General features: G+C 40.4%; 1 protein-coding gene across 1 annotated transcript; it reads right to left on the bottom strand.

Annotated features, from left to right (window-relative positions):
• Nucleotides 1-16,900: 16,900 nt before the first annotated feature.
• LOC136873879 (leucine-rich repeat-containing protein 38) lies at nt 16,901-69,390 on the bottom strand. The gene is made up of 3 exons (XM_067147180.2): nt 69,341-69,390; nt 63,856-63,935; nt 16,901-19,179 (listed from the first exon to the last, which is right to left on the bottom strand). The coding sequence occupies exon 3, from the start codon at nt 18,950-18,952 to the stop codon at nt 17,789-17,791; it is 1,164 nt and encodes a 387-aa protein (XP_067003281.2). The 5' UTR covers nt 18,953-19,179; nt 63,856-63,935; nt 69,341-69,390; the 3' UTR covers nt 16,901-17,788.
• Between the last annotated feature and the right edge of the window lie 2,699 nt (nt 69,391-72,089).

The raw sequence follows: 72,089 nt of genomic DNA, 5'->3' as shown, positions 1-72,089 counted from the left end.
TTTACAAATAAGTAGCAGAATACGGCTGAGACAGTGCCGGCTTTAATGAGTCAGTGAAATTCATAATTTGGTATCACCCAAAGTGTTACTTTGAATCAGGGGCTCGAGTCTCGTGAGCCACCCGATTCTTGCTGTGAACGCGCCCGCCGTGATTTGAATGACCGTCTTATTCGTGGTGTAAACTCTGGAAATAGAGGCCGTGTGACGAGTGTAAAGTGTCACCCATTTTGGATTACTGTAAGATTTCAGCTGTGAACGAGTCCCCCAGGATGTCGGACTTGTATGGACCAGGGATGAAGGACTGCACGCCCGCCACCTACCGAGTGGTCATGGAGTACTAAGAACTTCACCATGGGTCTCCCGTGGAAGGAGAAACAACGGCCACCAAACAGATGAGTGATGTCCAAATCTAATTTCTAAGCATGACAATGTAACCGGGGGATAGGATTAGCTTTCTTTTGTAAATATCAAAATGTTGTAAGATAATGCATGTCCTATATGGAAATTTTATTGATCTCTAGATAGTTGAAGTAAATTCAAGGGAGCTAAATTCCCGGACGACTCATTTTTTTCTTAATGATTAGCTTATCGTGAGGGTTATATTTCTAGTAATATGTAGAATGTCCTAGCAAATATGGGAACAAGGTTAGGAGAAGATTTGAGTTTCCCTTTAGGGGTGGTTGGAACAATAGTGCTGGCGAGCAGGGAAAACCATGTCAAAATATTGGTAGTTACTGTCCCACGTGGCTGTCGTATATGCCGGGGAAACTCATGGGTCAGTCAGACAATGCATGCCTAGCTTACACATATAATTAGTGCATGTACAGCAAGAAAGAAGAAATCCCGACCGGGAGAGGTATATGTGTGTGATTTAGGTAGGAGTGAGGAACCTTGTGCAAGTCTCCCGTGATTTTTGATTAATTGGCCAGAATAGTTGGGAGTGGTTTCTTTTAATCTATAGCCGGGGTGAGGCCCAGAGGCAGGAGTCTCTAATCTTTGGTCAGAAGATTTAAATATAAGTATATTTCCTGTGGCAGGAACGATATAGTCATGAGAGCCCATGCCCGAGGGAAGAAGATACGCGATATGAGACGTAGTGAGAGGGCCGAATGCCCCAGTAATTTACGATGAGATGAGTTAGGAGTGATCGTGCCCACAGTCGGCGCTCAGCGATAATAATGAGAGAGAATAAAAGAGTATTTCATGGGGAATTCCACGATAATATGAATAAACAAATGAAGTGGGCCATGGATATGTGCCCCCGAGACGAGAGGGTGGACGTGTGAGGGAGAGAAGAATCTGGCGTGGTCGATGAATGAGAATGGCCGCGCGAAGTGAATGACCGCACTTCCTTGTTTTTTTTTTTTGTGAATGTTTGGCTCTCGCCCTCGTGACAGAAGGATCCCGTTTGCACCATTGTATTAAGACTTGGAGCCCTGGCTCTCCACGCGCCCCCTCTGTTTGGTTTAAATGGCTTAGCTAAGAATACTTGTATAATGATAATATCACGGTGATTTTTAAAGGTATTTAATAAATGAGTAGGGATCTCCCCCGGATATCCGGTGATATGAGACTATAGCTATTCTAGGGATCTACAGAAACCCACAGTACCTCTCGGTCGGGAGTCGGCCAGTTCGACTCCGGATTATGATGGCGCCCTTGAGCGAGCTGCTCCAGGCGTGCGCCTTGGGCCGGAGACATTGATAACCATGCTGTTTCTTTCTAGGCATGGCTCTCCTTTGTGCATGAAGTGTATATATCCATATATCAGTGTATGTTTCGTAATTATGTGCATATATTTTTGAGTTCAAACAGAACCTATGTGCACGTTGTGTGGTCTTGGTGATAGATGAGGAGTCCGGGGTTTAGCTAAATGGTATGTGTGTTTGTTTGTGTATCATGTAAATGTTTCTTTTAATATGATAATGATGTAGCGTAGGCCCCGGTTATGTTCGTGCTAAGAACAACAAGGAATTTGTGAATAGGGACATCAGATCATCTCACGGTGTGATCGGCAGAATAATATAAAAATTTCATGAACGGTCTGAACTAATGAGGAAAGATGAACGATAGCAAATCGCAAAACCTCAATCATACCGTTATGCAGACGACACCCATGGGCGATTCATATTTTAAAGAGATCATTATTTTCTTTTCCTCCCATACGTGGAGAGTCATTGTATAGAGCTGTGTCAATTTCTAATATGTCATATTTGAATAAATTCGTATTCGTAACCCCTATTTTATGATTCTTGTCATTTGTAGCAGTGCTAAGCAGTATCCACTAGGCATTTGAACCCAGAGATCCTACTTTCATATTATAGACATAAGGCTCCATCTTAAGTATTTGTTTTCTTTCTTTCGAACGTACCACTCCCCCAAGTGCTCAGGCTGCCGGGCCGGCACAGAAAGTAGGAAGGGGAGCGGTTCGAAGCTCGTTAAGCAATTCGACCCGCTCTCCAATCCAATCTCATCCGTGGGTGTTTACCCCGTTACGTGGAGGCATTCTTAAGCGTGGGTCATCCATTCGAAGCCCGGGAGGGTGTAATACATACATACATACATACATACATACATACATACATACATACATACATACATACATACATACATACACACTTCTTCATTTCTATGTGCAAATTTCCCATGCTAAAATCATTATCTTAAAATGGCAATACATCCCTATGCTCAGCACGGGGAAGCTTGATACATGCCCAGCCCATGGCATAATGGTCTGCATTTTACTGTGTTGCATGATAGACACCTGATCAGATAGATTTCGTTTCTCTGTCTACTTCGTCTGGTTGGTCGGAGTGCGTTTTAAATCTTACTGTGGGGTCATATACTGTTTGTACTCTTTCTTCCCTTAGTGCAATAAATTTGTGCGTGTTAAGTATGTTTGTCCGAATTTACTTGTAGCTGTTTTTTCACCTTGCCGAATTGTTTTCCCTTTCTATTCGAATATTTATATTCTCCAAATGATAGCCCACAATCTAAATTAAAAAGAGCTGAGCACACCTGAGTTCTGAGTCTAATCCGGAGCATTAATAAACATTTGAGTTATACGGCACAGCATGCCAAGAAGAATCACAAAAATTGCTAATATTGTGCAAAATGGAATTTAAAAATTAACATTAAGAAAAATAAATTTATCATATGTAAAATGGGGATAAAATCAACAACAAATATGAGAGGTGATGGTTAGAAGTTGTAGAATTACAGGTAGTCACTATAACATAATATTTAGGAATTATATTAGCATTTAAGTAAAGAACAAATTGTATGGGGCAACGGTACGGAAGAAGGCAGTAAAGAACTAGATTTCATAGATAACAAGTGCTGAAAAATAACAATGCGGCTACTAGAATGCACAGCTAATAGTCCGTATACAAGCAGTTATAGCTAATACGGTGACAAAATACTGGTTAAGATTAAAGAGGGGGAAACGGGAGGAAATGTTAAATAGCAACATCTACACGATGATTGCTGGGTAACCAAGGTGAAAAGATGCTAGATACAACAGGAATTGGAGACTACTGGGATAAAGAGATTCAGAACGAAGGAAAGAAACCGAGTATGAAACTAAATATTCGGATGAAAGATTTGAGAAGCAGATGATCATGTCAGAGCCTCAGTGGCTCAGGCGGCAGCGCGTCGGCCTCTCACCGCTGGGTTCCGTGGTTCAAATCCCGGTCACTCCATGTGAGATTTGTGCTGGACAAAGCGGAGACGGGACAGGTTTTTCTCCGGGTACTCCGGTTTTCCCTGTCATATTTCATTCCAGCAACACTCCCCATTATCATTTCATTTCATCTTAATCATTGCTTCAGAGGAGTGCGACAGGCCTCGACAGCCGGCACAATTCCTATCCTCGCTGCAAGATGGGGGCTTCATTCATTCCATCCCTGACACGGTCAATGACTGGAAAACAGGTTGTAGCTTTTCATTCATGATCCTTTCAGAACGTAGGAATTACTGGAATTGTGTGATTTCAGCAAAACGTCGTCAACAAGAGATATACCGTGTTGGTTAACGTGCGTCTATACGAATAAAGTTCATAGAGAGAAATTAATATTAAAAGAATAGGTATTTGTTGTGGGGAGAAATGATGGAAGAGGCACATTTGTCGAAAGTGTGCAGGGGGACAGGCTCACTTAGGGTAAAATACCTGGATAGTGTAACCAAAGAAAAAAAAAGGAACAGAGGAAGAATTTCCACATGTGTAAAATGATTAAACAAAGAGTGGGTCGCATCGGCTAGGACAACAAATTAAGCACTAATTCAGTTATTATTTGTTGAAGATGTTGTTCTAGATTATATAGCAGTGCTTAATATCTACAACAAAAAGGTATATTTAGGAAAATGGGTGTAGACATTTATTATTTTTAATGTAGTATTAGACAAACTATTTTGTAGTAAGGGAAATCAAATGCCTGTAGTATTATTTGGATTGCAATATACTCTCTCCTCAGTTTCAGGTGATGCCGAGCTAGGTAAGGGGAGTATGTTGTAAAACATTCTTCCTCGTTGTAATATGTGGCATGCCTCGGTGATCAGTTGCCAAGGGAGACCATGATTTTCAGGCTCCTGTGCATACACTACCTCACAGACTGGTGATTTTGCTGCTCCTCCTCTTCATATCCATGTATTAGAAAATGAAGAATGAAGGTGGTTCCGGATAGGAGTACTGATCCGTGAGGTGGGGCCCCGTCCTGTTAAAAACACATTCGGAATCGGCAGAGCAGAGGCATGTTCTCAGACAACTGCGGGATTTCATTTTGAAGGTGGCCGTCATATATATATATATATGGTCAGTTTACGTAGTCGCCCTAGATCCCACACCAGAAATTAATACCTCAGTGCTCTTGAAATGTGACCTGTCTGACTCGATGGGGATTCTTCGCGCTCCAGTGCTGCAAACTGTGCCGATTCATAGCGTCTTTAATGCGAAATCGTGATTCTTCTGAAAACGGGACTTTTGAAGAGAGAAACTGCATCATTGGTTACAGTACGTAATGCCCATCGGCAAAAAGTCACTCTAGCCTTGAAATCACGTCCATGGAGCTGCTGGTGTAACAGTGAAATATGCCCATAACAGACGATCGGCTGATGTTGGTCTGTCGTGGAAGTGACCGTGTGATAATTTCAGGTAACGTCTAAAAATGCTTGTTCATTCGGACCAGACGTTATAGGAGCATCTTTGACACGAGTGTTCCACTTGACCGCAGTCGTCGTTCAAGGTTCGGAATGTATTGGTGGTCACCGCCTCGTGATGCGAGCGTTGCGACTCGAAAGCGTTCTGCCTTATTTCTCTGAAATACACCGTGAATGAATAAATAAGTACTGCGATGTGACTTGGTAGGTCCGGATAAACATTCTGTTCCCTTTAAATTGGGACAAGATCTGTCGTTCAAAAAATGCTCAAGATTTGGTTCGAACCAGTACACTACTGCGACTGACCGGTGCATAACTGACTCAGTCACAAAGATATTACACGTAGTACTTAACTACGGACCTTCAACTCCTTGCCAGACGCTTCATTGAGAGTTTACGACGTTTATTTTACGGAACCTATTAATTCGATCGTATTACGTGTGCTTGTTTTATTTCAGGAAACGCTATATCGCGTGTTTGCGTATCGGTCCATAGAATTGGGCGGGGAAATTCTGCCAGTTCCATGGCTCATTTACAATGCTGACACAGAGGTAGGATGCAGAGCAACATCAATCTTAGGAGAAATTTGATGTTGGTAGGTTTTCATGAAACTAAATAGTGAGGTGCGGTTGGTCCACCCGGTATAACACTGATTGGTGGTTGTAATCTACTTAATTTATTTCTCACAATTCCATATTAAGTGAATTTACAAGGACTTATCACTTACTGTTATTAAATGCTGTGGATTACAGCAAAACGTTCCTTCATCACATATAGAGTATGATTATTTGTAACATTTAGCATTTCTATTATTTCATGTATTTGACAAAAGAATTACATCTTATTCAGGAAAAATAACGTAATATAAATCAACCGTTGTCTGAATGTGTAATTCAACTCTTAGATATGAAGAACCTTATCTTATCTTCTATTTATTATTAACATTAGATACAAGAGTTTCTTACAAATAACATCTTAACATTAATGTGTCACTATCGCTTATCATAACAATCTGACTTACGAGATCTCTACACTTTTCCTGTAACACATCGCTGAAACACAAAATTAGTAATGGTCATAACATAAACAAGACGATAATAACAGTCTGGGAGTTTGTAATAAAATGTTGTATACAATAACGTTTCATTTCAATACATTCAAGTAGTTCAGTTATTATCTCAAATTACATTCTAAATACAACACAACTCGTCCAAATTGAGGAAGACTGACCTCAAACTGGACGTCTCCGAATTACATATTTATGGGTATATTAATAAAAGTTCCTTGAATTAAACTGATTACATTGTGTCATAAAATGTCAAGGTTTATACAAGTCACACTTGACAGCACAGAAACTAAAACGTGTAATAAATAACCATATCTTAATTTACGCAACAAGCAGAGGATTTCATGTAAATAAATGTAATTTGACATTAATGTACATAAATATGCTGACTGCTGAGGGATATTTGAGTATATCACACCTCCGCAAGAATAGTGACACAACTAAAAAATAAACGTTTCCGAGAAAACAAAGTTTAAATGCTTAAGATGCGACATCAAATAAGACTAATTCTACATGATAAAATTTAGCATTTACACTACATATTTTCAGGGAGTTTGGATGAAATAAGTCACAAATAAGAAGTGTCAATGACAATATTCTGTACCCTAAAGTGTCATAACGGCATTTGGGATTTTTTGCAAGAACAAAAGGAGTTGCACTCATGACAGTTTTCTAGATCGAAACGGTGATTATTTTTTCATATGGCGCACGACATTACTAAGAAATGACTTTACGAATTGTGTCCCTATTCTGGTGGGGGAGGGAGTGTGCAATATATACACGATGTACGAAAAATGCCATCTAATAATTAAAGGCCGAGTTAAAGAGGGATCAGGGATATGAAAGTCAGGATATAAACCAGTCACCTAATAATTAAAGGCCGAGTTAAAGAGGGATCAGGGATATGTAAGTCAGGATATAAACCAGTCACCTAATAAATAAAGGCCGAGTTAAAGAGGGATCAGGGATATGAAAGTCAGGATATAAACCAATCACCTAAAAATTAAAGGCCGGGTTAAAGAGGGATCAGGGATATGGAAGTCAGGATATAAACCAATCACCTAATAATTAAAGGTCGAGTTAAAGAGGGATCGGGGATACGAAAGTTAGGATATAAACCAATCACCTAATAATTAAAGGCCGAGTTAAAGAGGGATCAGGGATATGAAAGTCAGGATATAACCCAATCACCTAATAATTAAAGGCCGAGTTAAAGTGGGTTCAGGGATATGAGAGTCAGGATATAAACCAATCACCTAATAATTAAAGGTCGAGTTAGGGGCCTATACACTGCTCAGAGCCATCTCTGCATTGTTGCGATTCAAAACTCTCTATGTAGGTTGTTTTTCGATGTAACTGCACGGAAACTTGCAGACCAACAAAGGAGACCTTCTAATTGTGTTTATTGCCCATAAAATAATTTTTTGGTAGTATAATGAAAATATTTACGAAGAAAAAATTATCCAATTTCTTATGATAACATCTCACAAAAAACATTATTTCAGCAAAACTACTCATGATATTAGTTTTAATTTAGTTTTATGAGTAGTAAACGATATGTAGCCGGGGATAAACTAGTAGGAATGGTATGGGACTATTAATAAAATTTCTACATAGTTTAAAGTTTCAGTTAGGTAAAAATTCTGATTTTTCCTTCATACATCTATCAATATTTCATTGAATTTCGGATTGTTTGTAATTATCTTAGTACATCCTCTAGATCCTGTATAAGGTAATGTACTTGCAAAATTTCATTGAATTTGAGCAGTAAATGTGAGAGTTATCATGTTTTTTGTAATTAAATTAGCAACTTTCGGGGAATCAGCTTTAAAAGTAAAGCAAGAAATAACTGCTTTCATACTCCATTAAAATGCTCTATCAGAGTATGTTGGGCCCTACTTCTCGATGTTTTTGTTGTGCTGTTCGAGTCTCAGCCTTCTCCTTGTCCTGCTTGCCTCCTTAGTGGACTCCTAAAGACGCTTTTCAGCTGACCTCACCCTTTCACACTCAAGTTGACCCTGTGCACTCCTAGCACGTTTCCCAACACCAACATCCAAATGTTTCAGTATTTATAATTTTTTGCTATTCCCATCATTGAAAGAAGCTACTGCATCAGCAGCAGCAATTCTGACTATTTTCTGACCACTATTACTGGTTTCGGGGCACACTGACCAAACCGTGTTGTTAAAAGATTTATTTGCATTTTGTGTGCAACTTTTCAGGCACCTCCGTAGAAATTCTGAAAATCAGCCTTACCTCCATCATAATGTTCTTTTGGGACTGAGTGAGGATGCCTGTAATGCACTTCAGCTCTATCTGCCTCAAATCGACGATAACCACACCATGAATCAAGGCCTGATGGGCACATCCAGTGTTGTGGTTCAGTATCAGTTGAAGATTCATGATACCACATGGCTCAGATAGATTTCCTCATTTTCGTAACATCATCTTTGTTTTCTCTGATGGCATTCCCATCGTTTATCAATAATAGCATCTGTTAATCTATCAGTATCACCAATACCTTTGCCAACACTAAGTTTCTTGCCTGAACACTTTTTCTTCAAGTACTTGCTAAACCATGCGACACATTTTACAATTTACAACTGGGAAGATGGATAATTCTTTACCCTGTCGTCAGGAAGTAATGATGGACACGGGCTAACCTCTAAACCTAACTTCATAGCAGATGCACTTTTAGGTGTTTCATAACTGTGGGGAGAATTTTCATCACCCTGACGTTTTGAATACCAATTACCGTGAAAAGTTCTTCTTTTACAACGAGCTACGCCCCTTTCGTATTCATAATTCACCAATATCGCACAGACAGCAAAAATCAAATCATCTTACAGTAGCACTATGTGATGGTAAATCACCGAACACCAGTGGTAAATCAAAACAAACAATACCCAGTCGCCAAGGAGTAATTAACAAAGCCACCTTCTATTCCATGGTTAAAAGAACATCTCCGTGGTAACCAGAACATACAGCAGCCATTGTTAGTCAAACAAGATTCAAATGATGCACTGAAAAAATTACTGAAAAATATATCTGCTTGTCATGCCACGCCCACTACGCTGACAGAACAGCACACAGTATTATTAAAACTGCGATAACTCAGCGAAATATGAATATTTTAAAATAAAACTTCATATATATGTCAGAAAGAAAATGTCTTTCAGATGAGAGCATGAACAAAAAAACGAAAAATTTCTAATTAAGCGGTGTATGAGCCCCCTGAAGAGGGATCAGGGATCTGAAAATCAGGATATAAACCAATCACCTAATAATTAAAGGTCGAGTTAAAGTGGGATCAGGGATATGAAAGTCGGGATATAATCCCATCACCTAATAATTAAAGTTCGAGTTAAAGAGGGATCAGGGGTATGAAAGTAACGATATAACCCAATCACCTAATAATTAAAGGTCGAGTTAAAGTGGGATCAGGGATATGAAAGTCAGGGTATAAACCAATCACCTAATAATTAAAGGTCGAGTTAAAGTGGGATCAGGGATATGAAAGTCAGGGTATAAACCAATCACCTAATAATTAAAGGTCGAGTTAAAGTGGGATCAGGGATATGAAAGTCAGGGTATAAACCAATCACCTAATAATTAAAGGTCGAGTTAAAGTGGGATCAGGGATATGAAAGTCAGGGTATAAACCAATCACCTAATAATTTAAGGTCGAGTTAAAGTGGGATCAGGGATATGAAAGTCAGGGTATAAACCAATCACCTAATAATTAAAGGTCGAGTTAAAGTGGGATCAGGGATATGAAAGTCAGGGTATAAACCAATCACCTAATAATTAAAGGTCAAGTTAAAGTGGGATCAGGGGTATGAAAGTCAGGTTATAAACCAATCACCTAATAATTAAAGGTCGAGTTAAAGTGGGATCAGGGATATGAAAGTCAGGGTATAAACCAATCACCTAATAATTAAAGGTCGAGTTAAAGTGGCATCACGGATATGAAAGTCAGGGTATAAACCAATCACCTAATTAAAGGTCGAGTTAAAGTGGGATCAGGGATATGAAAGTCAGGGTATAAACCAATCACCTAATAATTAAAGGTCGAGTTAAAGTGGGAGCAGGGATATGAAAGTCAGGGTATAAACCAATCACCTAATAATTAAAGGTCGAGTTAAAGTGGGATCAGGGATATGAGAGTAAGTTTTAAACCGATCACCTAACAGGAATATTCATCCAGATATAACGTACTGCAGTTTTTGAACCACAGGTTGTTAGGTGGTAGTTTCTAAGGTCGTTCCAATGCATGACTTTCCTGTAACGATAGAAATGATATATGCTCTGTATTCGTGCAAAAACGAACCTCAAGTTTTTATTTCGTGTACATTTTTATGACCTCTTGACACTGAAAGTGTGAGTTTCGCAATATAACTGTCCTTTCAGACATAATATTGGATCCTTAGGGTCATATCGAGGGATATTTAGGCCGCAAACCTAATACAAAACCGCATTTAGTTAGTTGCCCCAGTTAAATCTGGATGGATATTGCGAGTTAGACCTTTACCATGATTTGTGATTATCGGACGGCATTTTTCGCTCACACTGTATACACTCACACACACACTGACGTAACAAAAGTCATGGATTTAGTGGCATCATCCCTAGACCGAAAGCCTGTCTTAATTATGAAATGCGTAATTTTAGTTGAACATAGGCCAGCTACCGACGATAAAGCTTGTGTGTTCTTCGAATTCGAATGCAGTATGATATTGAATGCTAAATGAATGGAACTTTCAATTTTCTCAAATGATGGTAAAACCAAAGTCACCTCCGCGGAGGCCATGAAGGCCTTTGGAAGAGTGGAAAATAAAGGATTCCACTCTCCGTAAACTGGGCACCAAGTGGTCAGCACCTTGTCCGACCACCTCTGCTCCCAGGAATTAACCAGGTACTAAAAGGACGAGAGTTGCCCAAGGAATGTCGGATAAGTGACGACATTGGTACAAGTAAGTGGAAGCAATGCCAAAATCAGCTAGGGGTCCTGTGATCACCAACATACTTTTGGGCCCCCCTTCTTATACACAGGAAACACCGAAGCACGATACGGGCCTGTGACAGGAAGCGGGTTTTGCGCAGCCGGAAGAGACTGCTGATTGCTCTTGTCAGTAAGTTCCGTGTTTTCGTACTACTGTGCTGTGTGTCCGTCCACCATTACCGCTGTCAATGGGCAACAATGGCATATTCCAAACAGATACCGCACCATGTTATTGGACTTAGGTTGCCCAGAACTTTTTCGAGAAGCGTTCTGGATAGTTCCAACAAATGGTGTAGACACCATGTTCATCCGATATTAAGCATGTATGTCACGTGATGAAGAGATCCATTCATATTCAATACCCTGCACACGCAAATACCGAAGAACTGTGAAAAGTAACCCAGAAAACATGATCGAGAGGTTTTCAGTTCAATGTGGATTCCTTGAGGTGGCCATGCGTGTTATTAGACGGTTATACCATGACTTTTGCCATGCCCATGCTTATATGTTAAGGAGTCTTACTGAGTTGCAGTAAATTACAAACATAACCTATCATAACAGTGAATATACAGACTAATATAAAGATAACACAAAATTTACATTCCAAAAATATGAGGGAATGCCTTTGAAAATAACAATATATCACATGAACTAACAAAAATTAGCATATTTCTTCACATTAAATGCCAACCAAATACCTAATTACATCAATTGCATCTAAGTATAACATTTCGGTAACAGAAATCGTAAACAAATAGTTGTTCTTGTAAAAGAACTCATCGGTGTCTGCAAGGACAATCCTCAGTGTTAATTAAGGGGAGAGGTACACACAGAAAGTGAAAGGGGAAGTGATGGGTGTTTATGAATTGGCGCAGCTATCAACGCCAGTTATTGTCCAAAAGGACAAAAGTCAATGTTTCCCGGTTTACTTTATGTGTCACGCGTGGTGACTGTTTTTAAACACATACCGTCATACAAATAATCTTGGCACATGTCTATGACACACAGCGAGTGTTTGTAAACAGTTCGTGTTCTTCTCGACCAAGTGTTTCGCTTGCCACTGCGAACTCGCAGCTTATAGAGGCAAGCCACTGCTTGTGCTTTACAATGTAACATCAGAGTACACGATTTCCTTTCACCCTGCACAGGTCAGGAATTTGCATTTTTCACTTTTTTGTTAGAGTATGCTTTCCTCTTTAATCTGATGAAGAAACTAATTGTCTCCGTTACTTCAAAAGGTGTGATGTAAATGCTACTCTCACTTCCTAGCTCCCTCTGTTACAGTGGGTCACTTTAATATTCGGACAACACAGATAATGGAATGTTTCCTGACATAATTCGTTCGTAAACAAATGTGTATACAACAAACATACGTCCAACAATTCGTGAGTATTTAGCGCACGTATCACAACAAGATTAAATGTCAGGCGAATTGGTGAAGTGTTCTGATAGTGATAGAAAAGGAAATAATGAGATACTACACATCATTTTAATATTCGGACACGTCATCGTTACTCCATTTGCACGTGACTACCTGACCCAATTGCGGCAAGGGAGAAAAGTAAGGAGTAGGATACGTATCCCTGAACTTCACTGCAGTGAGCAGCGCTGTACAGAATGACTGGGATTAGTCTGTGCGTACAATGGGGCGCAAAGGAAGAAACACAACGTTTAAACAGCGCCAACTGTTTATTTTCCACAATGCAAAGGGGCGCAGTTGCAGAGATATTGCGCGAATGTTGTGTTAGAGTACTGTCAATGCCATTGTACGGCGATTTAAAGAAGAGGACAGGATTGCATCTATACCGCAAACGGGTCAACCGAAAACGCTAACTGATCGTGAAGAAAGACTTCTCTTAAGAAAAATAATAAACTGAGTGCGCCACAACTTGCAAGGGAGTTAGACGAGGAAGCTGGTAAATTAGTGCACCTTGAAACTGAGCGCAGGACTCTTCGAAAGGCCGGATTTAAGGGGAGGGTGTCGAGAAAAAAGCCATTCATCAGTGCAGTGAACCGAAGGAAAAGACTGAAGTTTGCCTTGCAATATGTACACAAGGACACAGAGTGGTGGAAACATGTGTTATTTTGTGATGAGAGCAAATTTAATATTTATGGATCGAGTGGGAGGAGAATGATTTGGCGCAAACCAAATGGCCAATTAAAACCGACACATTTGCAACCAACTGTCAAACAAGGAGGCGGGAATGCAATGGTATGGGCGTGCTTTTCGTCTGCTGGAGTGGGTGAAATGTCGTTTATTGAACATACAATGGACTATAAAGAGTATCTAGCCATCCCGAATCAGAATTTACACCAAAGTGCTACAAAGCTTGGGATCAGGGACACATTTCATTTCTATGAAGATAATGAACCTAAGCATAAAGCGTGGAATGTCCGAATGTGGCTATTGTTCAACTGCCCAAAGGTGCTTGAAACTCCACCCCAGAGCCCGGATCTTAATCCATTGAAAATGTATGGACTGAACTTGACAAGAGAGCGAGGAAGTCAAAAATAACATCTAAGAAGGAACTGCAACGAAGACTCATACGAAAATGGGCTAATATTAGCCCTAAGGAGGCGGAAAAGTTAGTTTGTTCTATGAAAGCCGTCATAAAACAACGTGGCAATGCCACCAAGTCCTAGATTGGTTTGAGTTCCATGTTACGCTACAATTTCGGTCATTATGATCCTTGTGTCCGAATATTAAAGTGGTTTTGTTATGTGATAAGGTGACGACTGATTTTTTATCTACAAGTCATTTTTGTTCTGATACACTTGTATTATTATGTAATCATACTGGAAACATTGGTGTTTTGTATTGTCAAACCTTCCTTTCTGTATGCTCAAGAAAATACAAATATAATGTTCAGATTGTCAGATGCCATCCGGTGTCCGAATATTAAGGTGATTCACTGTATATACTATATGAGGCGTCTAGTATCAAAACCGGCCAAGTCAAGGAACGAGCGACAATCTTTATGATGCAGCATTATTGTCTGGAACCTTGTGTTGTTACCTTAAGCAACAATGTGATAATATCAGTAGGCAAAATCGTTCCTTGTAATGTATATTCTTTGAAGTCATAATATTTTGTTTTTGTTCGTTTGCAACACTGATTTACGCATTCGCGGGCTTCTTACCGTCATTGGCGCTAAAGCAATCCTATTTCCGGTGTGCTCGTATTTTGTCATTATTGTGTGCTGTAACGTGGATATTGTTCCGAGTGGTGAACTGAAAGATTTACTTTCATACCTTGTGAAATTGTACAAAATTGCAACAAAAACGGCCAAGTCAAAATTTAAATTAACAAAAAAGATGGGTTAATTATGAGTTAGATTTCTCAAAACAGCGGAACTTAAATACTAGTATTAAACCATTAAGGATATAACTGTGAAAAAAATCTTTTCTGACCATCATTGCTTTGTCTCTACAGGTTTTTCGTCCATATTGAAAAATATGCCTTGAGTGACTTGGTCGGTTTCGATACTAGACGCCTTATATGTTTGTTGCTTATTGTCGATAACTTCCATTTCTTCACATGGTTTTCCTCATAATTCAAACTTAGTATGAAATTTTGCATGGTTGTGTATTTTAATTATGTAAACAATATACTCCAAGCTCTTTGTTTTGACACCAGTAACTTCACTTTTAAGAAATAATTAACAGTGCAAAAATTACATATTTGACTTGAAGGGTAATGTTTAAGAAATGTTTTTGATGGAATATCCTAGAAATTATAGTATGTGTTGATGACAAAAGTCTTTAAGCCAGGTCAGTAAATAACCATGGACATATTCAATTACTTGCAGGATTTATAGTGCAGACCTCAGTTAACTGCGAAGTTGAATATGCAAATATGAGATAAAATATTACTGTTAGTTACTACCCTTATTAAAATTCAGAAAAACATTTCATGAATGGTACTGAAGGTACACTGCCTGGCAAAACATATTGAAGCATCCAGAAGAAATGGTATGATGTCGATGAAACTTTGTACACGAAGACACCATTGGTGTTTGTGCAGACGATTAGAGACAGGTAGAACGGCCACCATAGGGCATTGCTGTTCTTCGTGTTTAGTGTTGGCTTATAAAGGTCGTGAACAGCGTCACATGTTGAGTGATCACTGTAAAGGACACGGAGATGCTGCGAACTCGTATGAGACAGCATTATTAGCACCTGCCAGAGTTTGAAACGGGCCTCACTTTCGGGTCTCCATTTGGCCAGCTGGTCGAATAGCGCGATATCCAGTGTCCCGATGTTGGACCACCTAGAAACGTGAGAGCAAGCACACTCGTCATCAAGGTTTCGGTTGAACACGTCCGACTACCACAACGGAGGATTACCATATTCTTCGCTAAGCACATCATTACCGTTTACATCTGCGCCTGCCATCTGAGAACAAGGTGAACTCCCTGCAACACTGTATTTTTATCATCCCTCACCATAGGTCGGAGGCTAGCAGCGGCCGGACTAGGGAATTTCCGTCCAAATCACAGGTTGCCGTTAACACCGCAACACAAATGGCTGCGTTTGGAGTGGAGCCGTGACGGGGAACGTTGGGCTGTGATAAATCGCATCACATTGTGTTCAGCGATGAATCGTGGTTCTGCACTACCCCAGACAACCATTGTCTACGAGTATGGCGGTGATCTGGTGGGAGGCACAGCGGTGTGACTCCTGGCGTCAGGGTGGGGGGCATGGGAAATGACTTCAGGTCACGGCTCGTAGTGATGGCACAACGGTACGTCACGGACATCCTGCGTCCTCATGTGTTACCTCTTGGGCGACAGTATCGTGGTGCCATTTCTCAACAGGACAATGTTTGTCCACACACGGCACGTGTCGCTATCAACTGTCTGCTTGTCTCGTGTCCAGCAAGATCCCCAGATCAGTCTTCTATGAACATGTGTGGCACCAGCTCGGACGTCAACTCTGCCCCAGTGTCGGTATCCAGGATATGAAGGACCTGTTACAACAGTTGTTGGGTCAGCTTGCCCCAGGAGAGGGTGGGATGTGCAAAGTGAAAAGTGGGCCCGTACTCTCAGGTTCTTTGTAAATTTGACTCAGTTTTGTAGAAGTAATATCACATACCCTCTCAAAACGTGAAGTTTTATTTTGTTCCCATCTCCTTTCTGAGTGCTACAATGTTTTTGTCAAACAGTGTACTGTATATGAAGTATGCAACATGTTGTTTAAGTGTTCGTAGTAAATGAGATGTCTGACTCCTTGACTGAAGGCTTAGCATACTCGCCTTCGATTCAGAGGACCCGGGGTTCGATTCTGATCGAACCAAGGATGTTAACTGTGTACGGTTATAATTCTATTAATTTACATACCACACTAGCAAACACGAAATACTGAATATATTCCTCCACGTAGGTTAAGCGTAGGGAAGGGCATCCGGGCGTAAGAAAGGTCAAATGCACATCAGGTGATGACCCAAATTGGAAAATTGGGGAAAAGCCAGGAATAAGAAAAATGTGTAGTTCCTGATCTATAGCATTTGAATTTTACGAAATATAAACCAGCAAATGGTGTACCTCCCCTTTCGACGGTGCCTATTGCAAGACCATGTCACATACAATTCATAAATAATAAAGAATGTTTCTTGAAAACAACATTATTGTATGAGAACTGAGAATATTTGGTATATCATAGAAAATGTTACATACCCATCTGAACTATTGCATATAAATGTACTCATTTATTTGACAGAAATCACAATCAAACAGTAGAAATTCTTGCAGAAGAATATTGGAGAGGAAATTTCATCACACATACACATTAATCAACAGACCCAGGAAACAAAGGACATATCATGCATTTCACAACCTTCTAATCGTAACATCATCAATCATACAGATAAGACGAAATATCTTATCACTTTGTTGTCGGTTGCCCCTCAAAAATTTTCCATCCATATTTACTAGCAGCACTTCTCATGGAAACCCATATAATATTTTTACATCCTTTATTCGACATTTTCATGCTTCCAAGAATGTTCGCTGTTAAATATTATTCTTTTATACTCTGAAATGAAATGAAATGAAATGGCGTATGGCTTTTAGTGCCGGTAGTGTCCGAGGACAAGTTCGGCTCGCCAGATGTAGGTCTTTGGATTTGACACCCGTAGGCGACCTGCGTGTCGTGATGAGGATGAAATGACGATGAAGACGACACATACGCCCAGCCCCGTGTCAGCAAAATTAACCAATTATGGTTATAATTCCCGACCCTGCCGGGAATCGAACTCGGGACCCCTGTATTCAAAGGCCAGCACGCTAACCATTTAGCCATGGAGCCGGACTTTTATATTCTGACTTCATATTATATCATCACAAGGTTGACTATTATCTGAAATGGAGAAATTTGTAGGCAAGCTACCTACTACTGAAGGTCCACAACTCAGTAGCATACGATGACGATTATTATTATTAATTGATGTACATCCCCAGCATTTGCCTGGTATGAAAATGAGAATGTACGGAAAACCACCCTCAGGGATGCCAATAGTGGGGTTCGAACCCACTGTCTCCCGAAAACAATCTCACAGCTGCGCGCCCTTAACCGTACGGCCAACTCGCTCGGTCTCCAATAGGTTCGTATGTATGAGTTGTACTGCCAATGTCACTCTCGAGATCAGAGCTCAATGTACGAAGTTTCCTTGAGAAGTGCTTGAAAATGATTGTGGACACAAGCATGCTCACTGTCGCTAGGACTGCAATGATGACGAGGGCTATGAGCGCTCCTTGATACTGAGATAATAATGTGTATATCTCTTTGCGGACACGTGCTCTCTCATGCTTCAGCACTTTATGCTCAAGTCTTTCTGTCACTGGACCTTCATTGAATCTCCCTCTTGGACTGAGTGCAGTTGCTTGATTGTCCGTAATTATTTGTTCAGGGACTTTAGGGGCTTGCAAGTTGAGATCTTGACAAAATTTTCTCTCTCTTCCTGGGTATATCGATTGCCTTTTACTGCTTCCAGGCATGTAACAATGCACCCAAGGGTGATGTGAAACATCCGCTGGCCTTCTGGAAGATATATAGTTTAGTAACTTAATCAAATTACAATCACAGGTCCAGTGATTATTACCTAAGTTAACAACCCGTAGATTTTGCAGACCCTCAAGTACATTTATAGACATGGTCTGAATGTTATTGGACTGTATGTTAATATTTTGAAGACTTTTTAAGGACGAAAAGCTTCTCGGAGTTAGAGATGAAATCGCACAACGACTTATATCCAGATTTTGTACAAATGGAGCATTGAGAATTGGGGCATTGACGTTCACTTGCACCAATGGATTACCTTGTAATGAAATTGTCTTCAATTTCAAATTATGAATAAACAAATCAGGATGAATGTACCTTAGGTCGTTGTAACTTAGGTCAATTACTTTGAGATAAGGTACTACATAGAAAGTACTCTCTTCAATATCCTCTATTTCATTTCGCTGGAGATATATTTCTTCGGCATGTGAATAGCATTCAAATGAGTTGCTGCTCAATGAAGTTAAAAGATTATCATACATGTACAGAATTTCATATCTTCCTCCAGTCAAGGGAACTGAAGTAAGCTGCGCATTAATACACCGCAGAGTAGTGTCGTTTACAATGCATGAATAAGGAACATCTATTATTTCTGCTGTTATGTAATTACAAAAGAATAACAGCTTTAAGGATAAGATCCTCACAGCCATGTTGATAATTATTTTACAAGCCATTCTGTAGTAAGAAAAATGAACTTATTATACTATACCATACTATATTATAATATAATATACTATATTGTAGTATACTATAATATACCATGATATAATATAATGTAATATATTATTAATATGTGTTTAGTAAGTCAGGTAATCCTTCTGGCATCTTCTCATAAACAGGATGTAGCTGAGAAACTAGAGACCTTGACCTCTGTCATTGACAGAATCAACAGCAAAGTGACCTGTGAACACAGAAATGTTATAGATTAAAAATATGCATTATAAAACACAATTATAAAACAAGCAAATTTGTAGTTTACGGTTACGATGGTACGGACACGTGCTTCGAGTAGACAGCGCATTTGGCGGAGGCAGAGCCGGGCAGAGTGGCTCAGACGGTTCAGGCTCTGGGCTTCTGACCCCAACTTGGCAGGTTTGATCCTGGCTCGGTCTGGTGGTATAAGAAGGTGCTCAAATACGGCACACTGTGTCGGTAGATTTACTGGCACGTAAAGGACTTGCTGGAATAAATTCCGACACCGCGGCATCTACATACTCTATAAAACGTAGTTAGTGGGACGTGAAGAAAATAACATTATTATTGCCGTAGGAAGAGATTTGACTATTGTAATTGCGGGAAGACGATCAGCAGGAAGATCAAAGCAGCAAAGGCTCGAAACCCTTCATAATGACCCCGACGAGCATATGATTGTGTCAGGTGGAGAAATAAATTGAAGAAAGTGGAACACCGCAAAACTGCGGGACGAACGCTCAGTAAATAATAGTAATAATAATAATAATTGTACCGGGCGGTACACCTCCACGCCGCTTGTTCAAACATTGCGCCAATTGGAACTCCTCTACAGGAGAAAGCCTGATCCTTGAAAAACTGTATTAACTCAACAGTTTCTCCGAAGATGGCTCTGTGTGAATTTTGATGTGTTTTTGTTTGTCATTGATCAAGAAGTGTGGACGTTCTCTACCAGATGTCTCTACAAAAAAACTATGATCATGCACTCTGGTGCAAAGGAATGAACCTTCTTGAAGAAATTTTGTATTCAAAAGTTGTTATCGTTACTAAATTTTGTTCTTTTATTTTTGGGTTGGCAATATTAATCCTTCCTTCCGCCAGCTTTGAACTTATCCAATCCCGAATTTCTTTAATTAATTCTCAGCCAATCATGTATGTCTTCTTCGATATGGATATGTAGCTCTAAGCTATCCAATAAAGTTGAGGGGGTGTGTCTACTCATTCTTGAAAGGTCTCGAGTTTTCCACGAGAGTATAAAACTGCTGATTTTCTTGTCTCCGGGCCACTAGTATAACATCTAACTCAGTGTGTGGATATGTAGCAGGGGGCGAAAAGCGCCTCTTTCTTCAAGCAGCAGTTCCTCTACAAGGTAATGGCCGTTTAACATATTTATTTCTTGCTAGCTAAGCAGTCTAACTCTCGGGGAGGGTTCGAATCATTTAATATGTAACCCATCTTTTTAAAATGTAAATTTCTTTTCTGTCTATGTAAAATCTACAAATCTCTTTTACTGTAAAGCGGTGATAGAGAGTGCTTTACCCTCTCGAGCTCCCCTTCATTTTGAAATTTAGGTGACTACGTTTTCATAACTGTTTCTTCTCTTCCTTAATGTATTAAAGTTTTCTCATACGAGTCACCTCCCTAGCTTGGGATTAGCCCCTGTATTATCGGCCTAGCGCCACATAGGTTTCAAGACAAAAACTTTATAGGAGTGCAAGTTATCGCCTTCATTCAATTTTGTATTTTGGGCCATTTATTTAACTCGTTTTGTTTTCCTTCCTGAGAAGGCCCAGTAGATTGTGTACGAGGTACCCCTGTACCATTATATGTGTGCCTTGAGGGCAGTTAGTGTGAAGTCTGCTTATGGCCTCCTGATAGGCTTGAACTTTGAGAGCGGATCTGCTCTTTCCTAAATTTGATCTCTGTGTGCCTCTAGGAGGCTTAACATTGTAATTAGGAGCAAGTGCTCCTTGGCATGATGGGGTTTTCTGCCCCTTTGTTCAATTTTGTACCTTGGTAAAGTTGGACTAATAGCTCAAGGATTGTGATTGTGGGTCTCGAAGCACAGACCTTGTAATAATCCCCTAACACTTGTAGTTTCTTTGTATCTGATTTTGGCTTGTTGTTGACTTGTTAAGTTTTCAAATTCTATGTCACGATTGTTAAGTTTTGAAAATATAACCTTTGTTGAAATTTTAATTCTTCTTTCGAACTTGTAGTTAGACCCATTCCAGCCCGCACCTTCTTTCACCTCTGCCTTCCACGGATAACTCCGTAATAATAATAATAATAATAATAATAATAATAATAATAATAATAATAATAATAATAATAATAATCATAATAATAATAATCATAATAATAAATAATAATAATAATAATAATAATAATAATAATAATAATAATAATAATAATAATAATTGTTACCGTGTTTTGGTGGTAGTTATGCATGAAAGAAGGTGCTGGGTGGTGAAGGGGTCTCAAGCTACTAAAGTGAAATTAATTTTAAAATTTAACAAGGTTATATTTTCTTTTCAAAATTAGGGAACAACAAATAGAACAGGTACTTAGTAGCCGAAACACAATTGACAAATACATTTACATAGGTACCCCATTTGGGGCTTCAAAAAGTCAGAAACATAATTCTTGAGCCATGAGCCCAACCTTACAATGAACACCATACAACAAAGGGGCCGAAAACCCCCAAACATGCCAGAAACACCGGCTTCCAATTACATCCAAAAGCCTCCTTGAGGCAGAAACACAATTTTCAAAAAGGGCAACTTCCCCTTAAAATACAAGCCTATCATAGGCCACTCCGAACTCCACCTTTAAGCCGTCCTCAAAGGACATATACACAGGGGCAAAATACCCAATCTACTGAGGTCTGTTAAATGACAAGAAAGTTAATACATGACCTCTAAAATCACAATTTGAGAGGAGGCGAACTTGCACTCCTAATACACTTTGTCTTTAGGACCTATTTTGGCTCTAAGGCCACTGATGCAAGGGCTAATCCCATACTACAGAGGTGACTTAAGAAACTACTAACTTACATTACTGAAGAATAGGTTGCGAAAAATAAGTTCACCTCAAACAATGTGAGTGGGAGCTCGAGAGGGTTAACACTCTCTATCCCAGTATGTCGCTTTACAAGAGAATAGAAGAAAAGAGAAGTTACATTTTAGGAAAAGGTTACATAGGGGAACGCTTAGAACCTGCCCCGAAAGTTAAACTGCTGAGCTGGCAAAGAAAAAATTTATTAATCGGCCATTACCTTATTGTTGACCGCTGCCGAGGAAAGAGGCGCTTCCCGCCTCCTGCTATGTACTTAATACACTGAAAGATGGAACAGAAGTGGCCCGGAGACCCTAAAATCAGCAGTTTAAATACTCTCGCAGAAAGTTCTAGGCGTTAGGGGAAAGAAAACACCCTCCCACAAAGATTTTATTGGGTAGGACCCCGCAACAGACTCAAGTTGGGGAAAGATACACCAGATTGGTCAGAAATTAATTGAAAAAATTCGTGATTGGATACATTCAAAACAAGGGGAAGAAAGGGGTAAATATTGCCAACTTAAACAATGACAGAAAGAAATTTAACAAAGAACAAACTCCTGAAATTAAATTTTCTCCAACAAAATAGTTCTTTGACTCCGCACTAGGGTGCACTATTGTTGATCTTCCGTAGTGTCCTCTAGAAGAGAAAGTTCACACTTCTTAATACAAGCAAGACAAAAGTACGTCGAAATGACACAGTTCACAAACTCAAAAATTTCCAGGTAGTGACATCTTCTGAGAAATTTGGAAATTAAGACCGTAGATAAAGTTCAGACTTCCTCCAGAAGAGGAGTTTCAACTGGCGCAACTTTTAAATAAACGGTGTGGAGGTGTACCGCCCGGTACAGACCTCCCCCCCCAAAAGTTCCTCCACGGGGTAACACAGAAGAACATAAACTTTTGTTTGAAAACAAGTTCCAAGTTTTGATGTTGATATTAAGATAACTTCCAGAAGTATTTGAGAAATTTCTTAATTCGGTTCCAAAATTTTGTTGTTGGAGGTGAAGTGAAGTCTTTAGGTTTATAGAAGTTGAATTTCTGAAGATAAGCTTTTACTACTTAAAAGTGAAGGAAAAATTTGCAATGTCCATCAGATATTGCTGTTGAATTCTCAAATGTAGTTATCTCTTATAGTAACTGTCCATGTAGTTGATGTTGATGAAGTTGGATGGTCGGACCGGCCGTTGCAGCTTGCGTCCAAAAGGAGGCCGCTCGGACCCCTTAAGTACCCTGAGATACCGCTCGCCCGCACTATGAGGGGAGCAGAGTGTTGAAACACGCCGCGCCCGCGGTGAACATATACAGGCTGCGGGCCAGAAGCAGGTCGTGCGCCGCACATCAGCCTTGGCCGGGAGGAGAGCTCCGGCTCGCCGTGCACATGTCGTCCTCGCTGGAAAGGAGGGGGCCCATCCCCCTCCCCAGTTGCTGCACGGCGCTGCGCGGCTGAGGGGGCACTGAAACATTAAGGCTAGGCGGCAGAATTGTGTTGCACCATCGTCTTTTTGAAGGCACAGGCATTATGGAGAGGTTGAGGGGCCAGCGGCGTGTAGATATCCGTGGCATTTAATCTTATGAAGCCACAGTGTAAGGAGGAGCAGGAGACGGGAGCGTGGTAATGGCCGTGGCAAGAACAGGATGGCAGTTTAACGGATCGGGGCGGGTTTTACAAAAGGCTTACATCTAAAACCAAAATATTATAGAAGGGGCAGAATGCCATAAAAGTGAAACTCAAAAAAAAATATAACCTTCATATCCTTTCAAAATAATATGAAGCAAGTTAACACAAAATTACACCGGTTTCACCTGGGACAGGTGAACCCTAAATATCCTCTCGGTGGCTGGATTACTTAACAATAAGGTAACCGGCGTAAGAAAATCGAGAATGATGCAAGGCCCATGAAATCTGGGGGCAAGCTTGCCCGCGGGAACAAAATTTTTGACCATAACCTGGTCACCTACCTTCAAAGGGGTTGGTCTCCGTCCACGATTATATCTTTCCCTAACCTTTTCATGAGACACTTTAAGATTGGCTTTAGCCTTCTTCCAAAGATCTTTAATGTTGTCCGGATCTATTATCTCGGGTAGAATGTCACTCAGAGACCAGAGGTTAGAGAGCGGCGAGTTGGGAACAAACTTGAACATTAAAGAAGCTGGAGTGAACTTGTGAGATTCATGAACCGCCGCATTCAAAGCAAAAGCTATCCAATGCAGGGACGTGTCCCACCTGGAAGGATCTTCATGATGATAGGCAATGAGTGCGGACCTGAGATTACGGTTAACCCGTTCAGCCAGAGATGGTTGAGGGTAATAAGCAGAAGTAGTTACATGAGAGATGGATAAGTCAAAACAGAATTTACGAAATAAATTAGATGTAAAAGCCTTAGCATTATCGGAAACTATGTATTGACAAGGACCAAAAGAAGCAAAGATAGTATTAAGACAAGAAATGGTGGACTGAGCGGTAGCCAGCTTAGTCGGAAATAACCAGGAAAATCTAGTAAAACCATCTACACATACAAAGATGAACTTGTTGGCATTCCCCTTTGACTGGGGGAAGGGTCCCACATAATCAATATACAGGCGCTCAATGGGGCGCGACGCTTGATGAGAAGACAAAAGACCTACCTTAGTGGACATGGTCGGTTTACTAAGCAAACAGGATTTACATGCCTTTACTAATTCACGGATTTCACCGTCCATACCTTTCCAGATGAACATATCACGAATCTTTTCACGAGTTTTAAAGATACCAAGATGCCCTCCTAATGGGGTCTCATGATAATACTTGAAGATCATAGGTACAAGAACCGCTGGAACAACAACTTTCATCATCTTATCATGCCTCGAAGGGCAACATAGAACTCCATTCCTCAGAACATAAGGGACAACATGTTCCCCAGAAGAAAGGGTTTCCATTATCGGAGCCAGCGTCGGATCTTCACGTTGGTATTTCTCGATATCCCTAAACAGCATGGGAACATCTGTTAGGATGGCATTAACCTCAGATAGCATGGACTCGGGAGGTGATGGACTGTCGACCTGTTCATGGTTCTCAACGTCGTCTGAAAACATACGGCTGAGTCCATCAGCGACAACATTTTCGGTACCTCGGATATGCCTGACATTGAATTGGAAGGCAGAAATACGGATGGCCCAACGGGCTATACGACCAGTACGACGCGGCCTACCTAAGACCCAGCTTAATGCTTGATTATCTGTCTCCAGGTCGAATTTGACATGTTCCAGATAGAGACGGAACTTTTCTAAGGCAAATAAGACTGCCAACCCTTCGAGCTCATAGATGGAATACTTGGCTTCTTGAGCCGATAGAGTCCTAGATGCATAGGCGATGGGTCGCCTCCCTAGTTCAGTCTCTTGAAGAAGGACTGCCGCTACCGCCGACGACGACGCGTCCGTTTGGACGATGAATTTCTTTGAGAAATCAGGCATAGCAAGGACAGGGGCATTACAGAGAGCTAATTTCAGATCTTCAAAAGCGGCTTGTTGAGAAGGTCCCCACTCGAATTTGATGCCTTTCCTACGAAGAAGGTTAAATGGCGCCGCTCTATTAGCAAAGTTAGGAATGAACTTTCTGAAGAAATTCACCATACCAATGAACCTGGCGATACCTTTAATGTCCTTGGGAGGTTTAAAATCACGGATGGCCTTAGTTCTAGAATGATCGACTGCTACACCGTCAGGTGACACAATATGCCCTAGGAATGACATAGAAGGCTTAGCAAAAGCGACCGTGGACAACTTGACAGTTAACCCAGCCTTACGAAGGCGATTCAGAACTTCTCGCAGATGATCTAGATGTTCTTCGAAGGTCTCCGAAAACACGACGACATCATCCAAGTAGTGATATAAGTACTCGAATTTGATGTCGGAGAAGACCCTATCTAGTAGCCTAGTGAGCACAGCTGCCCCCGTGGGGAGCCCGAAAGGCACGCGGTTGTATTCGTATAAATTCCAGTCCGTGGCAAACGCTGTAAGGTGTTTAGACTCTTCAGCAAGGGGAATTTGATTATAGGCCTGATTCAAGTCCAAGATAGTAAAGAACTTGGCCTTACGAAACCATGAAAAGCAAGAATGAAGGTCGGGAAGGGGCACAGATTGTAACACCACCTTCCGATTGAGAGCCCTGTAGTCAATTACAGGCCTGAAGCCCCCTTGGGGTTTCGGGACTAGAAAAATAGGCGAAGAATACGCTGACTTAGAGGGCCTAATAATACCATCCTTCAACATCTGATCGATGATTTCTTTCAGAGCCTTCATTTTAGGTGGAGATAGCCTATACGGTGGAAAACGGACAGGAATCGAATCCGTGACCTCAATTTTGTATTCGATCAGGTCAGTAACGCCAAGAGTATCAGAGAATACCTCGGGAAACGACTGACACAGTTTGCGAATACTATCAGCCTGCTCCTCAGGTAGATGTCTAAGGTCTAACAACATGTCATCCTGGGTAGGCGAAATAGAAGAACATGACACAGAATTACACTTTAATAGAGGAATTTTACAACTAGAAGCAAATTTGAATGTGCACGACCTAGACTGGAGATCGAGCACAAGACCAGTATGAGAAATAAAGTCAGCTCCCAATATAATGGGGCAAGACAATTGCTTGGCCACAAACAATTTAATTTTCCATGTAAATTTAAAAATACGAATTTTGACCAGTAAGGAACCTAGAATTTCTAATGGAGATGTATTAGCTGAAACACATTTCACAGGAGAAGAGTCATAGACAGGTAGGTTACAAACAGACTTCAATTTCGAGTACCATTCAGCCGAAATAATGGAACAAACACTGCCTGAATCTAATAGAGCTGTTATAGGTTCGTTATTTACCTCAATCTTAAGGAAAGGAACAGGTGCGGGGGTATCCGCCGCAATCTTAAGACACTCTTTGGGGCATTCAAAGGACAGATTAGCAGATTGAACGTTCCCAGAATTTTCGATCTGCTTACCAGGGGCTGAGCCTCGGGAAGATGAATTAGTTGACTCAGCCGAAGCCACTAGTCACTTTTGATTGTTGTTGGAAGTTACCCCAAAAGTTGAGCAGGAGAGGGTGCTATTAGAATTGGGACAATTCTTGGCGATATGTGAGAAAGCCCCACATTTAAAACAGCCTTGTGATGAACCAGCTCCATTATTTGCCCTACTAGGCTTGATCAGAGGACACTTGTTGCGCAGATGGTCAGGCGCCCCGCACGCATAACATTTACGGGGATTGACTGGTCGGCGAGGTGGAGGCCGAGTGTTACTAAAGGAAGGCGGGGGTTCTTTCGCGACACGCAAAGAATCGGCGTATCTAACTCCTTCCGCCGAGACGGCCAACGCTTCAAGTTCCGAGAAGGTTTGCGGGCACGCCGCGAAACACAAATATGACCTATAGGGAGGTGAAATTCCCTCTACAATAGCCTGCACAATCTGATCTTCAGGAAAATGAAGGGCAAACACCCTAGTATAAAACTTAATGTCCTGTATGAAATCAGCCAAGTTTTCATCCAAGCGCTGTACCCGATAATAGTATTTCTGAATCAGAGATGACCTCGCGCGGGCAGGAATGAAATTTGCAAGCAAGTGTGCGTGAAAATCTTCAATAGATGACTGTTCAGCAATAGCTCTTACTATTTTATCTGAGAGGACACCAATAGCATAAGGATAGATTATTTGTAAAATTTGACAAGGGGAAAGAGAAAACACAAGGGCGTGATCCTGAAATTCAACTAAAAATCTTAAAAATGAAATAACTTCACTGGTGGTGTTGACAGAAAACTTAGAGATACCTCTTAGCAACATTGCCAATGGATGAGGCAAGCTGCTAAACCCGGGTGACATAGTAGGTAGAGGTTTCAGGGGCAAAGAAGTTAATTCAGAACGGATGTTACTCAACGATGCACGGCGTTCAGACTCGTTGTCCAATGGGGCAGAGATAGTTTGAGCAGTGGGGGTTTTCCTATTTACTTCTCCCTTAGGAGACTCTTCCTCGCTACCTACATTCACTATGGTGGGTTGATCAGATTTGGGAGGAATTTCCCCAGTTAACAATTGAGTGACTTTACTAGACAATTCAGAAATAGTTTCAAGGAGCGTATTAGCTTCCTTCCTCTGAACGTCATTCACCTTTAGAGACAACAGATCATTAACTCTATTTGAAAAATGATATAGCCTGCCTTGCACACGCTTAATTTGATTAGGAGACGGATCATTTTCATCAAAAAAACTAACGACCGATGCTAGCCCAGTAATGTTCTCGACGATCGTGGAAAGAGAGTCATCAATTTCTTTCTCTCCCAAATTGGGGATGGAAATGGGCAAATCAAGGGAGTCTCTAAGCTTGTTAGTGTCGATAGCAACCGTGCCTCCAGATTGCACGTTTCTAATAGTTAATTCATAGATCAACTCCTCTTTGCGCAAGTAGTTAAGGAGGAGAACATCGCGAGGGCCGGGCATGATAACAGAAAAATTTTGAAAAACCTCAATAAAAAATTTCCAGCAACTGAGAAAATGGTTAGAGTTCGGATCAAAACAGAGTTTAGCCGTCAAAAGGGGCTAAATTGAGACCCATTCAACCACGCTCTGCTACCACTTGTTACCGTGTTTTGGTGGTAGTTATGCATGAAAGAAGGTGCTGGGTGGTGAAGGGGTCTCAAGCTACTAAAGTGAAATTAATTTTAAAATTTAACAAGGTTATATTTTCTTTTCAAAATTAGGGAACAACAAATAGAACAGGTACTTAGTAGCCGAAACACAATTGACAAATACATTTACATAGGTACCCCATTTGGGGCTTCAAAAAGTCAGAAACATAATTCTTGAGCCATGAGCCCAACCTTACAATGAACACCATACAACAAAGGGGCCGAAAACCCCCAAACATGCCAGAAACACCGGCTTCCAATTACATCCAAAAGCCTCCTTGAGGCAGAAACACAATTTTCAAAAAGGGCAACTTCCCCTTAAAATACAAGCCTATCATAGGCCACTCCGAACTCCACCTTTAAGCCGTCCTCAAAGGACATATACACAGGGGCAAAATACCCAATCTACTGAGGTCTGTTAAATGACAAGAAAGTTAATACATGACCTCTAAAATCACAATTTGAGAGGAGGCGAACTTGCACTCCTAATACACTTTGTCTTTAGGACCTATTTTGGCTCTAAGGCCACTGATGCAAGGGCTAATCCCATACTACAGAGGTGACTTAAGAAACTACTAACTTACATTACTGAAGAATAGGTTGCGAAAAATAAGTTCACCTCAAACAATGTGAGTGGGAGCTCGAGAGGGTTAACACTCTCTATCCCAGTATGTCGCTTTACAAGAGAATAGAAGAAAAGAGAAGTTACATTTTAGGAAAAGGTTACATAGGGGAACGCTTAGAACCTGCCCCGAAAGTTAAACTGCTGAGCTGGCAAAGAAAAAATTTATTAATCGGCCATTACCTTATTGTTGACCGCTGCCGAGGAAAGAGGCGCTTCCCGCCTCCTGCTATGTACTTAATACACTGAAAGATGGAACAGAAGTGGCCCGAAGACCCTAAAATCAGCAGTTTAAATACTCTCGCAGAAAGTTCTAGGCGTTAGGGGAAAGAAAACACCCTCCCACAAAGATTTTATTGGGTAGGACCCCGCAACAGATTCAAGTTGGGGAAAGATACACCAGATTGGTCAGAAATTAATTGAAAAAATTCGTGATTGGATACATTCAAAACAAGGGGAAGAAAGGGGTAAATATTGCCAACTTAAACAATGACAGAAAGAAATTTAACAAAGAACAAACTCCTGAAATTAAATTTTCTCCAACAAAATAGTTCTTTGACTCCGCACTAGGGTGCACTATTGTTGATCTTCCGTAGTGTCCTCTAGAAGAGAAAGTTCACACTTCTTAATACAAGCAAGACAAAAGTACGTCGAAAATGACACAGTTCACAAACTCAAAAATTTCCAGGTAGTGACATCTTCTGAGAAATTTGGAAATTAAGACCGTAGATAAAGTTCAGACTTCCTCCAGAAGAGGAGTTTCAACTGGCGCAACTTTTAAATAAACGGTGTGGAGGTGTACCGCCCGGTACAATAATAATAATAATAATAATAATAATAATAATAATAATAATAATAATAATTGTACCGGGTGGTACACCTCTACATCGTTTATTTAAAAGTTGCGCCAGTTGAAACTCCTCTTCTGGAGGAAGGTTGAACTTTATCTATTCTATTAATTCTCTCAGAAGATGTCACCACGTGGAAAATTTTGAGTTTTTGAACTGTGTCACTTTTGATGTGTTTTTGTTTAGCTTGAAGTAAGAAGTGTGAACTTTCTCTTCTAGAGGACACTACTGAAGATCAACAATAGTGCAACCTAGTGCGGAGTCAAAGAACTATTTTGTTGAAGAAATTTTTATTTCAAATGTTTGTTCTTTGCTAAATTGCTTTCTGTTATTGTTTAAGTTGGCTGTATACCCCTCTCTTTCCCCTTGTTTTGCATGTAGCCAATCCCGAATTTCTTAAATTAATTTCTATCCAATCAGATGTATCTTCCCCCAACTTGAATCGATTGCGGGGTCCTATCCAATAAAAACATTGTGGGTGGGTGTTTTCATTCCCCTAACGCCTAGAAACTTCCGCGAGAGTATATAAACTGCTGATTTTAGGGTCTCCGGGCCACTTCTGTTCCATCTTTCAGTGTATTAAGTACATAGCAGGAGGCGGGAAGCGCCTCTTTCTTCTTCAGCCGTTCAACACCAGGTAATGGCCTATTAATAACTTCCTTTCTTGCTAGGTCGGCAGTTTAACACTCGCGGCGGGTTCGAAGCATTTCCATCATGTAACCTTTTCCTAAAATGTAATTACTCTTTTCATCTTTTTCTTGTAAAGCTACATATTGGGATAGAGAGTGCTAACCCTCTCGAGCTCCCACTCACATTTGTTTTGAGGTGAACTTATTTTCTCAAACTATTCTTCGTTTATGTAATGTAAAGTGTTCTTCTCTAAGTCACCTCTGTAGTATGGGATTAGCCCTTGCGTTAGTGGCCCAGAGCCAGATCAGGTTTTAAAAACAAAGTGTATTAGGAGTGCAAGTTCGCCTCCTCTCAAATTGTTATTTTAGAGGTCATGTAATCAACCTTCTTTTCATGTAGTAGACCTCAGTAGGTTGGGTATTTTACCCCTGTGAATACGTCCTTAGAGGACAGCTTGAAGGTAGAGTTTGGTGTGGCCTTGTGATAGGCTTACAATTTTGAGAGCGGATCGCTCTTTGAAATTTGTTTCTGTATGCCTCGTGCAGGCTTTATGTGTAATGTTTGGAGCCCGTGCTCCTGGGCATGAATGGGGTTTTCTGCCCCTTGGCTAAAATTTTTTTTGGAGTAAGGCGGGGCTGATTGCCCAAGAGTTATGAAGTAAGGGCACTGAGCCCGAATCCAGTAATATTGTACCTACATTTTTGCTACTCTGTACCTGTTATGATTGTTATCTCTTGTTTTTGGAAAAGAAAATATAACCTAGTTAAATTTTAAATTAATTTTACATTGCACGTTAATTCCGTAGCTTGAAACCCATTGACACCCGCACCTTCTTTCACCTCTATCTACCACGGATATGTCCGTAACAAGTGGTAGCAGAGCGTGGTTGAATGGGTCTCAATTTAGCCCCTTTTGACGGCTAAACATTGCTTTAATTCGAACTCTAACAATTTTCTCAGTTGCTGGAATTTTTTGAGTTTTTTTTTAAATTGTTCTGTCATCATGTCCGGCCCTCGCGATGTTCTCCTCCTTAACTATTTGCGCAAAGAGGAGTTGATATACGAGTTAACTATCAGAAACGTTCAATCTGGAGGCACGGTTGCAATAGACACTAACAAGCTTAGAGAGTCCCTTGATTTGCCCATTTCCATCCCCAATTTGGGAGAGAAAGAAATTGACGACTCTCTTTCCACGATCACGGAGAATATTACTGGGCTAGCTTCCGTAGTTAGTTTTTTTGATGAAAATGATCCGTCTCCTAACCAAATTAAGCGTGTGCAAGGCAGATTATATCACTTTTCAAATAGAGTTAATGATCTGTTGTCTCTGAAGGTGAATGACGTTCAGAGGAAGCAAGCTAATACGCTCCTTGAAACTATCTCTGAATTGTCTAGTAAAGTCACTCAATTGTTAACTGGGGAAGTTCCTCCCAAATCTGATCAGCCCACCATTGTGAATGTAAGTAGTGAGGAAGAACCTGCTAAGGGAGAAGGCAATAGGATAACCGTTGCTGCTCAAACTATCTCTGCCCCATTGGACAACGAGTCTGAACGCCGCACATCGTTGAACAATGTACGTGCTGAATTAACTTCCTTGCCATTGAAACCTGTACCAACTATGTCGCCCGGGTTTAGCAGCTTGCCTCATCCATTGGCAATGTTGCTCAGAGATATATCCAAGTTTTCCGTTAATACCACCAGTGATGTAATTTCATTTTTAAGATTTCTAGTTGAATTTCAGGATCATGCCCTTGTGTTTTCTCTTTCTCCATGTCAAATTTTGCAAATTATCTATCCTTATGCTATTGGGGTTCTCTCAGATAAAATAGTAAGAGCCATAGCTGAACAGTCATCTATCGAAGATTTCCATGCACATCTGCTTGCAAATTTTATTCCTGCCCGCGCGAGGTCATCTCTTATTCAGAAATACTATTATCGGGTACAGCGCTTGGATGAAAACCTGGCAGACTTCATCCAAGATATTAAGTTTTATACTAGGGTGTTTGCTCTCCACTTCCCTGAGGATCAGATCGTGCAAGCTATTATCGAAGGGATTTCACCACCCTACAGGTCATATTTGTGTTTCGCGGCGTGCCCGCAAACCTTCTCTGAACTGGAAGCATTAGCCGTCTCTGCGGAAGGAGTTAGGTATGCCGATTCCTTGCGTGTGGCAAAAGAACCCCCGCCTTCTTTTAGTAATACTCGGCTTCCACCTCGCCGATCAGTCACCCATCGTAAATGTTATGCTTGCGGGTCGCCTGACCATCTGCGCAATAAGTGTCCTCTGATCAAGTCTAGTAGGGCAAATAATGGAGCTGGTTCATCACAAGGCTGTTTTAAGTGTGGGGCCTTCTCACATATCGCCAAAAATTGCCCAAACTCAAATAGCACCCCCTCCTGCTCAACTTCTGGTGCAAATTCCACCTATGCCAATAATAAAAAGTGACTAGTGGCATCGGCTGAGTCGACTAATCCATCTTCCCGAGACTCAGCCCCTAGTAAACAGGTTGTAAATGCAGAGAACAATCAGCCTTCAAATTCATCTTTTGAATGCCCTAAAGAATGTCTTAGGATTGCGGCGGATACCCCCGCACCTGTTCCTTTTCTTAAGATTGAGTTAAATAACGAGCCTATAACAGCTCTCTTAGATTCAGGCAGTGTTTGTTCGATTATTTCGGCTGAATGGTATTCTAAATTGAAATCTGTTTGTAAACTACCTGACCATGTCTCAGCTCTTATTCAATATGTTTCGGCTAATTCATCGCCATTAGAAATTCTAGGTTCCGTACTGGTCAAAATTCGTATTTTTAAATTTACATGGAAAATCAAACTGTTTGTGGCTAAGCACTTGTCTTGCCCCATCATATTGGGAGCGGACTTCATTTCTCACACTGGTCTTGTGCTGGATCTCCAGAGTAGGTCGTGCACATTCAAATTTGCGTCCAATTGTAGAATTCCCTTGTTAAAGTGTAATTCTGTATCATGTTCATCTATTTCGCCTACCCAGGATGAGATGTTGTTAGACCTTAGACATCTACCTGAGGAGCAGGCTGATAGTATTCGGAAACTGTGTCAGTCGTTTCCCGAGGTGTTCTCTGATACTCTTGGTGTTACTGACCTTATTGAATACAAAATTGAGGTCACGGATTCGATTCCTGTCCGTTTTCCACCGTATAGGCTATCTCCACCTAAAATGAAGGCTCTGAAAGAAATCATCGATCAGATGTTGAAGGATGGTATTATTAGGCCCTCTAAGTCAGCGTATTCTTCGCCTATTTTTCTAGTCCCGAAACCCCAAGGAGGCTTCAGGCCTGTCATTGATTACAGGGCTCTCAATCGGAAGGTGGTATTGCAATCTGTGCCCCTTCCCGACCTTCATTCTTGCTTTTCATGGTTTCGTAAGGCCAAGTTCTTCACCATCTTGGACTTGAATCAGGCCTATAATCAAATTCCCCTTGCCGAAGAGTCTAAACACCTTACAGCGTTTGCCACGGACTGGAACTTATACGAATACAACCGCGTGCCTTTCGGGCTCCCCACGGGGGCAGCTGTGCTCACTAGGCTACTAGATAGGGTCTTTTCCGACATCAAATTTGAGTACTTATATCACTACTTGGATGATGTCGTCGTATTTTCCGAGACTTTTGAAGAACATCTAGATCATCTGCGAGAAGTTCTGAATCGCCTTCGTAAGGCTGGGTTAACTGTCAAGTTGTCCAAGGTTGCCTTTGCTAAGCCCTCTATGTCATTCCTAGGGCATATTGTGTCACCCGATGGGGTAGCTGTCGATCATTCTAGAACACAGGCCATCCGTGATTTTAAACCTCCTAAGGACATCAAAGGTATCGCTAGATTCATTGGTATGGTGAATTTCTTCAGGAAGTTTATTCCTAACTTCGCTAATAGAGCGGCGCCCTTAAACCTTCTTCGTAGGAAAGGCATCAAATTCGAGTGGGGACCTTCTCAACAAGCCGCTTTCGAAGATCTTAAATTAGCTCTCTGTAATGCCCCTGTACTTGCTATGCCTGATTTCTCGAAGAAATTCATCGTCCAAACGGACGCGTTGTCGTCAGCTGTAGCTGCAGTCCTTCTTCAAGAGACTGAACTAGGGAGGCGTCCCATCGCCTATGCATCTAGGACTCTATCGGCTCAAGAAGCCAAGTATTCCATCTATGAGCTCGAAGGGTTGGCAGTCTTATTCGCCTTAGAAAAGTTCCGTCTCTATCTGGAACATGTCAAATTCGACCTGGAGACAGATAACCAAGCCTTAAGCTGGGTCTTAGGTAGACCGCGTCGTACTGGTCGTATAGCCCGTTGGGCCATCCGTATTTCCGCCTTCCAATTCGATGTCAGGCATATCAGAGGTACCGAAAATGTTGTGGCTGATGGACTCAGCCGTATGTTTTCAAACGAGGTCGAGACCCATGAACCGGTCGACAGTTCATCACCTTCCGAGTCCATACTATCCGAGGTTAATGCCATCCTAACCGATGCTCCCATGCTCTTTAGGGATATCGAGAAATACCAACGTGAAGATCCTACGCTGGCTCCGATTATGGAAACCCTTTCTTCTGGGGAACATGCTGTCCCTTATGTTCTGAGGAATGGAGTTCTATGTTGCCCTTCGAGGCATGATAAGATGATGAAAGTTGTTGTTCCAGCGGTTCTTGTACCTATGATCTTCAAATACTATCATGAGACCCCATTGGGGGGGCATCTTGGAATCTTTAAAACTCGTGAAAAGATTCGTGAAATGTTCATATGGAAAGGTATGGACGGTGAAATTCGGGAACTCGTAAAAGCTTGTAAATCTTGTTTGATCAGTAAACCCACCATGTCCACTAAAGTAGGCCTTTTGTCTTCTCATCAAGTGTCGCGCCCCATGGAACGCCTGTATATTGATTATGTGGGACCCTTCCCCCAGTCAAAGGGCAATGCCAACAAGTTCATCTTTGTGTGTGTAGATGGTTTTACAAGATTTTCCTGGTTATTTCCGACTAAGCTGGCTACCGCTCAGTCAACCATTACTTGCTTAAATTCTATTTTTGCTTCTTTTGGTCCGTGTCAATATATTGTATCTGATAATGCTAAGGCGTTCACATCAAATTTATTTCGTAAATTCTGTTTTGACTTGTCCATCTCTCATGTAACTACTTCTGCTTATTACCCTCAATCATCTCTGGCTGAACGGGTTAACCGTGATCTCAGGTCCGCACTCATTGCCTATCATCATGAAGATCCTTCCAGGTGGGACACGTCCCTGCATTGGATAGCTTTTGCTTTGAATTCGGCGGTTCATGAATCTCACAAGTTTACTCCAGCTTCTTTGATGTTCAAGTTTGTTCCCAACTCGCCGCTCTCTAACCTCTGGTCTTTGAATGACATTCTACCCGAGACAATAGATCCGGATAACATTAAAGATCTTTGGAAGAAGGCTAAAGCCAATCTTAAAGTATCTCATGAAAAGGTTAGGGAAAGGTATGATCGTGGACGGAGACCCACCACTTTGAAGGTAGGTGACCAGGTTATGGTCAAAAATTTTGTTCCCGCGGGCAAGCTTGCCCCCAGATTTCATGGGCCTTGTATCATTCTCGATTTTCTTACGCCGGTTACCTTATTGCTAAGTAATCCAGCCACCGAGAGGATATTTAGAGTTCACCTGTCCCAGGTGAAACCGGTGTAATTTCTGTGTTAACTTGCTTCATATTATTTTGAAAGGATATGAAGGTTATATTTTTTTTTGAGTTTCACTTTTAAGGCATTCTGCCCCTTCTGTAATATTTTGGTTTTAGATGTAAGCCTTGTGTAAAACCTGCCCCGACCCGTTAAACTGCCATCCTGTTCTTGCCACGGCCATTACCACGCTCCCGTCTCCTGCTCCACCTTACACTGTGGCTTCATAATAGTAAATGCAATGGATATCTACACGCCGCTGGCCCCTCAACCTCTCCACAAGTCTGTACCCTCAAAGAAGATGATAGTCCAACACAATTCTGCCGCCTAGCTTTAATGTTTCAGCGCCCCCGCAGCCGCGCAGCGCCGTGCAGCGACTGGGGAGGGGGATGGGCCCCCTCCTCTCCAGCGAGGACGACATGTGCACGGCGAGCCGGAGCTCTCCTCCCGGCCAAGGCTGATGTGCGGCGCACGACCTGCTACATGCCCGCAGCCTGTATCTGTTCACCGCGGGCGCGGCGTACTTCAACACCTCTGCTCCCCTCATAGTGCGGGCGAGCGGTATCTCAGGGTACTTGAGGGGTCCGAGCGGCCTCCGTTGGACGCAAGCTGCAACGGCCGGTCTGGCCATCCGACTCAATCTACATCAACTACATGGACAGTCACCATAAGCAATAACTACACTTGGGAATTCAACAACAATATTTGGTGGACATTGCAAAATTTTTCTTCACCTTTAAGTATTAAAAGTTTATCTTCAGAAATTCAAATTCTACAAACATAAAGACTTTCATTCACCTGCAACAACAACATTTTGAAACTGAATTAAGAAATCTTGTAAATGCTTCTGCTATCTATCTTCGTATCAACATCATTACTTGGAGTTTGTTTCAAACTGATTTCATGTGTCACCCCTGGAGGAACTTTTGGGGGGGGAGGTCTGTACCGGGTGGTACACCTCTACACCGTTTATTTAAAAGTTGCGCCAGTTGAAACTCCTCTTCTGGAGGAAGGTTGAACTTTATCTATTCTATTAATTCTCTCAGAAGATGTCACCACGTGGAAAATTTTGAGTTTTTGAACTGTGTCACTTTTGATGTGTTTTTGTTTAGCTTGAAGTAAGAAGTGTGAACTTTCTCTTCTAGAGGACACTACTGAAGATCAACAATAGTGCAACCTAGTGCGGAGTCAAAGAACTATTTTGTTGAAGAAATTTTTATTTCAAATGTTTGTTCTTTGCTAAATTGCTTTCTGTTATTGTTTAAGTTGGCTGTATACCCCTCTCTTTCCCCTTGTTTTGCATGTAGCCAATCCCGAATTTCTTAAATTAATTTCTATCCAATCAGATGTATCTTCCCCCAACTTGAATCGATTGCGGGGTCCTATCCAATAAAAACATTGTGGGCGGGTGTTTTCATTCCCCTAACGCCTAGAAACTTCCGCGAGAGTATATAAACTGCTGATTTTAGGGTCTCCGGGCCACTTCTGTTCCATCTTTCAGTGTATTAAGTACATAGCAGGAGGCGGGAAGCGCCTCTTTCTTCTTCAGCCGTTCAACACCAGGTAATGGCCTATTAATAACTTCCTTTCTTGCTAGGTCGGCAGTTTAACACTCGCGGCGGGTTCGAAGCATTTCCATCATGTAACCTTTTCCTAAAATGTAATTACTCTTTTCATCTTTTTCTTGTAAAGCTACATATTGGGATAGAGAGTGCTAACCCTCTCGAGCTCCCACTCACATTTGTTTTGAGGTGAACTTATTTTCTCAAACTATTCTTCGTTTATGTAATGTAAAGTGTTCTTCTCTAAGTCACCTCTGTAGTATGGGATTAGCCCTTGCGTTAGTGGCCCAGAGCCAGATCAGGTTTTAAAAACAAAGTGTATTAGGAGTGCAAGTTCGCCTCCTCTCAAATTGTTATTTTAGAGGTCATGTAATCAACCTTCTTTTCATGTAGTAGACCTCAGTAGGTTGGGTATTTTACCCCTGTGAATACGTCCTTAGAGGACAGCTTGAAGGTAGAGTTTGGTGTGGCCTTGTGATAGGCTTACAATTTTGAGAGCGGATCGCTCTTTGAAATTTGTTTCTGTATGCCTCGTGCAGGCTTTATGTGTAATGTTTGGAGCCCGTGCTCCTGGGCATGAATGGGGTTTTCTGCCCCTTGGCTAAAATTTTTTTTGGAGTAAGGCGGGGCTGATTACCCAAGAGTTATGAAGTAAGGGCACTGAGCCCGAATCCAGTAATATTGTACCTACATTTTTGCTACTCTGTACCTGTTATGATTGTTATCTCTTGTTTTTGGAAAAGAAAATATAACCTAGTTAAATTTTAAATTAATTTTACATTGCACGTTAATTCCGTAGCTTGAAACCCATTCACACCCGCACCTTCTTTCACCTCTATCTACCACGGATATGTCCGTAACAATAATAATAATAATAATAATAATAATAATAATAATAATAATAATAATAATTGTTACGGAGTTATTCGTGGCAGTTAGAGGTGAAAGAAGGTGCGGGCGGGAATAGGTCTCAACTACAAAATTAAAGTTAATTTAAAACTTTAACAAAGGTTATATTTTCAAAACTTAACAATGATGACATAGAATTTGTAAACTTAACAAGTCAACAACAAGCCAAAATTAGATACAAAGAAATCACAAGATTTAGGGGTTATTACAAGATCTGGGCTTCGAGCCCCAAAAATAATTTCTGAGCTCTCAGCTCACAATAACAAGATACCAAAGGGCAGAACACCCTTAATTACATGGAGCATTAGCTCCCAATTTTACATCTCAAGCCTCTCTAAGGCACTTTTACCACAACACTATAAAGAGCTGTCCCGCTCTCGATTTTACAAGCCTATCAAAGGCTACAACAAACTTCATTTCTATCTGCCCTTAAGGCACACAAGGAAACACCGGTAATTAATAACCAACCTACGGGGCCTTCGCATGAAGAAAACAAACAGGTTAAGAAAAATGGCCCAAAATATACAAAATGAATGGAGGCGATAACTTGCACTCCTACACCAAGTTTGTGTCTAAAAACCTATGTGGCGCTAGGCCGATGATACAGGGGCTAATCCCAATCTATGGAGGTGACTAGTCGGCAAAATAAGTTTAAGACTTTAAGAAGGAAGAGAAAAACGGTTACGAAAACATAGTCACCTCAAATTCAAAATGAAGGGGAGTTCGAGAGGGTGAAGCACTCTCTATCCCCGCCTTACAGATTTGTAATTTATAGATAGACAGAAAAGAATTTACATTTTAAAAGGGTAGGTTACATACTAAAGGTTTCGAACACTCCCCGAGAGTTAAACTGCTGAGCTAGCAAGAAATGAAGATGTTAACAGGCCATTACCTTGTAGATGAACTGTTCCTTGGAGAAAGAGGCGCTTCCCGCCCCCTGCTACATATCCACACACTAAGAAAGATGTTACAGAAGTGGCACCGAGACAAGAAAATCAGCAGTTTTTATACCCTCAAGGAGAATTCGAGACCTTTCAAGAATGAGTAGACACACCCCCTCAATTTTATTGGGTCGCTAAAAGTTACACATCAACATCGAGAAGGAAAGACACTATTGGTCAGAAATTAATTACAAAAATTAGTTATTGGTTAAATTCAAAACAGGCGAGAAGAAGGATAACTGTTGCCAACCCCCAAACCACAGAACAAAATTTAGTAAAAACAAAACTTATAAATGCTAAATTTCTTCAAGAAAGTTCACTCCTTTACACCGGAGTGCGTTATCAAAGTTTTGGTAGAGACATCTGTTAGAGAATGTCCAAACTTCTTGATACGGAGCAAATAAACACAAATCAAAATAGACACAGTTCAGAACACTTCAAAATTACCAAATTTCCAGTAGTGACATCTTCCGAAAAACCGTTGAGTAAATTCAGTTTGTTAAAGTTCAGGCTTTCTCCTGTAGAGGAGTTTCCATTGGCGCAATATTTGAATTAGCGGCGTTGAGGTGTACCACCCGGTACAATAATAATAATAATAATAATAATAATAATAATAATAATAATAATAATAATAATAATAATAATAATAATAATACACAGCCTGTTTATTAATACCGGATGTACACCAACTCCGTACATTCAAACTAACCGCCTTTTAGAAGACCATCTATAATATGAACTGTGAAACCTGCAGTGGAAGAAACTTGAACGCTATTTTGACGGATGCCCCTATGCTATTCCGGGACATTAAGAAATATCAACGAGAAGATCCAGTGCTGGCTCCGATAATGGAAACCCTTTATTCTGGGAAACATGTTGTCCCTTATGTATTGAGGAACGGCGTTTTGTGGCATGATCAAAAGGGAAAAAATTAGAGAGGTGTTTATTTGGAAGAGTATGGACGGTGAAATCAGAGAAATGGTTAAAGCTTGTAAATCCTGCTTGCTTAGTAAGCCCTCCTTGTTTACTAAGCTAGGGCTATTGTCTTCGCATCAGGCATCTCGCCCCTTGGAACCTTTATACATAGACTACATCGGACCCTTCCTCCAATCAAAGGGGAACGGGAATAAATTCATTCTTGTAGGTGTGTAGACGGCTTCACTAGATTTTCACGGTTGTTTCCGAACAAGCTGGCCACAGTTCAGTCTAAATTTTTTTTCTTACTATTATCTTTGATTCTTTTGGTCCCTGTCAATGTATAGTTTCTGATAATGCAAAGGCTTTCACATCTAACTTATTCCGAAAATTCTGTTTCGACCTGTCTATTTCACACGTAACAACTTCTGCTTATTACCATCAACCATCTCTGGCTGAGCGGGTCAATCGTAATATTCGATCTGCTTTGATCGCTTTCCATCATGGAGATCATTCCATGTGGGATACTTCTCTGCATTGGTTAACCTTTGCTTTAAATTGGGCTGTTCATGAGTTCCTCAAGTTCACCCCTTCCTCTCTCATGTTTAAGTTTGTTCCCAACACGCCGCTGTCTAATCTTTGGTCACTCAATGACATATTACCTGATACAATAGATCCTGATAATATCAGAGAGCTATGGAAGAAGGGTAGAAGTAACCTTAAAGACTCTCATGCAAAGGTTAGAGAGAGATATGATCGAGGACGGAGGCCCTCCAATTTAAAGTTTGGAGATCAAGTTATGGTTAAGAATTTTGTTCCTGCAGGCAAGCTTGCTCCCAGATTTCATGGGCCATGTATTATTTTGGACTTCTTAACTCCTGTTACTCTTCTGGTCAGCAACCCAGCCAATGAGAGGATATTTAGGGTTCACCTTTCTCAAATCAAACCCCTACAATCTTTAGTTTTTCAGTATGGGCCACTAAGTTATGGCAGCAAGGAATGGGTTACATCTCTTTCAGTTGCAGTTCAGCAAACAAATTGCTTTTAATCTGGTTATAAGGTATATGAGGAGGCCTTCTGCCCCGCCCATATCCATGTAAGATCATTATTTTAATTATGCACTCAACACTGTACAAACTTCCCCTCTAGTAAGGTTTACCTTATTCCGTCACCTGCCAGCCATTACCTTATCCCCCGCCTCCAGCACCAAGCCTGCAATCACACACTCATCTTCTATGCAACCTGGCTCATCTGAAACCGCAGCCTAGAGAAATACACAGCTCTCACTCTCCACAAAAACAATCTCTGTCGCCAAATAAATTACTGTTTCAGTGCCCTCTCTGACATCGGCAGCCGAGTCGTAACACCGGGCGAGCGATGCTGGCGTGGAGTAAGGGCCCACTCTCCTTCATAACGGCGTGCTGGAGCACCATCCTTTCCGGCGAGGGCTGAGGTGCGGTATTCCTACCGCCTCCCCATCTTGGAGCAGTGTCTCTATATCTGGTCTGCGGCGACCATCGCCATGGCTACCCCTCTCATGGCAGCGGGTGAGGTGTATCTGAGGGTACTTGGGGGGTCCGAAGGACACCACTCTGGTACCGGTGGAGACAGCCGATCTTGCCGTCATACTTGAACCTTATATCATAGACTTCTATGACTTCAGGAAGACTTCAAGATTGGTTTTTAACTTAAATTTTTTCTAAAGGAACTTTTTCAAGAAAACGTGTGTGGAAAAATTTGTTCCTTTTTCCTAACTAACAAATTTCAATTTTTCATCTGAGGAGATGTCTGTACCGCGAGGGCACACCTGCCCCGTTCATTCAAATGAAGCGCCTTGAAAAACGCCATCCTCAATATAAACTTGCATCTACTTGTGCAAGAAGTTTAGACTTTTCTTCACAGATGTCTCTACCAAGAGAACGTTATGCCCTCTAGTGTGAAGAGAAAGTATTAAAACTTTAAAGCAATTTGTTATTTTAAGGTTTACTACACTGAGTTGATTATTGTTTTTGTTGTATCGCAGTTGTCAACACTTCGATCTCTTTCCGCCAACTTCAAAATTAACCAAAAGGAAATTTAATGTATTTAATTTTCAATCAATCAGAGCTTTCTTCTACATATTTAATTATCCACTAAAATTTGGGGGTGTGTCGAGCCTTAGTACAGATCTCTCTCGAACCTTCCTTTAGGGTATAAAAGCTGGGAATTTTTCGAGCTACCTTGTCTTCTTGATCGTCCATTGTATTGATTGTGTGTTAATAGTGGAGGCGGAGGCGTTTCGCCCTTCTTCGAGCAGTCCAGCGCAGTAAGGTAATGACAGCCATGTAGTAACTAGGTGATATCCTCTGAAAGCTAGCTCGAGGGGAAGGTTTCCTATCTTTAATTATGTAACCTTTAATTTCCACTCTTTTATAACGTAAACTTCATCTTCAAATGTAAATTTCACAACTAGCCTAGTGTAACCGTTCATCACCATGCCACAGGCACGTTAGGAGGTTTATTCAATCGTGTATGCCGTTTTCCGCAACACTCTGCGACATATAATGTCGTAATTAGCAGTCTACATGCCGAACCGGGATGTGATTTGCGATACGTCAGCCCGAAGGGAGCAGTTTTCTCCGCTGTATCGAGAAAAGGATAGCGCATTACTGCTGAAACTTGAAATCGCTCTCTCTTTTCGTGCGAGCGAGGAGATATGACGCTACGCGTGGAAATGTAGGTTGTCGGAGAGTGGGCTGAATTAAGAATAAATATCCTTTACTAATTTAAGACCTCATTCATTGGCGCCAATTCACCATAATTAACTAAAAAGAGGAAGAAGAAGAAAACATTCATCTGAGATAATCCCTGGAAATTTATGAGTCAGGTCTCATTCGAACCGATGTATTTAATGCTAATTGTTGATGCACGTAAATGCAATACTTTAATAGTGGATCGGTAATGACGCCCGTCATATAGTGATACGCAGACTAAAATGACTGCCGAAATCTGACAACATGAGGAACATGAACCATGGCGCGTGAATTTCTAATAGGACGCTTTTGAGATTGTGAATGCTACGCTGATCGTTTTGGTTTTAAATGAGATCAGTAGAAAGTAGAGGTCACGAGCTATAATTTGATTGCTTTCACGTCGCTGTAAGATTCCGTTTACCGGAGCTCCATTTCGACCAGGGGCGTTGTTTACCTCCTTCCCGACCACTCAGCCCAGATATTATAAATAAGACTTGGACTTAGATGCAGTATCCCATTGTAATTTGTGCAGCCGCAGTACTCACACGTTAGGAGTGAGCTCAGATATCAGTGTATGAAGTGTTGTGTCGAGGAAGAAAAACACATCAGTGCGATGTAAACTATCGCGAATTAAGCCGTGTGGTACAAGATAATGTACAGTGGTGATGCATATAAGTCTTATCTCAACATTTAATCTTCTAAATATCAACAACAGTCAGTTGCGGCTCATAATGCAATCATTAGTGAAAGGGCAAACGCATCAGGTTGTTTAGAGGTAGTGAGACAACTAATTACGTTCAGTAATTAATAGTGACCGATCTAAGGCATTTTAAGAGTGAGTGACGTTCAGTAAAATTAAAGAACTATTCCTGATAAAATTAGCGTTTGCATACTCCATGGACACTTGTGGTTATAATTAATTAGACTGTGTGATTAATGGGGAAATGAATAGTGATTTATACAAACTTGCCACTATTTGAATTAATCTATTTAAAGTTATTAATGTATCTAATCACCAGTAGATTCTTTGAAAGCACATAAACAGTGTTTGGTAACTGATTTTCCCATTTTTGCCTGTATGTTCGTGAGTGATCATCGAACCCCGAGAACTGTAGCCTACGAGAATCGCGCCTAAGTGCTTGCAGTCATTTCTTCAGGGAACGTCTAGAAACTCCACTAAGAAGACCACAGTTCGAGACATGGATCATGTTAGGATGAAGAGGAACCAAGGACTATCAAAGAGAAGAGCAGTCATCATGATGGTGTAAAATCTCAAGTGTACCTCTAGATGACAGTAAACCATACCCAGCATTCGATAAGTACATTTAATTTGAATATATTAAACCACGAGATTTGCATGCCAGTAGCAATTTTTATTTTGTAAATATAAAAATGTTATAATTAATAATATTAAATGTAGGGAGCACTATACGCGTGTGACTGGGAAAAGATTATTTACATTTTAATTCGAGTTTTTAGGTGATTCAAGAATAATCATTGATATTTAGTGGGCTTATTGCATGAATTAGTATATAGATCCCATAAATTCTTAGTGCATATGAAGCACATGTTTTGAGAAGAATAGCGCTTTAGCTAAATTTATAATTTCTTCGTAAGTTACTATCTGGTAAAGATTTCCTTAGTAATTTGAATATAGACTATATGTTTGCTTCAAGGTGATTCAGGTATTTATAAATCCCATATCATAATAAATGATAATTGAAGATGTTCAAACCGAGGCAATATGTGAATTATATAGATACGCGGGTGAAACTGAATTAACTAAATGACCTGTGAGAACGGAGTCTTCCCTGTAAATTAACAGAACGAATTTGAGATGCGGTGGTATGATATGGGAAGGTGAAACTTGTGAGATGTTTGAGAAGTTGGAATAATAAAGGATTATAATAATCATGGCTGTCATTATATACCGAATTAGGCTGAATATATAGCCAGATAATAAATAATAAGAAGTAATGGCTCTCAAATGAATGCGTACTTGAGAACGAGCCAAGATGACAAAAAGAAAAGAAAAGAAAAGAAAAGAAAAGAAAAGAAAAAAGAAAGAAAGAAAGAAAGAAAGAAAGAAAGAAAGAAAGAAAGAAAGAATGCGAGATGTTTTTGTAGCCGCAGAGCAAGGCATACAGCCATTGTCATAGATTGACGGATTTACGATGTAAGGATTTGCATGGTCTGAGGGGAGATTGTGTTGTTTCCAACAAGTCTTAACGTCTACCTGCAAGCTTCTTTCATTTGCCAGTGCAGTATCGATTCCATGCTAATGATACGTTATGAGTAACGTGGATAATTTTATGATTTTGCAAAGGATGGATTCCTCCCCATTTTTATGCATTAAATTAGCTCGTGATAGGAGTTTCAGATTTTTTACCTTGGAAGCTGAAGTACATGGGTTCGACTCATTTTGGAACCAAGGATTTAGCCTGATACTATGGCTTGACTAAGCCATATCTTCAAGCTGTATTGTGTGCTATATGTTTGGTATTTTCCTATGTAATGTGTTAACGTGTTTTATTATTCTCAAGGTGTTTTATGGTGATGGGTTCGATACCAGCGCTAGTTAATTTTACTTTGAATATAATAGGAATAGGTACACCCATGATGTGCATATGTGTTCAGTGTAATATGTAACTGTTGTGGTCAAATAGACCATGTGCTTGATATACGGCGATGCAATCTCGTGTATAAAAGTAAATGTACTCGTGGAATACATACATTCCACAACCATGATAGTTCATTAACGATATGATTCAACAAGAAGGTGCCATTTTTGATCAGCCTATTAAAGTAATAGATGCCATTTAGTATCACTGTTATGGATAAATAAATCCACGTATCAGTGCGTATTAATCAAATGATTTAAGGTATGCCGAGTGACAACTACAACTGTGAATAAACTAAAAGGACATTAAGGCATACTAAATATAATTATTGCTTCAGTCTTGATTGTTTCTTTATGTGTTGAAATATGGCATCATCTCGTGTACTTACCGAGTGATTTTATCAGTATAATAAAATGTTTAGCAAATATTTTCAACAAAGGTTCTTCTCATTTTATAATATTAATGTATTCCTCTCACTTTATAGAGAACCCTACTTTCGTTATATTTTATGTTGTGCCTATTTTTTTACGAACATTCCACTGCCCATATGCTTCTGAGCTCCAGCCGTTGATGCAATGAAAGTAGGGAGGACGAGACTTCAAGCCTGGGAAATGACTTCCAAAGGTTCTCATCCAACAATTCCATTTATACAATCTGTTTGTAAAACCGAATTATGTAATAGTTGCCCTGGTATGCCCGGGATGAGTACACTTGAAACTTAGCCGATATTCGGGAATAGAGAGTGCGACACACTCTCGAGTTCCCCATCAACTTGAAATTTAGGTGGCTATGTTTTTATAACCGTCTTAAGTCTGTAACTTGTAACTTAAATTTTCTCCATATAATCACCTCATTAGAATAAGATTAGCCTCTGTAGCTTCGGGCCAGAAGCCCAAATAGGGTTTTAATCTTTTAGTTCAAATTTCAAGGAGTATAAGTGTCCGCCTCCGCATCATTTGTCAGTTTTGAGCCAGTAACTTTAAGCTGTGTTTTTTCTCCCACAAAGGCCCGGTAGAATGGGTATTCGGTACTCCTGTAAAATTCAATCATTTATGTTAAGAAGTTGACTGTTAAGTGTTTAAGACAGTGAATACTGTTTGAATTGTAAAATATAGGTTGTGCTTGGAGAGGCCTGGGAAGTGTAAATTTTAGTGAGCAAAGATACTCTGGTAGTAAATATAAAAGTTGAAGGTTGCCTTGAGAAGGCTGTAAGGTATAAGGTTTGGAGCACAGTCTCCTAGATAAATTTATAGAGCACAGAGGCTCTTTCAATTTATATAGTAGTGTAAATCTTGAATGATGCCTTTGGAAGGCCGGAACGTTGTAATGTTGGGAAAGTGTTCTCCTAAGTAATGTTGTAGGTCAGATGGGGCTCTTGAAACATTGTGTATTTTGAATACTCTATCTCATTGTGTAGTAAAATAAATTGGGAGGTTCGTCTCCAGTACAGTTTATTTGAAAGGAGCCGCAGTGCTCATGAATAATTAGGGGGCTTCAAGCTCAAAGCTTTGTAATTCGATTTTCTAAAAGTTGTTAAATTAGCTTTTAAGTAAAATTTGGTACCTGAATTTTGTAAAGCTTTATTTCTGAAAAAAAGGAGAAAGAAATATAACTATAAATTTAAAGTTTTAAATCAATCTTCTGATTGTCCTATCTTGACCCATTTATATCGGCACCTTCTTTCACCACTGTGATCCACAAAAACACGTTAACACTTAGTATCGTACATTTGGTCAAATTTCATAAAATTGTATACTCCTCTAACAGCGTCTCGGTGGGATATAGTGAAGTGAGAAGCACATAACACCAAGGTCAATGATTTTCCAACAAATTAGAATACAAACGTATGCTCAAATTTTGATTTATTTTATTTTTAATTTTTTTCTTTTGCTGTATATTCCATTTTTAAACAGTGTCCTTTCAAAGGAACAAGGTCTCAGGAGGTATAACTTAGAGGTTTATCCCTGTTTTTTGCAGCATGTCTCATTCCTCAGAAAAATACTCACTGTATAATTAATTGTATTTAGTTGGTACCAAAATCTTCCTTCTTACAGCTACTGTTCAGTTCATTAAAACTTCCGGACCTTTGAAAGGAAATCTGTAACAAACGTGCCTGACTCTGGGACAATATCGCCGTAAACCCGTATCTTACCAAGTGATATTACAATGAGTTTTTCCTTGATGAATTCACGGGAATTCAATGAATGAGAGCAATAAGTGAACTCAAACTCGATTAAACTATTGAATTTGCAATGCAAATGAACTGAAAGAAGATTGAATGTTGAATGTCTAACCTGTAGAAGTGAATTTTCGTACCACTACTCTCTTTAGTTTTCTTCTGCATAATATTGTCATTTTTGATCTTAAAAGATGAAGCTGTTATTATACTATTAGCCTCTTTACTCATTGAACGTTTTTGTTTCCAGTTAACAGTAGGGTGGCCACATAAACACGCTGACATTCGGAGCTGCCATGTACCACAGGGCATAACAAGTCGCATATTCGTAGCTGCTATGCATCGCCAGACATGACTAGTCGCACGGCAAGATTTCAGTTTTTGGAGCGACTTATAACGTCAGCAGTTGTTCCAGTATGCTATACAGTTCAGGAAAGGAGGAAGAACAGTGAATGTCGTCAGTGGGACGATAAAGTAATAGAAAGATACTGCAGTTACCTAGCCTTCATCGGTCTAGAAAAGGCTTTATAACAGTGTCTCCCAAAGCCTGGTCGGTAGCTTGCTGAAGTAGTATGGGTTTGAAGGGAGCTCATCAGGATGGAATGAAATATGCTCTCCAGGACCGTGGGCACAGTAAGAACGCCCATTGGTTTCAGAGATGAGCTGAATATTATGTTTGGACTTGGACAACGAAGTGTGCTGAGGCGTGTCCTTTTCGGGCTTTGGTAATGGAGCTCATCAACAGAACTATGCAAATGAGAACCATTGGAAAATAATGTGTGCTTATTACCTAATGCTGATACCAAAGAAGAGCTTGATGATATGGCAAACGAATGGTCTGTTTGGTTTAAGACTAGGAATAGTGTTAAAATAAATGAGAATACTTCTTTTTACAATTTGTTTCACGGCACGCGGACACAGACAGATCTTATGGCGACGATACATGAACAGAAGTCGTGCAGCTTGGCTTGAAATAGAAACCTTCAATACAATTTAAGATTTCTGTTATCTTGGGAGTGTAATTAGCGCAAACCTTACAAAGGAAGGGGAAATACGGAGAGGAGTAACGAGCGAATGGCTGGGAGTAAAAGGTCCCTCTGAAATTCTGTATGACCCTAGACTCAATACGAAGCTGAAAGAAAAACTGTACAGAACTTGTCAGGTCTCGCCTCATGTATGGGATGGAAACAATAGGCGCGACAAAATCCAAGGAGAGGATAATCCAGGTGACTGAAAATAACCTAATTAGAAACATTTGCCGGAAGAAGAAGTCAGACAGCGTCAGATAGGCCTATGAGAAAGTGGCTCTCTACTGAAAGAACTGTTAGCGAGGTGATAACACCTAAGCTGAGGTGGGATGGACACTTGGTGAGAATGCAAGAAGAGAGACTGTGCCGCTCAATATGACAATATGAAGAAGTACAAAGAGGTCCAGGTAAACCTAGGGTAAGATGGAAGGATACTTTTCGGCGAAGCCTGAAGGCCATTGGAGTTCATAAGGACCAGTGAATAGACCTGGCAATAAAGGGAAGGGAATGGAGAAAGACCATTAACAATGCCGACTCTACGATATGTGGGATAAGGAAAATGATCATGATGATGATTATTTCCTTTTATTATTATTAACCCTATAATTTTCCGGGTGATATATTTTTCACAATAATATGAGGGACCTAAGACATATGAGGTTAAGTCACGCAGCGCTCGTTCCAAGTGTGTAGTCAAACAATAGAGCGGACATAGATGCACAAGTCAATAAACCGGAAACTTTGCACCGCGACAATTGCAAATTAGGCCAAATGAAGTATCTTAAAAATGGTCACCGTAAGACGTCAATATAGTGATCTGTTTTCCATGGACAAAACGGAACAGGTGAACATTTACAGGATCTATCCCACAGGTACCGAATTGGTGCCGTAAATTTGCAGGGGCTTGGATAAATGATAAAGAGTGGAATGGCCACCGATCAACAGGAGATGCTTTCGTTAATGCCATAGATGAAACGGCACAGCGGAACGAACGTGAAACGCTGAATCAGTTAGAGGTCTTCAATGAACAGGACGCACTTTCTCTCCTCAAGGAAAGTAAACACTCATTTTATCCTATGACAAATGCTTGAATAACTTCGGTGATTATGTAGAAAACGAAGGAGCGATGCGGAAATGAAACAGTGTTCACTAAATTGAATTCAATTTATCTGTTATTCAACAAAATATTACTAAACCTTACTTTATGACTTCCTGTTGTAAATTTTACACTAATTATACATTTGAGAAAATATTTTATAGATGAAGGTAAATCAATGCTGAATTTCTTGCATTTGTTAATTTTAGCCGGATTTACATCACATTTTGTGCGACGGTTAAAGTAGTTCAAATTAAGGAGCATTCAAAATTCGGTTAACATTATGGGATTAGTTTCGAAATGATGGCTCTTCTGTTTAGCAAATGTAGTCTATTTTCTAAATACTTCAGGAGCACCAATATTTTGTTCTCCAGTATAGGAAGGTACAAGAAACAATTGTTAGTGTTTTATTTGTTATTTACTAAAAGCTTATATTTTTAACGAAAAGTTTGTTAATGAGTGGCATCGTATATTACAAATATGTGATTTTTTCATGTGTTTACTCAGATATTTCTGAATTTCTCAACCTGTTTTGAAAGGGGATACCGCAAATTAAGTTCAACATATAGGCACACATTTTTGCAAAGTTTGAAGCTAACCAGAAATAGTTTGTGTACCGGGAGGTACACCTCCACGCCGTTAATTGAAATATTGCGCCAGTGGAAAATCCTCTACAGGAGAAAGCCTGAACTTTAACAAACTGAATTAACTCAACGGTTTTTCGGAAGATGTCACTACTGTAAATTTGGTAATTTTGATGTGTTCTGAACTGTGTCTATTTTGATTTGTGTTTGTTTGCTCCGTATCAAGAAGTTTGGACATTCTCTAAGATATGTCTCTACCAAAACTTTGATAACGCACTCTGGTGTAAAGGAATGAACTTTCTTGTAGAAATTTAGCATTCATAAGTTTTGTTTTTACTAAATTTTGTCTGTGGTTTGGGGGTTGGCAACAGTTATTCTTCTTTCCGCCTGTTTTGAATTTAACCAATAACTAATTTTTGTAATTAATTTCTGACCAAAAGTGTCTTTCCTTCTCGACGTTGATGTGTAACTTTTAGCGACCCAATAAAATTGAGGGGGGGGGGGGGGGCGTGTCTACTCATTCTTGAAAGGTCTCGAATTCTCCACGAGGGTATAAAACTGCTGATTTTCTTGTCTCGGTGCCACTTCTGTAATATCTTTCTTAGTGTGTGGATATGTAGCAGGGGGCAGGAAGCGCCTCTTTCTCCAAGCAGCAGTTCATCTACAAGGTAATGGCCTGTTAACATCTTCATTTCTTGCTAGCTCAGCAGTTTAACTCTCTGGGAGGGTTCGAAACATTTAGTATGTAACCTACCCTTTTAAAATGTAAATTCTTTTCTGTCTATCTATAAATTACAAATCTGTAAAGTGGGGATAGAGAGTGCTTCACACTCTCGAACTCCCGTTCATTTTGAATTTGAGGTGACTATGTTTTCGTAACCGTTTTTCTCTTCCTTCTTAAAGTCATAAACTTATTTTGCCGACTAGTCACCTCCATAGATTGGGATTAGCCCCTGTATCATCGGCCTAGCGCCACATAGGTTTTTGGACAAAAACTTGGTGTAGGAGTGCAAGTTATCGCCTCCATTCATTTTGTATATTTTGGGCCATTTTTCTTAAACTGTTTGTTTTCTTCATGCGAAGGCCCTGTAGGTTGGGTATTAATTGCCCCTGTTTCCTTGTGTGCCTTAAGGGCAGATAGAAATGAAGTTTGTTGTAGCCTTTGATAGGCTTGTAAAATCGAGAGCGGGACAGCTCTTTATAGTGTTGTGGTAAAAGTGCCTTAGAGAGGCTTGAGATGTAAAATTGGGAGCTAATGCTCCATGTAATTAAGGGTGTTCTGTCCTTTGGTATCTTGTTATTGTGAGCTGAGAGCTCAGAAATTATTTTTGGGGCTCAAAGCCCAGATCTTGTAATAACCCCTTAAATCTTGTGATTTCTTTGTATCTAATTTTGGCTTGTTGTTGACTTGTTAAGTTTATAAATTGTATGTCATCATTGTTAAGTTTTGAAAATATAACCTTTGTTAAAGTTTTAAATTAACTTTATATTTGTAGTTGAGACCTATTCCCGCCCACACGTTCTTTCACCTCTAACTACCACGGATAACTCCGTAACAAGTGGTAGCGGAGCGTGTTTGAATGGGTTTCAATTTAGCCCCTTTTGATGGCTATAAATTGGTTTCGATTCGAACTCTAACAATTTTCTCTGTTGCTGGATTTTATTTTTATTTTTCTAAAATTTTTCTGTCGTCATGTCGGGCCCTCGCGACGTCCTCCATCCCGGCTATTTGCGCAAGGAGGAATTGATCTATGAATTAACTATCAGAAATGTGCAATCTGGAGGCACGGTTGCAGTAGATACCAATAAGCTTAAAGATTCCCTTGATTTGCCTATTTCAATCCCCACTTTGGGAGAGAAAGGGATTGACGATGGTCTCTCCACGATCACTGACAATACTACTGAGCTAGCATCTGTAGTTAGTTTTTTGGAAGTAAGTGATCCATCTGCTAATCAACTCAAAAGAGTACAGGCCAGGTTGTACCACTTTTATAATATGGTATGTGATCTATTGTCCCTGAAGTTAAATGACCTTCAGGGTACGGAAGCTATTGCCGTTGCCGAAAACTTGTCTAAAATGTCTAGTAAAGTTAGCCATTTGTTATCTGGATCTGCTATTCCAAAAACCGACCAGCCTATGGCAGTAAATATTGTAAGTGGGGAGGATTCCCCTAAAGAGGAAGGAAGTAGTACTGCGGAGGCTACCCAACGAACATCTGCCCCATTAGAAACTGAGTCCGATCGTCGCATGTCCATTCCACCCTTCGTGTTAAATAATGCACCTTCTGAGTCTGTTTCTCCGCCACTTAGGCCCCTTCCTACTACGTCACCGGGTTTCAGCAGTTTGCCCCATCCTTTAACAATGTTACTCAGAGTTATTTCTAAGTTTTCTGTTAACTCTACCAGTGACGTCATTTCATTTCTAAGATTTTTCGTTGAGTATCCGAGTCAAATCCTTCAAATCATTTACCCTTATTCCATTGGTGTCCTCTCAGACAAGATAGTTAGGGCAATTGCTGAGCAATCATCCATAGAAGACTTCCACGCCCATTTGTTAGCAAACTTCATTCCGGCTAGGGCTAGGTCATCTCTAATTCAAAAGTATTATTACAGAGTACTGCGCTTAGATGAAAATCTTGCCGATTTCATACAAGACATCAAATTCTATACTAGGGTGTTTGCTCTTCACAAATTGTACAGGCTATTGTGGAAGGTATTTCTCCATCATACCGATCATACTTGTGTTTTGCGTCGCGTCTGCAAACTTTCGCCGAGTTAGAGGCTATAGCTGTCTCAGCCGAAGAAGTTAGATATGCCGACACACTACGTGTGGCGAGGGAGCCCCCTCCTTCTTTCAGTAATCCTCGGCCTCCACATCGCCGACCAGTCACTCCCCGTAAATGTTACGCTTGTGGGTCGCCTGACCATCCTCACATATTGCTAAGAACTGCCCTAATGCTAACAGCACCCCCTCCTGCTCAACTTCGGGTTCAATTTCCACCAACAATCGAAAGTAACTAGTGGCTCCGGCTGAGCCGGTAGATTCATCCTTTCAAGGCTCAGCACAAGTTAAATCTGACGAAAATGCAGAAAAAAACAGGTCAGAACTATTCTACATTCCCATTTGAATGTCCCAATGAATGTCTTAGGAATGCGCAGGATTCACCCGCACCTGTTCCCTTTCTAAAAAGTGAATTAAATAATGAACCTGTAACAGCTCTATTAGATTCAGGCAGTGTTTGTTCCATTATTTCGGCTGAATGGTATTCCAAATTAAAATCTATTTGTCAACTTCCTGACTTTTGTTCGACTTCGGTTCAATATGTTTCGGCAAATTTCTCTCCATTAGAAATTTTAGGTTTTTCGTATGCCAAACTTCGTATATCTAAATTTACTTGGAAATTTAAACTGTTTGTGGTTAAGCACTTGTCTTGCTCCATTATATTGGAAGCAGACTTCATGTCTCACACTGGTCAAGTGCTCGATCTTCAGAGCAAGTCGTGCACGTTCAAATTTGCTTCGAATTGTAAAATCCCCTTATTGAAATGTAGTTCCGTGTCATGTTCATCTATTTCGCCTACCCAGGATGAGATGTTGTTAGATCTTAGACATCTACCTGAGGAGCAGGCTGATAGTATTCGTAAGTTGTGTCAGTCGTTTCCAGAGGTGCTCATAGATACTGTTGGTGTTACTGACCTTATTGAATACAAGATTGAGGTTACGGATTCGATTCCAGTCCGGTTTCCGCCTTATAGGCTGTCTCCATCTAAAATGAAAGCTTTGAAGGAAATCGTAGAACAGTTGTTGAAGGATGGTATTATTCGGCCCTCTAAGTCGGCGTATTCTTCGCCTATTTTTCTAGTCGCGAAACCCCAAGGTGGCTTCAGGCCTGTGATTGATTATAGGGCTCTCAATCGGAAGGCGGTGTTACAATCTGTGCCCCTTCCCGACCTTCATTCTTGTTTTTCATGGTTTCGTAAAGCTAAGTTCTCACCATCTTGGACCTCAATCAGGCGTATAATCACATCCCTCTAGCTGAAGAATCCAAACATATGACAGCTTTTGCCACGGATTGGAACTTGTGTGAGTACAACCGCGTGCCTTTCGGGCTCCCCACGGGAGCAGCTGAGCTTACGAGGTTACTAGACAGGGTCTTCTCCGACATTAAGTTTCAGTACCTGTACCACTATCTTGATGATGTCGTCGTATTTTCGGAGACCTTCGAAGAGCACCTTGATCGTCTGAAAGAAGTTCTCAATCGCCTTCGTAAGGCTGGGTTAACTGTGAAGTTGTCCAAGGTCGCCTTCGCTAAGCCTTCCATGTCATTTCTAGGGCATATTGTATCGCCTGATGGCGTCGCAGTGGATCATTCTAAAACACAGGCCATCCGTGAGTTCAAACCTCCTAAGGACATCAAATGTATTGCCAGATTCATTGGCATGGTGAATTTCTTCAGGAAATTTATTCCTAACTTCGCTAACAGAGCGTTGCCCTTGAACCTTGTTCGTAGGAAAGGCGTCAAATTTGAGTGGGGGCCATCTCAACAAGCCGCTTTTGAAGACCTCAAATTAGCTCTCTCTAATGCCCCTGTCCTCGCTATGCCCGATTTCTCTAAGAAATTCATCGTCCAAACCGACGCGTCGTCGTCTGGGGTGGCAGCAGTCCTTCTTCAAGAGACTGAACTAGGGAGGCGACCCATAGCCTACGCATCTAGGACACTTTCGGCTCAAGAAGCCAAGTATTCCATCTATGAACTTGAGGGTTTTGCTGTCTTGTTTGCTCTAGAAAAGTTCCGCCTGTATCTGGAACATGTCAAGTTCGACTTGGAAACGGATAACCAAGTCTTAAGCTGGGTCCTAGCTAGGCCGCGTCGTACTGGTCGTATAGCCCGGTGGGCCATCCGAATTTCTGCCTTCCAGTTTGACTTTAGGCATATTAGAGGAACTGAAAAGGTGGTTGCTGACGGATTAAGCCGTATGTTTTGTAATGATGTAGAGACCTCCGAACAGGTTGATAGTTCTTCACCTCCCGAGTCTATACTACCTGTGGTTAATGCCATTCTAACAGATGCTCCCATGTTGTTTAGGGATCTTGAAAAATATCAACGTGAAGATCCAACGCTGGCCCCAATCATGGAAACCCTTTCTTCTGGGGAACATGTCGTCCCTTATGTACTGAGGAATGGTGTTTTATGTTGCCCGTCGCGGCATGATAATAAGATGAAAGTGGTGGTTCCGGCCGTTCTTGTGCCCATGATTTTCAAGTACTATCATGAGACCCCATTGGGGGGGCATTTAGGCATCTTCAAAACTCGTGAAAAGATCCGTGAAATGTTCATCTGGAAAGGTATGGACGGTGAAATTCGTGAACTAGTAAAGGCTTGTAAATCTTGCTTCCTTAGTAAACCCGCCATGTCCACCAATGTAGTTCTATTGTCTTCTCATCAAGCATCGCGCACAATGGAACGTCTGTATATCGACTACGTCGGACCCTTCCCCCAGTCAAAGGGGAATGCCAACAAGTTCATCCTTGTGTGTGTAGATGGCTTCACAAGATTTTCTTGGTTATTTCCGACTAAGCTGGCTACCGCTCAGTCCACTATTTCTTGTTTAAATTCTATTTTTGCTTCTTTTGGTCAGTGTCAATATATTGTGTCCGACAATGCTAAAGATTTCACTTCCAATCTTTTCCGTAAATTCTGTTTTGATCTAGCCATCTCGCACGTAACTACTTCTGCTTACTATCCTCAACCATCTCTAGCTGAACGGGTCAATCGAAATCTGAGGTCGGCTGTTATTGCGTATCATCATGAAGATCATTCTATGTGGGACACGTCCCTGCATTGGTTAGCTTTCGCTTTGAATTCGGCGGTTCATGAATCCCATAAATTTCCTCCAGTTTCTTTGATGTTCAGGTTTGTTCCAAACACGCCACTCTCTAACCTTTGGTCTCTGAGTCATATTCTACCTGAGACAATAGATCCTGATAACATTAAAGAGCTTTGGAAGAAGGCTAAGGCCAACCTTAAGGTTTCTCATGAAAAGGTTAGGGAAAGATATGATCGTGGACGGAGACCCACCAATTTGAAGGTAGGCGACCAGGTTATGGTCAAGAATTTTGTTCCCGCGGGCAAACTTGCCCCCAGATTTCATGGGCCGTGCGTCATTTTAGATTACCTTAGCCCGGTGACGTTGTGACTAAGCAATCCAGCCACCGAAAGGATATTTAGGGTTCACCTGTCGCAGGTGAAACCTGTGTAATTTCCGTGCTAACTTGGTCTTTATAATTTTGTAAGAATCCTGGAGGTTATACTTTTTATGTCATTTTAAGGCCTTCTGCCCGTTATATTTTTACATGTGGTTGAATCTACCTTGTATAAATATTGTGAAACCATCCTTGAGGTCACTCTGCTGTCCTTTCCATGCGCCCATTTCCACGCTCCCGTCTCCTGCTAAACCACACCAGTGGCTAATTAAAATGAAATAAAAACTTCCACACCGCTGGCCCCTCAGCCTCAACCACAAAGACAGTACCCTAAAAATAATTATGTCCAACACAATTCTGCCGCCGAGATCTTACTGTTTCAGTGCTCCCGCCGCCGTGCGGCGCCGTACCGCTACTGAGGTGGGGTACGGGCCCACTCCACTCCAGCAAGGTCAACCTGTGTACGGCGCTCCGGAGCCCTCCTTCCGGCCAAGGCTGATGTGCGGCGCATCACCCGCAAGCTACTTGTGGACTGTAAAGAAACTTCTCAACTGCGGCGTGCAGCACGACTACCCCTCTCATAGTGCGGGAGAGCGGTATCTCAGGGTACTTAAGGGGTCTGAGCGGCCTCCTCTTGACACAGGCAGCGGCGGCAGATCTTGTCGTCAAAAGTAAGCGGCAGATAATGTTTTTCTTAAACTACATGGACACTCTATTTCTACTATTAATACAGCTTTGCTTCAAATCAACATTTGGTGGACTTAGAAAAAAAAAATTCTCCCAAGAATTAAAGTTTTCTTTTTGGAATTCAACTACTACAACCATAGAGACCTTTCATCAAAAGCTACTACAAAGAAATTCCAAAACTGGATTTTATTTAATCCCACTTATATCAAACAACTTCTGAGATCTTCGACTATTGAAAAGTTATATTTTTTCTCTTCTAAATTCTTCATTCAACTCCTTAGGAAAAACTTGGACTTTTTAAAGAAACACATTTTTTGTTTTCTTCTGAGTCACCACTTGGAATGACTTTTTTTTTGGTGGTGGGGGGGGGAGGTCTGTACCGGGTGGTACACCTCCACGCAGCTAATTCAAATATTGCGGGGCCTTACTGATATGTATGCTAAGCCCTTTAAACTGATGAACATAGAACTGACAGTGGTGGTGGTGGTGGTGGTGATTACTGTTTTAAGAGGAAGTACAATTAGGCAACCATCCTCTATATAACACTAATCAGAGAGGAAAAATGGAAGTAACCCGACACTTCAAAAAAATGAAGGTATCGGCCAAAGAAAGACAAGGGCCACGAAGGGCATGGAAATGAAAAGCTCCCTTGATACCTAATACCGTCGGGCTCGGAAAAGAACAAGAGTTGACCAAAGGAGGTCGGATAGGATAGATAAAAGTGAGGAGCCTGGCACAAGTAAGTAGAAACAATGGCAGAATTCAGTTAAGGGCCCCCTGGTAGCCAATCCACACACCAAAGTTCAGAGCCCCTGGGGCCCCTTTTGGTCACCACTTACGACAGGCAGGGAATACCGTGATACTCACAGGGGGAGCAGAACAGACAAATAACCCTCTCGTTAGTGGCAGTATTACATGGTCTTAAATTATTTGTCATATTGTATCGATATTTTTATATACTTATCAGCAAGTTCATCCAAACTCAACTGACTTACTTGCCGTCGGCGTGTCCATTGAATTTTATGCATCATCTATGACTGCGATGTTGCTTTGAAAAATAGACAATCATTCGAATGACTTGAAAAATACTAGATTAATAAACCGCAGATATCAAAAGAACAATGAATAATAACTAACTGATTAATCAGTGGACCTGCTTAGATCTGAAAATTTCTTAATCGTTCATGACAATTAAACATATCTACTGTATGAATGAACGAAACCTTGAATTCGTTGACTACCAAAAATAATAAATTCATTCGCCAATGTTATCATGTACATTCTTAAAAAAGGTAAAAGATAAGTATATTCACGGTACAGTTTTAAGAAAGGAAATAAATAGATATATAAAATCGATGAAATATGAGTGTTAACGTCCAGATCTCCACAGAGCGCTAATCTCTTTGCTGTTTACGTAGCCTTGGTTTCTACGCACGTTTTGTAAACACCTAGCAATGTATCCATAAAAAACACACCAAACACTCTTTGTATATCGAAATAACACGTATACTGCTCAAAATAATAAAACTCTATGACACAAACTGTCAGTTGTGGAAAAAGGAATAATAGCCTAAATAAACAGTAGGAATTGCTGGAGTGGTTTTAACATCAAACATGTCAAGTGAATTAATTCTCATTCACAACTTACAATAGATGCTAACGTCAGTCTGTTGCTATATTTTATGGAAGCAGTACTTTTGCACCTGCTTTTGGCACAGGTCAGATCATCGCAGTCTCAGTCTCATTATGGCTGTGACCCTGGTGGTGCTGAGTATTGACTAACTTGACGATATTTCATTAAATTTATATTTGTTCCTATAAATGCTAAACATCCAGAGTAAAGTTGAAACTAAGTACTGGGTCACATAGTGACAAATAAAAGGGATTTGTTTAGTGCCCAGAAATGTCCTATTTCGTCCGTTAACATCCATTATGTGATATATGCCCATTTAAGCGCCTAACAATTTATTTCTTACTAGCCAATGAACCTGTGCTTCGCTACGGTATTCTACATTGTATAAGGATTTCTACGTAAATTACTATACACGCAGTGAGTAAGGCTTTATTAAAATGCATGCCTCTTAGCGTTATCCCAGAAACACCATGGACCGGTCCCCATACGTTCCGGTGTAAGGTGCGCGTTGGGGAATTTTTAGGAAAATGGCAGACTACGTTTTCTGCTGCCCTTTACAATCGAGTTCGGGAGTCTCTACTATAACGGCAGGCTCACTTACCTGTTGCCATTCACAATCGACTTGGTTGAATTTTCTTTATAACGAGATGCCCCTTTTCCTAATCCCAGTCACAATCAAGTTGGAGAGTTTTAATTATAATGGCAAGCACTGGTCTACTGCCAGTCACAATCGAGATTGGAAATTTTGATTATAGTGGCAGGCCTCTTTGCATACTGCCAGTCACAATCTAACGCATAAATAGAGGAGATACGGAAAAATGTCATAAGAGCAGCACGAAAGTATATAGTCTACAAGTTTATAATTGTAGACCTTCATTTCGAGATAAACTGCTTCAAAACGGTACGCCATAACGACAAACGGTTGCGCCTTCAGACGCCTTTTTTGCGGTATAGATGGTTGCTGCTCCTATGACATTTTCCCGTATATCCTTCATTTATGCTTTAGATTGAGTTGAAAACGTTCAGTATTGTGAAATTTGGGTACAGTTTTCACACATTACTTTACTTTTTCGCTTACTTTTGCTGCAGCTAGAATAGTACAATTTGGCTTTGGGCCGATGACCTAGAAAGTAGGCCCCTTTAAACAACAGGCGTCATCAAAATTTGGCTCACACATGACCACTATTTGTGCCAATGTGCGTGCCGAATGCGATGATTCTATTCTAAAACTGTGTCAAACTGTGAAGTATACGTGTAAAAGTTATAAAATTTACCTAAATCGAGAAATGCAGCTCTATCTAACGTATAAGTGATCGATATACGACAAAAAGTCATAGGACCAAAGTTGAAGAACGCAACAAATTGGGCCATGTTTGTGTTATCCGCTTTCTGATATCACTTACCGTTTAGCCACCAATTGCCTCAAAACGAAGGTCTGCACCGTTATTAAAATTGCGTCCATATTTCGATATTTTTTGGGGACAGAATGTTAAACATTTAAACATCTTGGAACTTTTTCCCCGGTTACAAGCTAAAACTATTATTTTGCCAAATTTCAATTTCCTAGCTCGTTTGGAAAATTGTGTCCACCATCTTGATTTTGGGGTGGGGTTAAAATTCGGATGTTTATCAAATTGTTAAGCCGATGAAAACTATAGGTCATCGCTTTGGAAAACTATACCCCCGGGTGAAAGAAATGCTTACACTTGTGGTTCTTATGCTGAGCCCCAAATTTCAAAACCGGTAGTGGGATTGATGCTGCCTTATGTGAAGAGGTGTCGGCCGTTATAATCTGGATAACTCCAAAGCTCTACCCGGCTCATCTGTGTCTTCGGAACCTTTGGGACGTAAAGCAACATATTAAAAGCAGCCTCAGACGCTTTAGATTTTCAATGACGTTATATTTGTGATCTGAACCTGGCCTGCTTTCAGCATCATTTCCCAAATATCTCACTGAACCTGAACACATTCAAAGCTGCCTCACGTTCAGAAGCATTCTCAGACGCCCCAGGCGTGGACTGGTGTTTTTAGACTTTGAACGAAGATTTTCCAAAGGCAGTTCGATTTTAGTTGCCATAGTAGGAGGCACCAACTCTCAAAAGTGTCTCGACCTACCTCTTCTCTAAATAAGTTCCAGTTTACGTTACGTCATGTGACCTAATCGGCGATATCACAGACTGCGAAGGAAAATTGCACGAAAGGAGTAGTGGAAGGTTTCGGGATTAGCACTTCCATACATGCCGAGAAATTAAGGAAGAAAGTAAGACAGTTAAGAAAATTGATATTAGTTGAAGATAGGATAATAACCGAGGACAGCTAGATAGCAAAAATATATAAATACCATGTGGATGTATTGGGAAAATAAAATGCCCCTCACTAAATTCTGATGATACGAGTTGCAGATTTATGAAAGCGGTAACAGTGGACAAATTTAGGCGGAGGAATTCTTAGGTACTCAGATAAGAAGATGAACTATGATGTTATTACTTAAGCTCAAAGAGCCAAGGTAGAGACAAGAAATTAAAGTAAAAACCGAAAATACAAGAGAAATAAGTAAAAACACCTTACGGTGTGAAATAATGGGCTACACTCCTGGTACTACTGAAATATTAACAGCTATTGTAAGACGATTGTAACCTCCAATATAGTCTACGGATTATACATAAAATCAATAGTGTATGAGATAATATCAAGTAGCTCGTTCGATATCCCTATAAAGTCCCAGCCTATTCTGTGATTTTTAAAATCAAATGAATATCAAAACCTGCTCCTGGATGAGTATACTCTAAATATGAAGTTTGATTGAGATCTATCCAGCCGTTTCGCCATGACGGTGCAACAAATATACAAACAAACAGACAATAAAACTAATAAAGTCTTGAGTTGACCTAAAACGGATACATTTCTGAAAGTGGTAAAATAAACGAAATTACAGACAGCGGACTCCCGACAAATATATTTATATAGACATTTAATTATTATTTGTGCTTCGATATATCTCGTTGACCGGCAGAGAATGAAAGGCTACTTAAGATCGTCGGAACAGAGGGCAATGTGGTACTTTTTGTGTTCTGCTACATCCACTTAGTGCGCAGACCCACAGTCAGATGAACAAACAAATGCCAGCTGTCTGTGTTGAATGGAGAATCCACGACGCCGGGCTGAGTTTTCTTTTCTTATTCTACGATGTTGGAAGATGGATTTGATTTATGTAGAGTCGCGAGATTCTGGTGTACTGTCATTGATCATATTATTAACGCTGAAGGCCAGAAAACTGCTGCTACTGAAGGCAGTGGAGATGGTGAACCTCAGTGAAACTGCTCTAGATGAAATTCCAGGAGATATAGGAAAAGTCTTCAGGGCCAAATTCAGGAACTGTATGAAAGGGAATTCTCATTTAAAAGATGAAAAACAAATAAATTAAGAGTCAGCAAAGAAAACAGTGGTGATATACTGTCGTATGTACGCCTTCCTACACCTAATTTCACTCTCGTAAAACATTCGTTAATTATGTTAACACATTTTAATTATCCTTTAATAAATGCTAAGATGACTATACTCTGTAAACATGTATTGTAAAATTGTATAACCTCGAATATTATTGTGAATACGTCTAACCTCATAATCTGTGTAGTCGGAAACTGCAGAAAACTCTGTAATATTCGAATTCTGGGTATAATCCACTATCATTCTGATACATATGGAGATCACTGCAATGTTTTATTATCCAGATACGTGTGGGAGCTTTAGGAATGTTATAGATTTCTCCATGTGTGTTTGTAAACTGTAATCGAACATTCGAGTTTCATCTACTCCGCTGGCTAGTCGATAGTTTTTCAGGTGTGTTCCGTTGTAAGAACGTTTCCACAAGTCGATATTTCGAGACTGTTCGTCGAACGGTATAAATATCGAGCTAAAAGGCTGAGAGTGTGTGTTACGGTGAATTGAGGATTTGGTTGATATCTGCACTTGTCAGAATCGGCAGTAAATTGCTGCAGTGTGTTTCCCTTAATAGTGCTGCAGTGTTTAGATATAACTGTGTAGTTGTTAAGCGAACTGAGTGTGAATTGTGTATTGTAAAGAATAGACAAAGTAGGAATAAACTGGTTTTGCAATCAAGAAGTGAACGTATCTCGTGTGATATTTGTTTACACAAATAAAGTCATATTGGGAACGATTATACTGGGCATCGAACCAAACTTAATTCACTTTACTATATTTAGAATTTCAGCATTTTTTAACTTTCTATTTGTTTATCAAGTAAAGTTTAGCAATTGAAATTTCGTTTTGTTCTGAGATCTGAAGGAAGTTGACTTACCTGCTTTTATCTTCTCAAACCACGACATTACTGCTGCCACCAATGGAAATAGCCTCGTTTTGGTATTGCCCAATCACACTCTGTAAGGTTGAGAGGAAATTATTTTAATTTCTGACTGAAACAATGCATAAATTTACGCCAGATAATCTTGAAAAGCGTACAGTAGCCACTTGAAATGCAACTGGAGAGTAGGATTTTTCAGTTACAGCAGTTTCAGCACAGTTTCATTCTATATTCACAGAAATGAGATTAACTATAAAATAACATATCCAAATACAGTAAAACCCTTATCGAACCTTGTTCATGAATTGATTTAATTTTTAAGTAGTTAATATAAGTTTATAGAAGTTTCGATAATGCCTATATAAAAAAACAAAGTCACCTCCGTACAGGCCATAAAGGCCCTTGGAGGAGTGGAAGGTAAAGGCTTCCCCCATTGTTAACCTCGGCACTAGCTTTACGCCCGGCCGCCTTTGTCCCCAGGAATTAACCTGTACTCATTTTTGGTGTAGGCTGAGTGAACCTCAGGGCCATATGCACCTCCGGAAGTGGAAATCTCGTTTCTTAAATTTTACGACTTCCTAACGGGGGATTCGAACCCACGTCCTTCCGGGCGAACCGAGCACGCCTTTACCACCTCGCCCAGGCAGCCCCTCATAATGCCTATAGGTGTCTAAAAATATTTTCATCATCATCATCATCATCTGTTTACCCTCCAGGTTCAGTTTTTCCCTCGGACTTAGTGAGGGATCCCACCTCTACCGCCTCAAGGGCAGTGTCCTGGAGATTCAGACTCTTGGTCGGGGGATACAACTGGGGAGTATGACCAGTACCTCGCCCAGGCGGCCTCACCTGCTATGCTGAACAGGGGCCTTGTGGAGGGATGGGAAGTTTGGAGCGGATAGGCAAGGAAGAGGGAAGGAAGCGGCCGTGGCCTTAAGTTAGGTACCATCCCGGCATTCGCCTGGAGGAGAAGTGGGAAACCACGGAAAACCACTTCCAGGATGGCTGAAGTGGGAATCGAACCCACCTCTACTCAGTTGACCTCCCGAGGCTGAGTGGACCCCGTTCCAGCCCTCGTACCACTTTTCAAATTTCGTGGCAGAGCCGGGAATCGAACCCGGGCCTCCGGGGGTGGCAGCTAATCACGCTAACCACTACACCACAGAGGCGGACTAAAAATATTTTAATGTCTAAATTCCTTTCGTAATGACCAGGGATGGGAATTCTATATAAAATATTTGTTTCTTTCATTATAAAAATACTGTTAAAATGTTGTCGTATGTTTACGAATTAGGATATTTAGGAAGATTAAATACATTTTATTTTCCATGTTTGTCCATATTTCCAGTTTTAGTACATATGTTTATATATTGAGGAAGAATCACATATATTTACATAATTAACGTTGTAAATATGTTCCATGGCTTGTTTTAAAGTTATTCTTGTCTGAATATCATTAAAAATGTTATTATCACGAGTACTTCAAATCTGGATTCTGGTATTGCTCTGGAATGTGGGAAGCACATTCTGCTCTATGCACATTGTTTCCTTTTTTGCTAGCTATGGCCTTGTCACTCAACCCGTTGTTACCCATGTCAAAGGGTTAAACTCCCATTATGTGGTTTTCATTTAAATTCTTATTTTGTGGTTTTCGTGTTTAAGCAGTAAATTATTAATTGTACTATTTTATAGGTATAAAATTTCGATACAGTACAGATGCACTTCACCTTATTTTACAAACAGGGGCCGATGACCTTCGATGTTAGGCCCCTTTAAACAACAAGCATCATCATCATCATCATTTTACAAACATATTGTAAATATGAGTCCATATTTTGAAGAATTTTAGCCCACATGTATGTACGTACATACATATTTATATACGGTACAGTAAATTCTAGACCCGGTAATAAAATTCGGATAACGACTTTTGCTTCTGGGTGTTACGGAAAGTACTAATAATAATGACGGTCGTTCTGGCCCAGTGAGGAGATCAATGACAAACTACCCCACTATTTATTTGCCTTGTACTCCTCATTATGGCACCGTTATCGGCTTCTTGCAGTTTCCCTTTACCGCACAGTCTTTCGCGGTACTTTTAGAGGATCCAACCAGCCTCTTGTCTAACTTAACAAACCGACGCTAAATACACATATAAATATTTGAAAGTTCTTTCTATAGAAATTTCACAGATACAGGGCAATTTTGATATCATAAGATTACAGGTTGCAACTTTCCTTCAGTCCAAAATACTCATCAGATTGGATGGCGTTGGAGACTTGATCTCATGTCAGAAGGTGCTCCAACAAAGTAATTGTTTCTAATTAATGACTTGGCTTTTTCAGTTGGCCAACGCGTGAAAATATTCCTCATAAATTCGTTGGGTAAAAGGGGTAATAAAAGTAAAGCCCCAGCTAGCTTAGACGCCCATTTTGATTTGATGTCCATTAAGCTACCTGTGCGTTAATCTCGATGCTCACTACCAGAGTGCAGGGTGCGCCTTGTGGGTATTCTCTGACTATCGCAAGTAGGGACTTTACCGGGGACCGACGGGTTCCTACCTGTGCCTAGCGTTGCTTCCGCTTACTTGCTCCAGGTTTCTCACGCTCATCATTTCTATACAACTTCCTGTGGTGAACCCTTCTTATCTTCCCGCCCCGATGGTATTATGTTATGAGGCCTAGATGGTTTTCCATTTTCACGCCTACCGTATCCGTTTCCTCTCTTTTACCGATGCCTTCATTCTCCGAAGAATTGGACCTCCTCCTTTTCCCTTTCTGAGCAGTGTTGAGAGAGAACGTTTGCCTCACTTAACTGTTTAGCTCATAGGCTACTGCAAGCTCTAGGCCATATCTGTGATTATTGAAATCACATATACCCAGAAACATTCTTCTTATATTGTAATAATAATAATAATTTCATTTGCTTTACGTCTCACTAACTACTCTTTTACGGTTTTCGGAGACGCCGAGGTGCCGAAATTTACCCACGCAGGAGTTCTTTTACGTGCCAGTAAATCTTCTTATATGTGTACATTGCAAATGGTTACAATTTTCCCGGCAGGGATTCGCTCTTAAGAAGCCAAGCAGGGAATAAACACAACCTTTACGGTTACAGACAGATAATAAAGAAACTAAAGATATTCAACTTCACTGGTTTCCCATAAATGATATTGCCTTATGTTCCATTATGAAAATACCACCACCACTCTACTGCTGACTTTTAGTTGAGGGGTGTCTGTTCAAAAGGTGCTATTTCTACTTCCAAGAAGTAAATCAGTATTTCGGCAATATACATTATATGGGTGGAATATTGTCGATAGCCATGAACAATACAGATTAGGAAGAAGTAATTCCTTAAAATTTGTACCATACTCGATCATGGGTACGTTCCTTGCCCCTTTCCATAACTTCCTTAAGGTGGAAGTAGTACAGAAACTCCTCACTTAATATTGTCGTGAATGTTTCACCACAGATTTTTTCATGCTGGAATCATAGACCGTCGAACACCGAGTACGAGTGCAGGATTGTGAGCGACTGCGGCTGAACTTAAACAGTGTAGTAAGAAGGATGGCGGAGATAAGAAGTTTCACCAAGAGGAAAAGTCCTCTCAGTTTTAACTACTGTGATAGCACCTAGGTGTTAATATAAGGAATGATCTTTACTGTATTAATGAGGTAGTAGAGAAACGTTACAGATCTCTTCACATATTTAGGTTGTAGTAAGGATGTAGAGGAGAGGGTATATAAGTCTCTGGACCGCAGTAGGGTATTGCTCCACTGTATGGGACCCTCACCAGGACTACTTGATACGAGAATTGGAAGAAGTTCAAAGGAAAGCAGCACGATTTGATCTGAGTGATTTCTGACAAAAGAGTAGTGTTATGAACATGGTGCGATCTTTGGGCTGGGAAGACTTGGGAGTAAGGAGACGAGATGTTCGACTATGTGGTGTGGTTCGTGCCATCAGTGGTGAGTGGGCGTGGAATGACGTAAGCACTGTAGAAGAATAAGCTTCAGTGGAGCTTTTAAAAGTAGAAAAGATCGTAATATGAAGGTAAAGTTGGAAATCAAGAGGACAGATTGGGGCAAATATTCATTTATAGGACGAGGAGGAAGAGATTGGAACAAATCATGAAGGGAAATGGTCGATACATTTCCAAGTTCGTTGAAGATATTTGAGAAAAAGCGAGGTAAACAATTGATAGGGCGACAGCCCTAAATGCAGGTCGTTGATTGATTGATTGATTGATTGATTGATTGATTGATTGATTGATTGATTGATTGATTGATTGATTGATTGATTGATTGATTGATTGATTGATTGATTGATTGATTGATACTCTATCGTTTCTGACCTTCAAAAATCCGACTAACTCTACTGTTAAACTAGCACTGAGCCATAGAGGGAGTTGTGTGTAAATCATTATAACTAAAAACAATGGATAACTTCGTGTTTACAGGTAATTTTAGACTCAGGGTGTGTTGGTAATCGGACCATTCCCTCTAGGCTTGTTGCTTGATTGTCGGTAGGAAACTTTAATGTGGTAAATGGATCTGGAGACAGTGTTCACGTGTTGGTCTACGACATCGTTCGTCGGTATGCTGGAATGACCTTTAATCTATAGGAGATGAACTTCTTAAGCTACTTTCTGGGTGGTATAGATTAGTCCAACGTCCAGAACATACTGATATATTGATATGTCCTAGCGCGTACTATGTAACTTCTGAAGAGCGCATTACGAGTCGGAGAGGATTAGGATCTTACAAATGTGAAGAATTCCACACCTAATTGCTGAATGCCTAGCTAAAATGTCTGCTCCAATGATAGATGTCTCTTTAGGTAACAATTAACTTCTTGACACCTGAGATGCAAATTAGAAGAATGCATAATCTACGCCTGTTGTGGTCTTGAAATCGTTTGTATAGCTACGAAAAACTATGGGGCAAATAGTTTTGATAAAACTGATAAATTTTTATTTATGGACACACTGTTGTTAATGAAGAATTGTAATAATAATACTGGGTGTTCAACTGTATTATTTGCTGATATATTACAGCCTAATTATTGTAAGCAATATGGAATTTATTATTTTGAATAATAATGGACACCTTTTGTTCACTGACATTAAATAAACGCGTAGTGATAACGAAAGTTTAGATAAAATATCGATTTATATCATCACTGTAGGTTAGGAATATGGTCTCTGTTCAGTAGATTTTAACTAACAGCAGTAGTTCAACCAAACATATTCGCTGACCTACGTTAAGAGCATAAAACTTAACAGGGTGAAAGAAATCTGTTTAGAAACCCAATACTTGACAATTAAACTTCGAGCCACAACTACTTTTATGAGTCTGTTTGCGAATATATCATCAATGCCCTAAATAGGTATTACAGGTATGAAAAACATGGAAATGAAATAATAGTATTATTAACAGTAAAAGCTACGAGTAGATATGAGAATATGTAATAAAACTTACAGGAGCGGTGCCAAAGCATCAGGCGTTACATGGTGTTGTCGAGCTTCTGATTAGTCAGCTCTACGTTATACAGATAGCAGGTTTTATCTAGGCAATTGAAGTTTTCACAAAGAAAGATAAGGTAGTACCATTTATGGTGAAATAATACGTTTATAATAAAGCAATGAAAGTAAATATATTTAGTTTCTTTGTTATTTACTTATAACCGTCTGCTTGGCTTCTTATGAGTGTAACCATGCAGGGCATAGTTGAACGATTTGGGATATACAAATATAAGAATCATGGTTCAGGGTGTATTTGATTTTAAGTCACAGACTGGACCTAGATCTTACAGTACTAGATAAACAGTTATTCTATTATTCTGTCGTAATAGAAATAGAAGAAAAGTGCCCAATTGAATGACTTTGGCAGTTCTTGAAAATTTTGAAATGAATTGCTTTTGTGGTCAATGTTTAATGACAACTACATATTATGTAGAAATATTTATAAGCAAAATGTATGTTTTGTCTGTACGTCATGATCATTTAGAAACTTGTTCACGTGATATAAAATTCGTAGTGGCCGTTGGTTCAATTCCTGTATGTAATGTACGTATGCATACCATACATGCATGTTTGTTTCTTCGAGTATCGCGTAAAAAAAAAGCAGACCATGCTTTTGTGCAACTAAGCATATATTTTAAAATTGTATTAACTTAGATGCAGGGTTAATTGGCATTACGATATTTAAAGGAGGAAGGAGCTACGAAATGATTTCTTGCTGATATTTTGAAAGACGATCAATTATTTTAAGAAAATTTTTCTAACAAAACTTACTATAAGTAATAATAAACATTTTAAGTCATTACAATTTTTAATACAGATCATCTCTGACTGATATAACTTAGGAAATGGTATTGCTGTTTGTTTTTCACCACCTGCGATTTTGGGATCCGGAGGCCGACATTCCCTCGCCAATCCTCAGAGGGAGCCTATGGGACTTTTCAACAACAACATTAAACTGAATGATTATTGTTAATTGACGTGTACTCTGTCCCTTTTGTTACCATACATCTCCGCTATGTGGCATTCCTGCTACAATTTTACCATAACTAACTCGTCAACGATGGGTATAGCATAAAGACGGGAAATATATAATAGTTAGTCACGTCACTTGTTAGCAGTTGTGATGTGAATTCTAAATGGAAAACAAACATATGGATGTAGATAACAAAATGATAAATGTATGTACTATATCGTTAAAGGTATCGATATCATGTTTTCATGGTGATGTGTGATAATGCGGAGTTCATAATACAGGGGAGTCCGACACCTTATCAACAATCACGTAGATAGAGATATCAACCAACTATGTGTGCCTTCTTTAAAATGGCGTATTAGCTAATTTCAGTATGTGCATACATACATGCATACCAGGCGGCCCGCGATCACCGTTCTTTCTACTTATAAAAGTCTCGTATGCACAAATGATGAATGGGATATCTATGAAGTGATATTCACAGGGACACTAATACCAGCAGGTAGGTTACGTCACAATATGAATATGAGAAAAGGGAGGAGAAAGTACTTCTGCAGCTGTCAGGAAAGATAGGACTGACCAGGAGGGGAGGGGATCAAATGAGGTGGGTAGGGTTGAGGCTCTGGTCATGGGGGAATATATCGTTAGATATGTCGGGAAAGTGTGTGGAGGAAAGGGTACCCGGGTAGAGTGTTACCCAGGAATTAGGTTAAGACAGATATTGTAGAAAGTAGAAGAGAAGGAGGAGGGAAGGGAGAAAGTGGTAGTGTTTCACGTTGGTACTAACAACGTAAGACTAGCAGGTATAAGTACCAACATAGTTGGGGATGTGTGGGATCTGGTAAATGCAACACGGATGAAGTTTAAGGAAGCGGAGATTGTTATCAGTGGAATACTGTGTAGGAGGGATACTGACTGGAAGGTGATTGGGGATTTAAATGAGACTATGGAGTGGGTATGTGGGAAACTGGGAGTGAAATTTCTAGATCCTAATGGGTGGGTAGGAGACAGGGATCTGCACTCAGATGGCCTTCACTTAAACCGCAGTGGCACATATAAGTTAGGAAATTTGTTTAAATGGGTTATAGGGAGGTACATTCAGGGAAACAGGGTGCGCTAGGCAGCGGTGATAAGGGAACAGGGATCTGGAAATCAAGTAGGGATGACATAAAACTGTTAGTGCTCAACTGTAGAAGTATTGTAAAGAAAGGAACAGAATTAATTTAATAGGTATATACTTACCAGATATTGTAATAGGAGTGGAATCATCGCTGACAAATGATATAATGGATGCAGAAATTTTCTCACGGAACTGGAGGGTGTATCGTAGAGATAGGATAGGAAAGGTAGGAGGGGGAGTATTCATTCTCATGAAAGAAGAATTTATAAGCTACGAAAAGGTTAAAGATGACAAGCACGAAATTCTAGGGGTAAGGCTCATTTCTAAAGATAATAGGCAACTAGATGTCTTTGGAGTGTACAGACAAGGAAAGGGTGGCGCAGATGCTGATTCAGAATTATTTGATAAGATAATCAGCTATGTGGGAAACGATAAGGAAAGGAACGTGATGGTAGCGGGTGATCTCAATTTACCAAATGTCAATTGGGAAGGTAATGCGAACGACAGGAAGGGCACCTGATTCAGAAAATGTTGGAAACAAGTAGAGGGAAGAATATTCTGGATGTGGTGCTGGTAAAACCAGAGGAGCTCTACAGAGAAACCGAAGTAATA

The sequence above is a fragment of the Anabrus simplex genome, chromosome 5 (assembly GCF_040414725.1).
Source record: "Anabrus simplex isolate iqAnaSimp1 chromosome 5, ASM4041472v1, whole genome shotgun sequence".
NCBI lineage: Eukaryota > Metazoa > Arthropoda > Insecta > Orthoptera > Tettigoniidae > Anabrus > Anabrus simplex.
This window is presented reverse-complemented; position numbering and strand designations above follow the sequence as displayed.

Excerpts from the sequence above, each read along its gene's own strand:
- LOC136873879 (XM_067147180.2), bottom strand. The coding sequence starts at position 18,952 with ATGGCTTGTAAAATAATTATCAACATGGCTGTGAGGATCTTATCCTTA.